This window comes from Carettochelys insculpta, chromosome 7 (genome assembly GCF_033958435.1).
Source record: "Carettochelys insculpta isolate YL-2023 chromosome 7, ASM3395843v1, whole genome shotgun sequence".
NCBI lineage: Eukaryota > Metazoa > Chordata > Testudines > Carettochelyidae > Carettochelys > Carettochelys insculpta.
The window spans coordinates 6,169,415-6,239,063 of record NC_134143.1 but is presented as its reverse complement, the minus strand read 5'-3'; the positions used below and the strand labels follow the sequence as shown (position 1 = coordinate 6,239,063).

Sequence of the window (69,649 nt, the reverse complement as noted above, 5' to 3'; positions counted from 1 at the left end):
GGGGTCACAGGGCAGGGGGCAGAGGGGCAGGAACGGGCGCGTGTGGAGAGGCAGGGGGACAGTTTGGGGTCACAGGGAGACGGGTTAGAGGTGTGCAGAAAGGCTGGGTGTTTCAGGTGAGGGGGCAGGGTGGGGCGTGTGGGGAGGGGCAGGGGGACGGGTTGGGGCCACGGGGGGCAGGGGGATGGGTTGGGGGTGAGCAGAGGGGCTGGGTGTTTCGGGGAGAGGGGGCAGGATGGGGCGTGTGGGGAGGGGCAGGGGGACGGGTTGGGGGTGCGCAGAGGGGCTGGGTGTTTCGGGGAGAGGGGGCAGGATGGGGCATGTGGGGAGGGGGAGGGGGATGGGGACGGGTTGAGGGTGCGCAGAGGGGCTGGGTGTTTCGGGGAGAAGGGGCAGTATGGGGCGTGTGGGGAGGGGCAGGGGCGGGTTGGGGGTGCGCAGAGGGGCTGGGTGTTTCGGGGAGAGGGGGCAGGATGGGGTGTGTGGGGAGGGGCAGGGGGACGGGTTGGGGCCACGGGGGGCAGGGGGACGGGTTGGGGGTACGCAGAGGGGCTGGGTGTTTTGGGGAGAGAGGGCAGGGTGGGGCGTGTGGGGAGGGGCAGGGGGATGGGTTGGGGCCACGGGGGGCAGGGGGACGGGTTGGGGGTGCACAGAGGAGCTGGGTGTTTCGGGGAGAGGGGGCAGGGTGGAGCGTGTGGGGAGGGGCAGGGGGACAGTTTGGGGTCACAGGGGGCAGGGAGATGGGTTAGAGGTGTGCAGAAGGGCTGGGTGTTTTGGGTGAGGGGGCAGGGTGAGGCGTGTGGGGAGGGTCAGGGGGACGGGTTGGGGGTGCGCAGAGGGGCTGGGTGTTTCAGGGAGAGGGGGCAGGATGGGGCATGTGGGGAGGGGCAGGGGGCAGAGGGGCAGGATGGGGGTGCATGGTGGGCTTTGGGCGGGACAGGGCGCGGGGCTCCCCCACTTACCGCCAGCGCCGCCCCGGCCGGGCGCGGGGTGTCCCCGGCTCCGCGTGGTGCTGAAGGGACAGCTCCGAGCGAGTAGCCCGGCGCGCATGCGCACAGACGGACCCGCCGGCGGCTCCCCGGGCCGTGGGAGGGAGGGAGGAGAGGGGCTGCGTGGGGTGGAGCGGTCAGATGCGTCCTGCCTGTGTCGGGCGGCGCTGCCTGTGCGCGGGCGTGAGGGTGCTGGTGGGCGTGTGGGGCTGTGTGCAGGTGTGAGGGGTTGTGCTGTGTGTGTGGGGCTGTGTGCAGGTGTGAGGGGTTGTGGTGTCTGTGCGGGGGGGTGGGGGTGCTGGTGGGTGTGTGGGGATGTGTGCAGGTGTGAGGGGTTGTGGTGTCTGTGTGGGGGGGTGAGGGTGCTGGTGGGTGTGTGGGGCTGTGTGTAGGTGTGAGGGGTTGTGGTGTCTGTGTGGGGGGGTGGGGGTGCTGGTGGGTGTGTGGGGCTGTGTGCAGGTGTGAGGGGTTGTGGTGTCTGTGTGGAGGGGTGAGGGTGCTGGTTGGTGTGGGAGGCTGTGTGTAGGTGTGAGGGGTTGTGGTGTCTGTGGGGGAGTGGGGGTGCTGGTGGGTGTGTGGGGCTGTGTGTAGGTGTGAGGGGTTGTGGTGTCTGTATGTGGGTGTGGGGCTGTGCGCAGGTAGGAGGGGTTGTGCTGAGTGTGGGGGGCTGTGCGTAGGTGTGAGGGGTTGTGGTGTCTGTATGTGGGTGTGGGGGCTGTATGTAGGTGTGAGGGGTTGTGGTGTCTGTATGTGGGTGTGGGGGCTGTGTGTAGGTGTGAGGGGTTGTGGTGTCTGCGTGGGGGTGAGGGTGCTGGTGGGTGTGGGGGGCTGTGTATACGTGTGAGGGGTTGTGGTGTCTGTATGTGGGTGTGGGGCTGTGCGCAGGTAGGAGGGGTTGTGCTGAGTGTGGGGGGCTCTGTGTAGGTGTGAGGGGTTGTGGTGTCTGTATGTGGGTGTGGGGGCTGTGTGTAAGTGTGAGGGGTTGTGGTGTCTGTATGTGGGTGTGGTGGCTGTGTGTAGGTGTGAGGGGTTGTGCTGTGTGTGTGGGGCTGTGTGTAGGGTGTGAGGGGTTGTGGTGTCTGTGTGGGGGTGAGGGTGCTGGTGGGTGTGGGGGGCTGTGTGTAGGTGTGAGGGGTTGTGGTGTCTGTGTGGGGGTGAGGGTGCTGGTGGGTGTGGGGGGCTGTGTGTAGGTGTGAGGGGTTGTGGTGTCTGTGTGTGGGGGTGAGGGTGCTGGTGGGTGTGGTGGGGCTGTGTGCAGGTGTGAGGGGTTGTGGTGTCTGTGTGTGGGGGTGAGGGTGCTGGTGGGTGTGGGGGGCTGTGTGTAGGTGTGAGGGGTTGTGGTGTCTGTGTGGAGGGGTGAGGGTGCTGGTGGGTGTAGGGGGGCTGTGTGCAGGTGTGAGGGGTTGTGGTGTCTGTGTGTGGGGGTGAGGGTGCTGGTGGGTGTGTGGGGCTGTGTGTAGGTGTGAGGGCTAATGGCTAACATTAGCTGGACTCCCTTTGGCAGCGGCCCCAGCACTGCGCACACAGAGTGGGTATCTGGCCAGTGCTGGGCGGGGGTCATCAACCATGGCAGATCCTGATGTCAGGCGTGGCATGAGCCTGGCCATGTTCTGCTTTGGGGTCTTAGCTGTAATCCTCATGGCACTAAAGCCAGCCCTGCCCTCTCCTCCACCTGCCCCAACCTTTGTCCTCCAGCACAGCCCTACCAAACCCTGCCCCATGCCCTGCCACGCCTCTCCCTCCTCAGGCTGGGGAGCATAGGAACCCCAGGCAGTCCCACGGTGAGCCAGGCATTACTCCTGTCTGAAATTTGTGGATGTGATATACCTTGACTTCAGCAAGGCTTTTGATACGGTCTCCCACAACATTCTTGTTCACAAGTTAAGGAAATATGGATTGGATCCTTGGACTATAAGATGGATAAAAAGCTGGCTTGATGGTCGGGCCCAACGGATAGTGGTCAATGGCTCAATATCTGGATGGTGGTCTGTTTCAAGCAGAGCACCGCAAGGCTCAGTTCTGGGGCCGGTGTTATTCAACATCTTTATTAATGACATGGATGAGGGACTGGATTGCACCCTCAGCAAGTCTGTGGATGACACAAAACTAGGGGGAGAGGTAAATTCGTTAGAGGGTAGAGAGAGGATCCAGAGGGACCTGGATAAATTGGAGGACTGGGCCAAAAGAAATCTGATGCGGTTCAATAAGGAGAAGTGTAGAGTCCTGCACCTGGGGCGGAAGAATCCCAAGCATTGTTACAGGCTGGCGACCGACCGGCTCAGCAGCAGTACGATGGAAAGGGACCTAGGGTTTCTGGTGGATGAAAGGCTGGATATGAGTAAACAGTGTGCCCTTGTAGCCAAGAAGGCCAACAGCATAGTAGGGTGCATTAGGATGAGCATTTTGAGCAGATCTAGAGACGGGGTTATTCCCTTCTATTTGGCACTGGTGAGGCCACATCCGCAATATTGTGTCCAGTTTTGGGCCCCCCAGTATAGAAAGGATGTGGATGTGCTGGAGCAGGTTCAGCGGAGGGCAACAAAAATGGGCTGGAGCACAAGACCTATGAGGAGAGGCTGAGGGGTTTGGGCTTGTTTAGGTTACAGAAGAGAAGACTGAGGGGTGATTTAACAGCAGCCTTCAACTTCCTGAAGGGGAGCTCTAAAGAGGAGGGTGAGAAACTGTTCTCAGTGGTGTCAGATGGCAGAACAAGGAGCAATGGCTGAAGTTACAGAAGGAGAGGTGTAGATTGGATATTAGGAAAAACTATTTCTCCAGGCGGGTGCTGAAGCACTGGAATGCGTTGCCTAGAGAGGTGGTGGAATCTCCATCCCTTGACGTTTTTAAGTCCCGGCTGGACAAGGTCCTGGCTGGGATGACTTAGTGGGGGTTGATCCTGCTTGTTGCAGGGGGCTGGACTAGATGACCTCCTGAGGTCCCTTCCAGCCCTGTGATTCTGTGAAATTCTGCGCCTGGGGTTTGCTCCTCCCATGTGTGCTGCAGAGACACAGGGAGAAGCCAGCCATGGGGGTGAGGGGGCTTTACTAACTGCACAGAATACAGCAGCATCTGACCCCCTTGGCCCATTGGTTCCTCCCTTTCTGTCCTGAGTGGGAAAACCTCTGTGGGAGCTAGGGAGAACCTCCCCGTGAAGCCCCTCTGCATTCCCTAGGAGCGGGAGGAAAAGACATCGAGCAGGGGCCTGGCCGGCCCCCTGTCCACTGAAGCATTGCTTACCTCTAACTGGGCCCATTCAGCATGTGCTTCAGTGCTTTGTGGATCAGGGCCATGTTATTTGGCAGCTGCAGGATCCAGCCCTCAGTGCCAGAGACCCCATGGACTGACTGGCAGAGTGTAACGCAACTTTCCAGCTGCAAGTCATCGTCCCTTTCCCACCTCTGCTCATGAGATCCTGACTTCTTTCCCCCCAGTGCTTCCATTTTCTGACTGCTGTCCACTGTGACGCAAGGGCTGTGACTGTATTCATGTTGGCTGGAGCTGCAGCCCCTGCGAGCAGGTCTGATTTGGGGATACCATTAGGGGTGCGTCTTTGCAATCATACAAGTGTGCAAAGCTACTTAGCCTGCCTGCAAAAACAAAAAACCTGCAACAGAGCCCCTCATTTACCTCCTCTGTTCTGTCTGGGGTTTTGCATTTCACTTGGTGTGGCTCACATGGGTCAGTTTCACTTCGTCCTTAGCCCCTTTCACGCCCCAGTTCTTGGTGCCCATGTGGTTGGGTTTCTGACAGCACCAAGAATGTGTTAGGCCCCTGTAACAGCAGTGACTAGTTTCTGAGATCAGTCCCACCGGTGTATATCTGGAATCCCACCTAGCAAGGGAGTTTGGGGAATGCTTCAAGTGAAATGGTTTTAATTTCAATGTTTTTAAAATCTTGATTCATTTCAGCACAACAGGGTTTAGAAATACATCTGCCCACGCTGGGTGTTTTTAACACTGAGATTCTTCTCCTAAACTGCCTGACATATGTGGCCTCTTTACATTATGAAATCAACCACCGCTGAATCCAGCGGAGAGAATTTCCCTCCCCGCACAGGTCCTGCCAACGTCTCCCCCACCCTCATTGTCCCAAAGCTCACAGACGTGCAGTGGGGCAAAGTAAATGGCTGGGTCGGAATTCACACACCAGCTCTGTCTCACACTGCACGTTAGCAGTGCTGAGAGCACTACTCAGTTAAAGAGATCTCTAGTCAGAGTCACACACCATGCCCCTCAGGGGCTGTCGTTCCCAGCAGTTCATCTGAATTCTAGGCCTTCATCTGTCCTCATGCAATGTCAACCCAAGGAACTGCAAAGACTCTGTTCTGGTTTTACACCCATAAATGCTTGATCCTTCCTCTGTCTGACAGGTGGTTTGGAAGCCAAACTCCTGGCTTGAGAACCTGAGCTCAGCCACCAGCTGACCTTGGGCAAGTCACAGGCATCCACCCTTTCACAAGTGGTCTCTGATTTTGGGGGCCAACCTGAGACACGGGAGGTCTGATGTTCAGAGGTGCTGAGCACCTGCTACCTGGTCACGACCTCTACATCACCCCCTTGTGGCATGAGATGGCCCTGCCGGCACCTGCCCTCAGTCCCCTTTGGGTCCTTTGCAATAATTCCTTCCCTCTAAGGGTCTGATCTTCCTGCTATGTCACACCTTCTGGGGTATCCAAGCCCAGGACACACTGAGGGTCTCTCTTCCTGCTCTCTATGCAACCGTGAATCCCAGGGCTTCTTGCTTGGAGTCTGTCCTTGCCTGGCTCTTCCAGACACCTCTGCTTCTACCCTGTCCTCACGATCCACCTGGCATGTGATGCTACTCCTTGAGTCACAAGATCACAAGGGGAATGGGTGCAGGACTAGGCCTGATACCCAAGCAAGGGGATGGAAGGAAATAAATAAATGTGGATGTGGCCATCCAGCTTACAGATGGTTGGCACAAAGAGTATCAGACAATCCTGCTCTTACTTAAAGCTACATTTCATTTGGTCTCAAGTGCATGTATGTGTTTACAACAGGCAGTAAAAACACTTCAACACTCAAATAAGTACGAAGCCTAGAGCGGTTTTCAAGTGGTTCAGCAACAGATGGCCTGCTTTGTGTTGGGACCCTCAGAGGTGTCCACAAAGTGGTCCAAGCATCAGAGTGGTTGCTGAGTTAGTCTGTGTCTTCAAAAACAACAAGAAATCCTGTGGCACCTTATAGACTAATGGATACTTTGGAGCATAAGCTTTCATGGGCCAAGACCTGCTACGTCAGATGCATCTGACAAAGAGGTCCAACTAGCCCAAATTTCTCCCCTCCCTTGTTTATTGTTAGTACGATGACAACATGCCAATCACCCAAACCGGTTAAGATGGCAATTTTAAAGGTTCAGTAAGAGGTTAATTAGACAGGTGGGTTTTTGCAAAGTTCACACACTTGAGGGTCCTGATTAATACACATAGAGAGCAATTATTGATAAGGTTCCTGTTTTCTAAAAATATATGTCTCATTCAAGTGAGATCTTCTCCGGATGGGTGCAGAGAAAGCTCCCTTCTTATGGCAGCTCAAACCCACTCTCCTGGCGTGGTTACGCTGAGGTTGCCACATAGTCTTATGAAAAGCCGACTGACTTGGCTGGCTTTGGCAGTAAGCATGGCCAACTGCCAAGCAGCAGGTCTGCCGAACAGGACCTGAGTATGAAACAACAATACGCCCTCGTAGCAAAAAAGCCTAACAGCACATTGGGTTGCACTAGTAGGAGCACTGCCAGCAGATCGAGGGAAGTGATTATTTCCCTTTATTTGCCACTATTGTGACCACATCTAGAGTACTGTGTCCGGTTTTGGGCCCCCCAAAGGAAGATGTTGATAAACTGGAGGGAGTCCAGCAGAGGGTGACAGAAATGATTAGGGACATGGGGCACGTGGCTTATGAGGAGAGACTGAGGGAACTGGGCTTTTTTAGTCTGCAGAAGAGTGAGGGGAGATTTGACAGCAGCCTTCAACTTCCTGCAGAGGGGTTCCAAAGAGGATGGAGAGAGGCTGTGCTCAGTGATGACTGATGGCAGAAGAAGGAGGGATGTGGCGGGGAGGTCTCATTTGGATATTAGGAAGAGCTGTTGCACACTAGGCTCAGAAAGCACTGGAATGGCTCCATCGGGGACGTGGCAGAACCTCCATTCCTAGAGGTTTTTAAGTCCCGGCTTGACAAAGCCCTGCCGGGGATGATTTAGTTGGGGTTGGTCCTGCTCTGAGTGTTGAACGAGATAACCTCCTGAGGTTTCTTCCAGCCCTAATCCTCCATGAGTCCATGTCCCCAGAGACAGCTGTGCCAGCACATTCACGGCCATTGCTGACGTCAGTGCCGGCTGCTCAGTGATCCTGCCTGAGTCTATTGACTCGCCAGAAGGTGCCGTAATCCTTCATCTGCTAAATGGGGAATCCTATTTAGTCACTGGTAACGCAAGTCTCCCACCAAAATAGCCATCTGCTGATGTCTGCCCTATTCCAACACTTCCTCCCCCACCCTCGTGCAGTGGGGGATTAACCACCGGGAGCTTGGTCCCTGGCTAACTGGGGGGCACAGAGCTCTAGCTGCAGGGCAGGGAATCCCCCACACCCGAATCCTGCTCCCCGGCATCAGTGCTGGTACAGGTGGGGGCTACAGGGAAAGTCCCCAGTGCCCCTGGCAGAAGCCCTCAGCACCCTCCAATCCCATGGCTAGCAGAAGCCGGGGGCGGCAGGGGGCACCCCACTTGACCCCGCCCTCCAATAGAAATGCCAAGAGGGGAAGGAAAAGCCCCACTGCCCTGACCCTGGTCCCCTGTAGAAGTGCCCATGTACACAGACACCCACACAGTTCAGTTCAGATTGATTCACCCCAGGCCCCAACAGTCCAGAGTAACGCAGTACTGCTGCCTCAGGGCAACCTCACACTCCGTAAACTCCCTTGCAGTCCTGGCACTCAGCAACTACCAGCTAGCTGGGAAACCCCACAGCCAGCTCCCTGCTCCAGGCCCAGAGACCCATGGGGCTCTGGGCTACACACTGAGGCTGAACCAGGCCTTGGCACCTCAGCCACATATCAGGGAGTAGGAGAAAACACACCCGTTGGGCATGGGGAGCACCCTGCTCCCCTTGGTCCCCAGCACCCTCCTAACTCAAGGAAAATGAGCTCCCTCTAAGCTCACTGTCCCAGAGCTGGCACTGACCTTGCGGCTCCAGTTTCATGTTCGTCTGTGGCTGGCCCACACTCCTGTTTCCTCCCCACACCTCTGTTCCAGCGGTGGGGAATTTCTCTGCAGCAGGTTTCAGTTCTGGGTCCCTTTGTAATGAACACCATCAGTAAATTGGAAATTAAGTCCCAAGAGACAGTGATTCCGCCTCACACCTTACTCCACTCGGCTTCTCTCCCTGCCTCCAGGCTGGGACTGTGTTCTGCTCTCATTTGTCCCTGGCCCTTCCTTTTCTCCTATCTACCCCGCCAGTGCCCTAGCTGTTTGTTTCCCCCTCTCCTAGTCACTGTGGGCAGAAAATGGGGAAACCAGGCTTTTCCCTTCTAGGTTAAAGGCAGGGCAACTGAGGCATAGATGGGCAGAGCCATGGCCAGGGCCACAAGGTGAGACACTGTTCCAGCACTCAGGTGTTTCTGACTCCTTGTCCTGAGCCTCCTCTCACAATAACTGACAGTAATTGCCTCTCACAGGCCTGCAGGGCCCAGCAGCCTCTCAGACTGTGGGCATGGGACCCTGCAGCCAGCACAACAGTGCAACTGCCTCCAGGGTAGAGCATCTGTGCCCAGGGCCCTGTTCAAGGTGCAGATGATGTAACATGCGCAGCTCATACTTTTGTTGCCCACCAGGGAGACTCATGGAGGGGGCCAAGCACCAGAGCAGTCCTGCCAGGGAGCCAGGCAGGGGAGCATCCAGCAGCTCTGGACTCTCAGGTCCCCCTCCAGGGCCTGGAACCCCCCTGAGCTAAGGAGGCTGGCCAGGGTCACCGCCGGACAGGCTGACGCCCCAGTAGCCCTGGGCTCAGCGCTTGGAAGAAGACGGATCCTGCCCTGGGCCTGAACCCAAGGCCGGAACTTTTGTCTCCAGGCCGGCGGGCCCAGCCGGGCAGGTGAGAGCAGCGGACGGACGATGCTGTGGCGCTCGATTGGTCTGGCCTGGCGGCGGGGCACCTGCGTTTCCGCCCCGCTGAGCGGGAGGCCGTGGATGACGTAGTACCAGGTGCCCGGGGTCAAGGAGCGTCATCGCTGGGGGCGGGGCGAGCGAGCCGGCCGGCTGCTGCTGAGTCCCATGGAGCAGCCTGGGGAGTCCCGAGCCTGCCCCAGGTAGGGGGGCCGGGGGCGGCGGCCCCGGTGGTACCGGGCCGGGGGGGATGGGGGAGCGGAGCGGAGCGGCCCCGGTGGTACCGGACCGGGGGGGGATGAGGGAGGGGAGCGGCGGCCCCGGTGGTACCGGGCGGGGGGGGGAGTGGAGCGGATCGGCGGTCCCGGTGGTACCGGACCGGGGGGGGGGGGATGAGGGAGGGGAGCGGCGGCCCCGGTGGTACCGGGCCGGGGGGGGGGATGAGGGAGGGGAGCGGCGGCCCCGGTGGTACCGGGCCGGGGGGGGGATGAGGGAGGGGAGCGGCGGCCCCGGTGGTACCGGGCCGGGGGGGGATGAGGGAGGGGAGCGGCGGCCCCGGTGGTACCGGGCCGGGGGGGGGATGGGGGAGGGGAGCGGAGCGGCCCCGGTGGTACCGGGCCGGGGGGTGGCGCCCCTGGGAACAGAAGGTGTTTAGGGCCAGAGCAGCTCCTGCCCCCCCCCCCCGCTCGGGCGCCAGCGCTGCCTCGGGGAGCTCGGTTCTGTGACCTGTTCGGGCCTTGGTCTCACCGCCTAGGCCAGCAGGGGGGCACTTCGTGTCACTGGCTCCCCCTCTGCTGGGGCCTGGGGCTCGCTCACCACTCCTGGCTGTGCCCTACGGCTGGGGGGCTCCTGCTCCACTTCCTCCCGCACCCCCCAGGTTTCCCTGCAGCCCGATCCTCTCCGGGGCTGCTCGGGCCTGAAGGCTCAGGGCGGAGCAGGCGAGATCAACCAGGGCAGGACTGAGGCTGAGCGGGGAGTGGGTGTTCACCGGCTGTGGCCAGAAGCGACTCCACAGCTACCTTTGGGGTGTGGCTGCAGTTAGCTTGTGGAGAGACACCCGGCCCGGTAGCTCAAAGTGGTACCACCCGACAGCCCTGCTGAGCCAGTTGCCCTGGTGCTGCCCTCTGAAGTAGGGAGGTGGAGAGACTGCGCTGCGGTTTAAAGGCCTTTTAAAAATGGACAAAACGTGAAGTAGAAAAACATTGTGTGTCCGTGCCGGAGGCGGCGTCTGCAGCACAGTCTGATTGTTGGGTCCTCTGTGTCTCCTCGGCAGAGGCTGGGCTCTGTTCTGCAGCAGCAGAGCTACTTACATAGTGCCAGGGCCTTATACCAGCCCCTCCCCAGCATACATGGCACACAGTAGGCTGCCACCAGTACGGCTCTCCTGCCTGGTTAGATCTTGAGTGGGAGGGACTGGCTGTGTGAAAGGATCAGAGGTAAACACACCGGTCTGTAGCTTACGGTCCTCGCAGTGGAGCAGACTCCTGTCCGGCAGCTGGGAATCAGCACAGCCTGAATGATGGAGGGCTTGGCCAGAGTCCGAGCCCGGCTGAGATCCCCTGGGAAGCTTTCACAAGAGATCCAATCCATTCCCGAGCTGGGAACCTGCTAACCGCCACCCTCTAGTGCAGCGGTGTCTAGTAGGCATTCAAAGATTGCCGCACTTGTGGTTGTCGTCTTTCCATATTTGCCGCATATTATACAAAACTTTTTGAGCCAGGCAGCCCCAGCCCCTTGCACCCCCAGCCTCCCTGTTCCAATTCAGTGTTGGCAACTCAGCAGAGGTGCTGGGACTGCCGCTGGGTGCGTGCATGGAGCAGACCACGCTCCCCACATGCGGCCCTCAGGAGGAGCCTTATTTAAAGGCTCAGAGTCATGGGTTGGCCACCCCCATGTTCGCCACAACGCAGGGTCCTACTTGCCACGTGTGGTGAGTGGTGACCGTATTGGACGCTGTGGGTCTAGTGACTAGTTCCCGCTGGATGTGCTGGTGGCTGCTGGCTCGCCATGGTCATGAAACAGGTTGGGCTTTTGCTAGGGACCTCAACTGACTCGCTGGGCTTACCTGCCTTCGCTTCTCCTGCAGGGGACAGCTCCTGGACCTGCCATGGGAAGACATCCTGGTGCCACACATCCTCTGCCACCTGCCGCTGCGACAGCTCCTGAGCCTGCAGAGGGTCAGCAAGTCCTTCCAGTCTCTCATCCAGCTGTACCTGGCCAACATGCGCTGCTTTGACTCGAGCCAGGTATGGGCTAGGTCTGCACCAGGCCCTTGGGGAGAGCTTACAATGGGGGAGGCAGGCAATTCACAATCAGATTGTTTGTTCTGGGTAACACCCCTCCCCCATGCTTGCAGGGGCTGACATCACCGCAGGAAAGGTCAGAGCACTCAGCAGATTTGTTAATAATAGGCCATTAGGCTGACCAGAGTGATGAAACCGGAAGCCCCTCCCATGACCCTAGAGAAGCACCAGCTGGGTGGAGCAGAGAGGCACTAGGCTGGGCCTGGAAAGGCCTCTCTGTTTTGCCCAGATGTGGAGGCGGGCGGGAATGCTGCAGGCAGCCAGGTGTGTGGAATGACTTGTAGATGGGTCTGGCTCTTTGAGGAGACCGAGATGCATGCAGGTATGTCCAGGCTTCGGGGCTGGAAACCATCAAGCCAATCATTCTTCTAGCCCTAAGATGGAGGGTCTGTGGGGGGCTGCAGGGATGGCTCTTCCTGATGAGTAGGAAACGCAGGAGACTATAGTTTGGGCCTGAGTGAAGAGCCGGTTTACACCCAGGCCTGCACAGAAAGTGTAAAATGTGTATGTTAAACCAGCGTCAAGTAATTTAAAACCAACGCGGTTCTTTCTGCCCAAGTCTCCCCCAATGTGCGTATGATGGAATAGCAGTGGCTCAAGTGGATTTAGCGACATTCAGCTTGTTACCGACTGTGGCAAAGTTCACTTGACCCACTGGTGTTCAGAAGACGTGTGCTTGGATGAGGCCTTGCACAGCCTACGGGAGATTGTGCGGAAGGAGTGACTGGCTGGGAAAACTCAGAAAAGAACAAGGTGGGCATTGCTCGCCATCGCATTGACCAAGGGGGCCGGAGCTGGCAGGCACTGTTTACAGCCGGAGGAGGTAGAGAGGGCTGGAAGCAAGGCAGTGGCTTTAAGAAGTGGGGACCTTGGGCTGAAGAGCTGGAATAACCTCCTGACAGCCAGAACTCTCCGACAGCGGAATGGCTTCTGCAGGGATGCTATGGCAGCCCCATCACTTGGGCCACGGAAGTGCTCCAGCTGTGGCGGGGGGAGAATTTGGTGTCCCGCCAGGTCCCCTCTGCCTCTTAACTCTTGAATGTCTCTGGTGCAGGGAAGAGACTGTAAGAGCTGGGGGAGGGGGCATTGAAACACTGGCGGTCTCATTGTCTGCCCCCCTCCCCCCCTCGCAGGCCGGCCCCCACATGCCCAAGGCTGCTTTCTGTAACCTTCTGAAAGACAACGAAGTCCTGCAACAGCTGGCACTCCAGAACTGCTCTGATTGGCTGACAGACAAGGAGCTGCTTCCTGTCATTGGCCAGAACCACCACCTGCAGGAGATCCAACTAAGCAGTTGCCTGCAACTGAGCCGGCACGCGCTAGTGGCTGTCTCGCTGAGCTGTCCCCTGCTGCGCCGCCTCTCCCTGGCTCACTGTGACTGGGTGGACAGCCTCTCCCTGCGCAGCCTGGCTGACCACTGCAAGGCACTCGAGTCCCTGGACCTGACGGCCTGTCGCCAGCTGAAGGACGAAGCCATCTGCTACCTGGCGCAGAACTGCAGCCGGCTGAAGTGCCTCTCGCTGGCTGTCAATGCCAACGTGGGGGACGTGGCGGTGGAGGAGGTTGCCAAGTGCTGCCCTGAGCTGGAGCACCTGGACCTCACCGGCTGCCTGCGGGTCAAGAACGAGTCCATTAGGTACCAAGGGTGTGTGGGGGGAGCAGACTGAGCAGGGAGGCAGGCTCTTCCCTGCTTGTTCCTGTGCCGTCAGGAGCAGGCGAGCCCTGGGCTGCGGGGGAGGCTGCTGGCAGGCCCTGGATGGCGCCAGGAAGAGGGATCAGGATTGAGCTGAGCACCAGAGCAGCATCTCCTGTGTGCGCTCTGTGCCCAGGCAGGGCATGCCTCCCACGGGGCGGGGCGCCGGGACCTCCCACCTGTGCTCTCTCTTGGCAGGGTCCTGGCCGAGTATTGCCCCAAGCTGCGCTCGCTGAAGGTGAAGCACTGTCACAAGGTGGCCGAGTCCAGCCTGAGCGCGCTGCGGGGTCGCGGGGTGGAGTTGGATGTGGAGCCGCCGCTGCAGAGGGCCCTGGTTCTCCTGCAGGATGGGGTTGGATTTGCCCCCTTCATCAACCTCCAGATCTAGCGGCGTGGGACGGCTGCTGCTGGGTGGGCTGAGAGCCCAGCTGGCCTCTAGCTCCTGGAGGGAGCTGTGTGGTCGTCAGTCCCACCAGTGCAGCTGCTTCTGGCGGGGCTCGCTCACCTCCTCTGCCTCCCCCTCGGTGCTCTTTAGCCACTGTTGGGCTCGTCGCGAGGCTCCCTCTCTGCCTCCGGGGGGAAGCAACCTGTGTTTAACGCCCAAGGTGCTCAGCAGCACTGTGGTGCTGAACATGGCCCGGCTGGGCCAGGCTAGCTGGTAAATGGGATACAGTATTTAAAGTCTCTCAGCCCAGCCTGCCTGGCAGCGGCTGTACAGAGAGCAGGATGACGCTGTACTGGGACTGTGGCCGTGGACTGACTGTGGAACTGTCGAATGAACCGGACTGCCTCTGCCCAGGGAGGGGGCCTGAACTCTCCTCCCAGAAGGGACAGGCCCTGCTGAGCTGGGCCAGGGAGGCTGTGGCAGTGATAGCGCACGGAACAGCCTGGGCAGAAGCCACAGGGCGCTCTGCTCCTTCTGGCTGGGCCATCTCCCAGTGGCAGTTGGCACTGGCTAGTCGCCCTGCCCATGCAGCTGTGGCTCTGGGCAGTCTCATGGTTGGGGCAGCTAGCCAGCGTGTGCTCCTGCTGTCTTTAGCGCGCCAATGCAGCCCAAACTCCACGGGTGGGCAGGAGGCGAAAGCCACACTAGCCCTGCAGGGTGGGCCTGATTCCCAGGGAGAAGCGTGAGGCCCCCCAGGGTTCTGTACTGCCCTTTACTGCCAGGGAGCGCAGTTCACAGCTGCATTCCCTGCTCATCACAGGACTGGCGGCTGCTACTCAGGTTCCAGCCCTGAAATAGCAAGGCCCCCTGGGAGTGTCCTCAGCTGCTGGCCCCATCTGGGTACTGCAGAGCAAGCAGGACTTGGGCTGGCAGAGGCGCAGGGAGCTCCCAAGGCCAGGCGTGGTTTCTAGCCTACGCCCTCAACAATCCCTGTGCACTGAGCATGTGGCAGGGACCGAAGGCTGCAGCTTGAGCCTCCCACTACCCGTGAGGGTCTGCGGGTGTGTGATTACGCTAGGACGGTTCCACACTGGTTCATGCCATCTTTACTCAGTCACACTCAAGAGAAACATGGTTACACGTAGATTTAAAAAGACTGCTGTGAACTGCACTAGCCACACGCCGGCTATAAAAAGTCCCCATGCAAGGACCGGCGGAACAGTAGCCAGGGAGATCACATTTGCCACAGCAACTGCTGGCTCCTGGCTGTGGAGGGCCAACTGGGAAGGTTACGCAAACAGGCTGCTGTAAAGGCCTTTCCACGGCTTATGCCTAGAGGCTGCCGGCAGCAGGCAGGCTCCTGTTGGGGGTGTGCAGACGGCCCTTCTCATCTGTCCTGCTGCAGGCAGCAAGGTCCAGGGTGATGCCGTGGAGGGAACGTCCGTCAATGGAATTTGTATTTCCTGGCGGGTTTGAGGCTGATGTAAGTTCTCTTCATCTCCTCGCTCTCTGGCTTCTTCACGTTCATGAACCTCTCTCCCTTTGTACTCACCACCTGGTTGTCAATGTAACGGATCAATTTCTTGGGAGCCTAGGAAGGAAGTGAAATTGATGCAAAGTGAGAGGAGGGCTGGGGAAGGGGGCAGGCCTGGCTGGGTCTGTGGGGTTCAGGTCCGTCTCTTGTATGCTCTAAGAGCAGGACCGGCAGAGCTCGGTGGCCGCAGAAGGCGTCTTGGCTAAAGAACGGATAGGAGAGCAAGTGACTGCTGATGCAGTCATCCACCCTCCTGGGGAAATGCAGTGTTAGGCTCCTGGGGGAAATACGCACAGCCCCCCTGCCCAGCATATGGCTGGAGCCATTCCCCCCTCCCGCCCGCCCAAGGCTCCAGGAAGTGGACTTTCATTGTGGCAGCTGTCATTCAGCAGCTGACCCTGCTATAGCCAAAGACTCTGGTGGCCATGCTCTCCTCACCTCCTTGGGTGGCACCGGCCTGTGTGTCTTCTGGTCCTCCTCACTGTCCACCATCATGTATCTGAAATGCAGGTGGGGATTAGTGAGAGCTGTGACACGTTAATTGACTTGAGCTGCATCCCATTTCCTTAGCCCTTGGCCTGCCCCTCGTTTTCAGTGTGACCTCCCAGCACTTGCTGCGCTCTGCCTCCAGCCCAGAAGGTTACAGCTGGGGGTGAGCCCAGGACTGACTGTGGGAGGGAGGACGTGGCTGCACCATCAGAGGTGCTGACCTTTCACAGCCAGCTCAAGGTCCCTGTAACCTGGGGTGACACCTCAGGTCTTGTGACATGTTCCTGAATGCAGACTGGCTGCTCGGTTTGCTCTGGAAGGCCCAGATCTACAAAGGTATTTAGGTGCCTGCTGTTAGGTGCCTGAATACTCTGTAGCCAATGTTTCCTCTCATTTCTTCCATCCAGGAGTGGAATAAATTTTGTTATGTGCACCAGCAAAAGAAAAACCTGCTGCTACTATGAATGGCTGTGGGTGTTCTGCTGATCAGCTGGGTGGTACCTGAATCTCTCCTGGGCAGCTGCCCAAGCTCAGCTTACAGGGAATGCTGCTTGGAGAGTCAGGGGCCAGAACCTTCGCCCTATCATGAGTTACCTGAGATGAAAGAGCCAAGGTCTGGTCTATCTTAGGAAGCAGGTTTGCTCCTTTTCAGTCTCTGCAGGGGGCAGCAGCTGTGGCCTTGCGCCAAAAGGACACGCCAGCAAGGCCCACGGAGCTGACTCCCCTTCAAAACTTCATGCACTGTAACCCTTTGCCTTTGACCGGGGGAAATGTGCCACCGTGTGCGACTGACACGCAACGACTTGCTCGCTGTACCGATGAGTGCTTTACCCGCTACCACTCTGGAGCCAACGCGACTCCAGCAGACCCGACTTACGTGGACGTTGCGTTCTCGCACAGCCCCCTGAAAGTCAAATTCCGTGTTACTCGGAGGAGCCAGGAAACTGACCAGAGCGGCAGTGCTGTGAGCACCAGGGAGGCAGAGCTTGGCTTCCGGCAGGGCAGCTGCACTGGTCAGTTTCCTGGCTCCCCTGAGTGCCAGGCAGCCCAGAAGCAGGCGCCAGCTCCCCGCCACTCAGAGTGGCGTTAACTCGACATACGCCCACGCAAGTTGTGTGAATCTCAGGGTGCTACTGCGTGTGACAGCATTGCCAGCCTTGGTCATCTCCCCCTGAGCTGCTCCTGCGTATTGCCTGCTTGAGAACTGCTCTCCGTCACGGTGCTTGAGGTGTGTTGTAGGTACAGGATGTTGCCTGAGCCACCATTAAAGTGAGAGTGACGTATGGGACTAACTGGTACCTTTGTACTCAACAGATCTGCTCCCTCAGAGTCATGCCCGACCTGGGTCAGAGCCAGGCTAGCCCTTGGGAGATGGCACTGCTCTGGGAGAGCAAGCTGGGGTCTCATCCGCCACGTCACACCCACAGCAGAGGTCCAGCTGCCACTTAGCACTGGCAATGACATAGGAAAGCAGGAAGGACCAGACTGGAGGGGCCGATCCCAGCTAGGCAGGTGGGGGCTGCAGCTTCAGCACTTACAAGGTGGCCGTGAGAATCAATAGCGAAGCCCTGAGCAGCGCTCCCCTCCCTTCGCTGACTGGCCTGGCAGTCTGAGATTAGCCGTGGCTCGGGCATGGCTGGGTGCTCGCCTTACCAGTGGCCCATCTGCTGAGCGGCGCACACCAAAGCTCTCGGCTCGCTCAGTCTGGCTGGGTAGCCCGGGCAGGGGCAAGTTCCATGTGGGACAGTTTCCCAAGCCCCCGGTCTGTGCCGCCTCTTGGTGTTGGAACGAGGGCCTGAGCAAGCACTCAGCGCGTGGTACTTACTTCTGCAAAATAAAGCGCTTGAGCTCTTCTGATTTGGGCGCTCGGCGGGAACTCACTGTCTCCTGGCGTGAGAGAGAGCAGGGTAAGTGTGAGAACTACAAAGCCACCAGCGTGTCCAATTCTGTCCTGTTAGCTAGTCCCAGCAGGGAGACGCCAGCCTGGCTGCAGGCTGTTTGGCGTAGGGGAAGAGAAGGGGTGTGGGGCTAAGACCCTAGGGAAGGAGCCAGTGCTGGGATCTCGCTGCTCTGCTCACAGTGGGAGGAGCTGCTCGCTTCTGCTATTTGCTAGGGGATGTGGAAGGTGGCCAGAGGCCACATTCAGAGGTAAAGAACCATGTTTCAGCTGGTTCTATGCCCTGCTGCGTTTCTGTGGACACTGCTTCCTCCAGCCCCCCGTGTGCTGCTGCCAGGGCCGCGTACCTTCACAGAAGGACCCCCGGGGCCTTCACCAGGTTCCACCTTCTCTTCCACCAGTAACTGCACCGCTTCTTCCAGGCTACCCAACGCCATGGCCAGTGCCTTCTGGGCCTGGCTAAGGGTGCAGGCTGGGAACACCTCCAGGAGCAGCTGCACCCCATCCTTCACGTCCCCTCCTGCTCCCTGGTCAGGGTAAGACAGACAGACAGAGGCTGAGTTTGGAGGCACTGGGCATTTAAGGCCAGGAAAACTGGTTTACAGTAAGCCAGATGCTTCTCTGCAGCTTCAAGGAAGATGCGTCCCTCCTGGGGTACGTGCCAGGCCCATCCCTGGAGCTAGGGAGTTGGTTATGGGCTTAGCTATTTGCAGGTCTTGTCCTCATGCACAGCAACAAGAGCCTGGATACCATTGGTCTGCCTCTTGTCAGTAGGTCACCAGCCCCCCAGGGCAGGTCGTCTGGGTGTCGGCTCATCTGTCTGGTGTGCCGCTGGACATCCATCCCCCAGAGCCACGCAGGTGCTGGGAACTGGCCCGCTTAGGCGTTGGCTTGACAACTGGGATGAGTCCCAGCCAGTGGTGGGGAGGGGTCGAGCATGGCCTGGAGCACTGAGCATTGCTAGAAGAGTGACTGACGAGTGGTGACTGTTGCCCGGATGCTCGCTCTGCCCCCAGGGGAGGGGAGGGAAGGGGAGGAGAAGAACACAGATGTGCTGGGGTGGATGGTCTCTGCAGCTGGGGCACGGCCGATAATCATGCAGAGTGAAGGCTGGCGTGGCTTGGAATTGCAGAGGGGATGGAGGCCAGGGCCTTGGGACAACGGTCCGTATTTAATGAGCATTTGCTAGCCCACCAGGTCCCCAGGCATAGGACCCACGTTACAGACAGTTCTGCAAACACTCTTCAGGCACCACGGGCCCCTGCACTGAAACGCAGCTGCCGTCAGGTGGCAAGGGGAAGCCACGCGATAGTTTAGGACAGGAAATGGTGACGTTAGAGGGCGGGAGGGAATTTAGGGCTGCACAATGCCACAGTCCGTCGGAATTTGGCCTTCACGCAGAGGGCCGTGGGCTCTTTAATTCCAAGCAGGCTTCCCACTGCCAACGTGGCACTCCGGCCGCAGGGCTGGGTCAGCACACGGCACGCAAGCTCTGGGCTCACCCCCTCACTTCTGGCAACATCTGAGTTCCCCTTTGAGGGCTCTCCCCGAGAACCGACAACCCCGGCATAGCAGGCGAGCCGAGGTCACTGGAGATAATGCCGCTCCCAGGAGCCCCCCGAGAGCCAGAGCTCTCCTTCCATTACCTACGGCATGCATCGTGTCTACGACTGTGTGCCGGTACCTGAACCGCAGCTGCTGCTGGTGGCACAAGCAGCCTCCCCGCATCAGAAGCTCCTGCCCCCTGCTCATGGCTGGGGTTCTGCTCTTCAGCGGGCGCTCTGCTCCCAATCCCCACAGGCTTTCGGCAAACCTTGTCTTAAAGACACAATGCACAGTTCCTGAGCAGCAGCCCTGCAAAGGTGACAGCTACATAACCCTTCCGCTGTGGGAAGGACCAGGTCGCTCCTGTGCCGTACCCTTGCACAAATTCCTTTCTCTGTGACTGGCTGGAAACCAATGCTCTACTACTGCCTCCAGCCAGGAACAGCTGCCTCAGATTCAGAGGGGCCTTTGATAAGATGCCAGTGAGGCGTCATCTGGGCAAAGCCTGGACTCCTCCGCCCCAGTGGGTCTGACCCCAGTGATTTTACGCCTATGTTCTCAGCAGAGCTATTGCTTTGCTGTGATGCACTCACACGGCTGAATCTCAGATTCTAAGGGCAGAATGGACCGTACCATTATGGCCATCAAGTCTGCCTCCGTGGACCCTGCAACTCCTGCAGCCAGTCCCTTGGGCTGGAGCAGTTCCTTTAGACTGTGACCCTTGAGCCATGCTGCTAACAGAATGCAGAGAGAAACCCCCAGCTCACTGCTGGCCTTGGAAGGAATACTGGACCTGTTCCCTCCAGTCCTGTTTCCAAACTATACACAAGCCCCCTCAGGGCAAGTCTGGTCCAGGGAACTCCACTTACTGTGTGGGTGGGATCACCAGGAACCCCCCGGGATCCGTTCAAGTGGATTTCCCCCCACCAGTGCCCCTCATTCAGCCACAAAACAAGTGCATTCCAAGCTGCTCCCCTCCCACACACTGCTGCCAGGCTTCTGACTTAATCCCATCAAAGGTCAAACAACCCCGAGCCTCTCCCACATACCAGCGGTCGTGCATTGTTCTGCCACGCGTCCCAGCCTTCCCAAAACGTAAGGGGACAACCCCACAACTGAGGCACCTCAGGTGCCTGCGCACCCGCAGTACAGCTCACCTTTGCTGCGCACTTCGCTGAGCCTTTCCGAGAGGGCAAACATCATCTCACAAACGCTCCCCCTGCAAGAGACAGTTGCAGAGTGTTGGCCAAAGGGAGTGGGAGCCTTGTCGCCTTCCAGCACAAACTTCTCCTGCAGGTCTAGGTGCCTATGGGTCCCCCACCCTGAAAATGCTCCGCAAGGTCAGCGCAGCATTCCTCACGCGCCTGGGGGACGTGGCGAGAGTCATGAACAGCACCCAGCTGCTTCTGCAGTTCTACACTGAGTACCTGGGACCCCGGGGATGCAAGCCCACCATACTGCCTACAGTTAGAAAGAGGGACCCTGTGAAGCCCGTGTAGGAAGGGGGCTAGTATCATGGGCAATCCGGTATAGCCAGGAGGGGGCTGTGAAGGGCTAGGGTCTGTTTGCAACATGTCATGCCCAGTTAAAGGCAACAACTGAGCTCTGTGGTATTGAGATGCCGGACCCAGCTCAAGTGTGGAGTGTATGTGGCAGAGGACTGGGGACACACACCTGTTGATTTCTGCAAAGCCAGGAATATATGCCTCCATCATTTCCACAAAGGTGTCCATATCAAAGTTCTCCTCGGCCAACTCTGCTGAGCCTAATTCTTCTAGGACGCTAGTGATGTAGGAGAAGACGACTTCGTCCATCCCGCTGGAGACAAGGAGAACACAAGCTTAGGGTTAAGAGCTAACAGGAACTTACCCCTCTAGTGCTCTTCAACCTCGTGTAACTGCAGTCACAGGAGGCACCTGGCCAGCCTCCTGTGTAGGGACTGGACCGGATCTCACAAAGGTAGGCAGGGAGGGTCTGGCCAGTCGTCTTAGGATGCAGATTTTCAGGGATAATCAGAAGTGCTGCAGAAGATGACTTGGGCTGTGACTGTCTTCCTTCCCCATCAGCCCTGAAGTTACAGCACAGTGCACTGCTGGACTGACAGTGTCTGAGTGAGGTCCTGAGCACCTTCTTGCGATGCCTGGGGAAGACGCCACGGGTGATTGCACTCTGTAGACAGAATTTCAGGTCAGCAACCTATTGGATGTGGTGCTCGTCTCCACTTTCTGTCCAGAACCTGCTCACAGCTGCCAGGTACGGCAAAACAGCTGCTGTGCTCCAACCTAGAGGTGGCCGCATCTCACTGGAGGGGCAGCGTTCTTGTTACAAACTCCGTGCACAGGTAGGTCAGCCTGCTGTTTGAAAAGCACTTTGCCGTCCATTTGAGATGCAAGAAGCTAGAGGGATGTGTTACTGCATAAGAAATGAATAACCTCATGCCTCAGTTTCACCGGAAGCTACTAAATGGTAACAGCGTTACAGATGGTGGGAGGGTTTCAGCAGACTGAGGACAAATGACACCTGCCCCCGAGATCTGGGCTGAGGGGCAGCAGAACACAGAGGAGGTTAGAACGCAAGACTTGGAGGTTAATGAAAGAGGCAACAAAGAGTCCAAGTCTGCACCGTGAGCTGGAATGTACCTGACATCGGCAGCAGGGATGTGAGTCTGGATGAAACACATGAGAGAGTCTTGAATGATTCTTTCAAGATCCATATCTCTTTCCACCGGTTTCCTTATGTGGGAGAAAAAGAAAACAACATGATTTCAGAGGTGGGGATGAGACCAAAGCATTCACATGCATGATCACTCCACCCCGGCCAATCCACAAACCCCGCTGGCCCAGCACTGTGCCCTGGGGAACTCTCACAGGACCAACCGAGAGAGGAGTGTGATTGCTTTGCTCTTCTGCCGCTGGCCTCAACCGCTCCCACAACTGCCCAGCAAAGCTTCCCAGCAGCAGGTGCAGCGTAGCTGGAAAGCCTGACACACGGCAGAGCTGTGGAGCCTGAGGAAGGAAGGCTTCGGGTACTGCTTGCTCTCTGGTGAAGAGGGCAGAGCTGCCAGCTCCCAGTGTTTTCAGCGGTGCCTGGCTTCGTAAATGGGTGGGAGACAGGCTAGTGCCTTTCAGCAAAAGGGCAGTCCAGAGGGCTTTCACATGGGAATACCAGACGGGGCACAGCCAACTAGTCTGCCAGCCAAAATACCAAAGGTCTCCAGGTCAGGCGGGACAGCGCCGGCGGAATCCTGCACAAACAGGAGCCCACTGTTTGTGCTTTGTGAAGCTGCTCTGTAGATGAATGTGACAACGGAGCATTTGATCAGTCGCTTAGCAGGGGCGTTCTAAGGATCACAGACCTCCCATGCAAGCCAGAGCAGGACCGCGCCGCCCACCCACTCTCTCTGGGCAAAGTCCAGTCTGGATCTGCTGGAGAGATGCTGTCCCTCCAGCTGTCTCACTTAGACCTTCCCCCTATGTACAGGCCAGCTGGCAGCACGGCAGGCAGCCTCTCCCTGCACAGTGGGAACAGATGTCTTCTCGAGGATGGTGAGCGACACAGGCATGGTACGGACAGAAACGCGTAGTTCTGAATTTATAGGCTAAGGGTTATGGCTCGCCACTGGCTGCATTTGACCAGAAGGTGTTTAGGTTCTTATCCTAATTCAGGTTACGGGGAGAGAGGGACCCCAGAGAGTTCTACCTCGGAAAAGGAACTTCGGGGTACATGGCAAGGGCATGTCAAACTGAGGACAATACCAATTGGTTAAAACCTGTACTGAAACATATGAAAGAACAACAAGCCCTAGGAAGCACAAAGTTATCAGAACATAACACAGTCCTAGGACGGGGGACATTTCTGAGGTAAAGAATGACTCAGCCTGACATTCTCACACCCCTTCCTGAAGGACCTTCCTGAAGGTCCAGGCAGATGGAGTCCTGCGTGGCTAAGCTGTACAGGTTGATCCTCTCTAATCTGGAACTCTCTCATCTGGTAACATCCATAATCTGCCATGACTTTACTTAGCTGGATGACCACTTATCATGGGTGTGGCCACACTTCCCATGGGCCCATAAAGTCTGTTTCCAGCCACCAGGCCTGGCTCTCAGTGTTCTGGGCTGTTACTTAGCTGCAATTTACCCCTAAATGTCTTCTCAGAGCCCAGTGAGCAGTGGGAGTGTTGGTGAGGCTGCTAGACAATATTGACCTCCCGTGGTCTGGCAAATTCTCTGGTTTGGCACCGGTCAAGTCCGGAGGGTGCCAGACTAAAGAGGTTCGTCCAATCCTGTAGCTGACAGAGGGAAGATAAACTGCAGAACACTGGCCCCTAGCGCAGGAAGCTGCTTCCTTTCAGATTTTAGCAGGGATATTTTATAGGCCTTTAGCACTGCTTGATTCTGGCTCGACTTACCCTGCCAAGTCTTATTTCCTCACCCAGCTCAGCTCTTGGATGGGTTCCATTGTTTAGCTCCCCAAAGTCAAGGAGCAGCCAAGCAGGCATTTTATCAGGGTCAACAGTTGCAAGTGCTTATGCTATCCCACTCTGCTAATTTGCTTTAGCTGTTCATACAGGACACAGGCCTGTGGGCTTCTCCTTCACAGCTTCATACTATGGATAACCAAGAATATCGACAATGAATACATTCTGTGTATACACTGGATATAATAAATTAGGATGAATCAATCCAAGACCAGCCTGTTATGTGCTACAGCAGAAAAGCAACTTAACTTTATGGGCTGCAGCCTGACGTGGCCACCCCCTCAGAGAGCTTACGGTCTCCAGGTACAATCCTGCTGGTGGCAAAACTCCATTGATTTAACTGGGAGTAGGACCGAACCCAAAACTGGCAGCACAGACGCCTAGGAGAGCAACCCTGTGAAGTTTGGAGCGCCAGCTCTGATTGGACTTAAGGCTGCGGACGTCTCCTGAGAGGGGATTTCACCAGACTGAAAGGACACACAGAGCTCCCCTCTTGTGCTTAGCCCCTGCAGGGGACACCACCTCCTGTGGGGTAACAAGCATTATTTTCACATGCAAATGGTGTTGTGAAGCCCCCCTCAGCCAGCGAACCACAGAGCCCTGTGTGTCCTGCAAGAGCTGTCTGGGGTTCATCTCCAGACACAGAATCCCTTGCACCAGACAGTGGGACTCTGCTGGCCGCACCAGGGCTCAGAACCCATCTGTGCAGAGACACGGCAGGAGCGGAGCAAACAGCTTTGGCAATGTGAGAGATTCACAGATCCTACAGCCAGAAGGAATCGTGGTGACCACGCAGCCTGGCCTCCTGCGCAGCACAGGCCACAGCGCCACCCTGAAAGAACTCCTCTTTGCACTGGAGCAGATCTTTTCACAGAATCATCGAATTCTTGGGCTGGAAGGGACCTCAGGAGGTCATCTAGTCCAGCCCCCTGCCCAAAGCAGGATCAACCTTAATGAAATCATCCCACCCAGGATTTTGTCAAGCCGGGACTTAAAAGCCTCTGGGGATGGAGAATCCACCACCTCTCTAGGCAACACATTCCAGTGCTTCACCACCCTCCTGGGGAAAGAGTTGTTCCTAATATCCACCCTACACCTCTCCCTCTGTAACTTCAGACCATTGCTCCTTGTTCTGCCATCTGCCACCACTGAGAACAGCCTCTGTCCATCCTCTTTAGAGCCCCCTGTCAGGAAGTTGAATGCCAATATCAAATCTCCCATCACTCTTCTCTTCTGCAAACTAAATAAGCCCAAATCCCTCAGCCTCTCCTCATAGGTCACGTGCTCCAGCCCCTTAATCATTTCTGTTGCCCTCCACTGGACCTGCTCCAATGCGTCCACATCCTTTCTATACTGGGGGGCCCAGAACTGGACACAGTACTGCAGATGTGTCCTCTCCAGTGCTGAATAGAGGGGAATAATAACGTCTCTAGATCTGTTGGAAATGCTTCTTCTGATGCACCCCAATATGCCGTTAGCCTTCTTGGGTACAAGGGCACACTGGTGACTCATATCCAGCCTCTCATCCACTGCAATGCCCAGGTCCTTTTCCGCTGCACTGCTACTTAGCCAGTCAGTCCCCAGCCTGTAACAGTGCTTGGGATTTTTCTGTTTCAAATGCAGGACTCTGCACTTCTCCTTGTTGAACCTCATCAGATTTCTTTTGGCCCAGTCCTCCAATTTATCTAGGTCACTCTGGACCCTATCCCCACCCTCCAGTGGACCTACCTCTCCCCCTAGCTTAGTATCATCTGCAAGTTTGCTGAGGGTGCAATCCATCCCCTCACCCAGGTCATTAATAAAGATGTTGAACAATACCAGTCCCTTGGGGCACTCCACTTGAAACTGACCACCAACCAGACATTGAGCCACCCTTGGGCCCAACCATCTAGCTAGCTTTCTAGGCATCTTACAGTCCATGTATCCAATTCATACTTCCTTAACTTATGGGCAAGACTGTTGTGGAAGACTGTATCAAAAGCCTTGCTGAAGTCAATGTATGTCACATCCATTGACTTCCCCATGTCCACAGAGCCAGTTACCTCATCATAGAAGATAATTAGGTTGGTCAGGCACGACTTGGCCTTGGTGAATCCATGTTGCCTACTCTTGATCATTTTCCTCTCTTCCAAATTCTTCAAAAGGGATTCCTTGAGGAACCCCTCCATGATTTTTCCGGGGACTGAGGTCAGGCTGACCGGTCTATAGTTCCCTGGATTGTCCTTCTTCCCCTTTTTTAAAGATGGGTGCTACGTTTGCTTTTTTCCAACCATCCGGGACCTCTCCCAATCTCCATGAGTTTTCAAAGATAACGGCCAAAGACTCTGCAATGACATCTGGCAATTTCCTCAGTACCCTTGGATTCATTAAATCCGGACCCATGGATTTGTGTGTGTCTAGCTTTTCTAAATAGTACTTAACCTGTTCTTTCCCCACTGACAGCTGCCCAGCTACTTCCCACACTACATTGCCTAATGCTGTGGACAGGGAGCTGACCTTGCTGGTGAAGAATGAGGCGAAAAAACATTGAGTATTTCAGCCTTTCCCACATCATCTGTCACCAGGTTACCTCCCAAATCCAGTAATGGCCCCACATCCTCCCTGATCACCCTCCTATTGTTAACATGCCTGTAGAAACCCTTCTTGTTGCCCTTCACATCCCTTGCTAGCTGCAATTCCAATTATGCTTTCGCTTTCCTGACTACCCCCCGGCATTCTCCAGCCATAGGTTCATACTCTTCCTCAGTCACCTGTGCAAGTTTCCACTTCTTATACACATCCTTTTTGAGTTGAAGCTCACCAAGGGATTCCCTGATAAGCAAAGCTGGTTGTCTACCATATTTGCTTTCTTACTGTGCATCGGGATGGTTTGTCCCTGTGCCTTTAATAAGACTTCTTTAAAATACTGCCAGTTCTCCCGAACTCCTTTCCCACCAAGTCTCCCTTATTCCCATCACCTCATACTTGACTGTGCGAGGGCCGCTAATTCTTCATTTGTTTCCCAGGCTTTTTGCATTTGTGTACAATGTAACGTATGCAGGTAGTCCGTCGTGTCCGATCATGACGTCTTGAGCTTGCACAGGCTCATTGGTTGTGGACTCGCATGTGGCTGAGGAGTCCAAGCATTGAACGGGATGGGCGTTCCCAGTGGGGCCAAGGGAATTGTCCTGGCTCTGTTGGTGCACCTGCTGCTCTTGCTTTCTTCCTCTCACAAGCATCAATGAAGCGTACGTGTTGCTGCTCTTCAAAGTTGTCATACGCGTGTCGTACAAGAGCACACCAGCCTGTTCGGTCTTTGGCATGCTGCTCTAGCTGATCTGGTTTTAAACCAGCATGAGCAATGTTGGCCTTCATGCAGTCTTTATACCTCTTGCAAAGCCTGTCTCGATTCCTTTTGCCCTGGGAGAGTTCACAGTAGAGTATTTGCTTAGGGATTCTTGACTCCTCCGTTCGTATGACGTGCCCTGTCCAACGAAGCTGGGCTTTCAGAATCATGGCTTCAATACTCGTGGTTCCTGCTCTGTCCAGGACTTCCAGGTTCATAACTTTGTCCTGCCATCAAATGTGCAGTATTGACCTCAGGCTGCGTGTGTGGAAGCGCTCCAGCAGTTTTATATGTTTTCTGTACAAGGTCCAGGTTTCACAGCCATACAGGAGACTGGTCAGGACTACAGCCTTGTACACTTTCAGTTTAGTGGACTGTTGGATGTTGTTCTGATTCAACACTCGCGCTCTCAGACGTTCTAGTGCCTGGCTGGCCTGGCAGATTCTGGCATTGATTTCTTTGTCAAGGGAGCCATCATTGGCTATCACACTGCCAAGGTACTTGAACTCCTCTACTGTTTTTAACTCTGTTCCTTCAATAAAGACTGAAGCGGGGAGAACAGCAGATCCTGGAACAGGCTGAAACAGTACCTCGGTTTTTCCTAGGCTGATGGTCAAACCAAAGAGGCAAGTGGCATCAGCAAACCTGTTGATGAGGAGCTGGAGATCAGATTCCTGGTGTGCCATAAGTGCACAGTTGTCAGCAAAAAGGGCTTCAAGGATGAGCCTCTCAAGCATCTTGGTTTTAGCATTCGGACGACGAAGGTCAAAAAATGACCCATCAAGTCTGTATTTTATGTAGACTCCATGGTCCAGGTCCCTAACTGCATGGCTGAGGACGCATGTGAAAAAGAGGTTGAATAACACTGGGGCCAACACATACCCTTGCTTCACACCATTGGATATCTCAAATGGATCTGAGGACTTGCCATTTGAAAGAACAAAGCCAGTCATGTCATTGTGGAATAGGCGTATGAGGTTAACGAATCTTTTTGGGCAGCCAAGTTTTGACAGGATTATCCACAGGGCTGTCAAACGCCTTGGTCAGGTCTATAAAGACAGCATACAGATACAAGTTCTGCTCTATGCACTTTTCCTGGACCTGACGAACAGCAAAGATCACATCAATGGCGCTACAGCCTGGGCGAAAACCACACTGTGCCTCTGGTAGGTTCTCCTCTGAGATGCTGGTGATCAGACAGTTGAGGATGATTCGAGTCAAGGTCTTCCCAGCAGTACAGGGAAGGGAGATGCCCCGGTAATTTCCACAGTCAGCTTTGTTGCCCTTGTTCTTGAAGAGCGAGATGATTGTGGCATCCTTAAAGTCTTTGGGCATGTCTTCTTCTTCCCAGATGCTGGTCAAGATGTTGTGAAAGGCTTCAAGTGACACTAGTCCTGCCGCTTTGAAAATTTCAGCAGGGATGCCGTCCATCCCAGGGGCTTTGCCGGAGCTGGTCTGGCTGATTGACTTTTTGATCTCATTCATTGTAGGGGGCAGATCAAGACTGTCTATTGTGGGTTTCTGAGGGATCTGGTCGACGGCCACAGGGTCGACAATGGAGGGTCTGTTGAAAAGGATGCTGAAGTGCTCTCTCCACCTATTGTTGACGCATTTGTGTACAAACACCTTAGATAATTAGCTCATTAGCCTACTTTTTCCCTTCAAACCAGGGGTCCTCCTTTCTTGTACTCTCCTCCTTCCCCACTCACCTCAGGGCTTGTGTCGCCATCCCCTGACGACCTAGTTTAAAGCCCTCCTCACTAGGTTTGCAAGCCTGCCTGCAAAGATGCTCATTCCTCTCTTCGCTAGGTGGATTCTGTCTCTTCCTAGCAATCCTTGTCCTCAAAGTAGAGTCCCATGGTCGAAGAAACCAAATCCCTCTCTCTGACACCACCTGCGCAACAATGCCTTTACTTCCATGATTCAACAATCTCTGCCTGGACCCCTTCCTTCAACAGGGAGGATGGATGAGAACACCAGCTGCGCTCCATATTCCTTCCCAGAGTTACATAATCCACAGAGATTTGCTCAAGGCATGGAGAAGTAGGAGACGTAGGAAGGGGTAATAATCCACAGTTTTGTTGATTTTTTGAAAGTCTCTCTGTCACGTCCTGGATTCTAGCTACTGGTAAGCAGCAAACTTCCCGAGATTCCTGGTCTGGATGGCAGATGGATGACTCCATCCCTCTTAGGAGGGAATCCCTGACCACTATCACCTGTCGTCTTCTCCTTGGGGACAAACATGAACCTGGCTTTAAAAATGGCCTGTGAGGGAGAATTCATCCTCGCCCTTGGGAAGTGATTCAAAAAGTGCCCTCCCTATTACAAACTTACATTTTCCTTCCCATCTGAGCTTGCCTCTAGCTTCAACTCGCAGCCACTGGATCTTGTTAGACCTTTGGCTACTAGAGCAAAAAGCCCCCTATTATCAAACTTCTGTTCCCCACAGCAGTACTTACAGACTGTGATCTGGTCACCTTATAGCCTTCTCTGCTAAGTTACATGGGATGGGGGATACAGGGAAGGCGTGAGTACTCCAACCAATGGACTCCCAGCAGCATTTGATACCACTGATCATTCAACTTTCCTGTCCTGCATCCAGAGACAGGAATATGTGGAAATGCCCTACAATAGCTCAGGGCCTTTCTTCTCAGTGTCACTAAGAAGCCACCATGGCAGTGAGTGGGAGACCACGAGCTGGACGACCCAGACAACACCCAGTGCAAGGCCACCTTTCCATCAGACAGAGATCACACCGGCTCCTGCTTCTCATGGCCTAGCTGAGATGAGCACCTGGCTGAAGGTTACTGGCTGAAGCTGAGCCCAGACAACACCGTATAGCAATGGTGGTGGGGGAGCAGGAACTCCCTCATCCCACAACAGCCCCACTGACCACATCTGCCATCAGACTGTTGCTGTGGTCCGGCTGAGGTCCTCTGCACCACACACAGACAATGCCACATACTGTGGTCAGCCACACATGCTTTCATCTGCTGCTGGCCCGAGGGGCACATCCAACCTTACTGACTCAGGCCATCACAGCCTAGGCCCAGCGCCTGCAGTCCCCTATAGCAGTGGTGCGCAACCCGTGGGTCTTGACTCCAAGGGGGTCGCAGCTCTGGAGCTGCAGGTGGCTCTTTAAACAGCCACTTGCGGCTCTGAGCGAGGCCACCGCTGACTCCACTTGTGCCTTGGAGGCTGCAACTTTAAGCGGTGGCAACCTCCAGAGCCACAAGCGGAGTCAGCGGCAGCAGGGAGCACTGGGAGAGGAAGCCAGCAGGGCCAGAAGCTAAGGCTGCAAAAGAGTTGGGGAGAGGGATGGCCAAGCCTGCCCTGCCTGAGCTGTGCTGAGAAGGAGGCGATGGGGGGAGCAGCGGGGGCTGTGGAGGAGCAGTGGGCAGAGCTCGTCGCTTCTGTCACATAAAACCTGGGGGGGTGGCGGTTGATAGGGGTTAAGCCTGGGGATGGGGGGGTTGGATCTGATAGGGATTAAGCCTGGCGATGGGGGAGGGTTGGGGCTAATAGGGGTTAAGCTTTGGGGGGCCACAACACAAGTGCAATAAGATATGGGGATCATGGGTGAAAGAAGGTTAGGCACCACTGCCCTGTACCAGGGAACCAAGCAAGGCCCAATCATGACACAGCTGTCAGTAATTCAAAATACAGCAGCATACTTGGCTGGGAACCCGTTGCCCTGATTTGCTTGTCCCCCCTGGACCAAGTCCAGCTCAAAGTTGCTCTCTTGGCTTTCAAAGTCTTGCCTGAACTGGGCCCTGAGAGAGACCTTTCCCTGGGTCACCAAAACCTTCCCACGACGACTGCATCACTGCACATGGCGGAGAGGGTCATTACCACAGAAGGCAGAACGTCTGAGCAGCTGGAGCCAGACTATGTCGCACTCCCTGTCAGCTGGGATACGAACCACCACCAATCTCAACTTGCAAACCCAGGTCTTCCAAGCGCTTCTACAGCCACACCCTTCCGGCAGCATTCTCATCTTCTAACTGGGAATTAAACGCCCCCGCCACTGACTCCTTCCCATCGGTCAGTAACAAAATGAGGTGGAATTGCCCTCACTCTCTTTGGAGCTGCTCAAATGCTCGTAGTGAAGAACACCAACCCAGGCACCGAGCTAAATAATGAAAGCAACACAGGAAGGAAGACGTCACCAGCACAGCAAACGGATTATTATTAACTTCAAAGGCTCTTCTGTAGTAAAATCTCAACGTGAAGATTCCCATTTCCTAGTGTTGCAATGAAACAAAAAGTAAAGTACCTTCCAGAGAGATCTCCGACATTACACCTCCCCGACGCCCTCCTTTAAGTGTTTGCTTGCAGCGCTGCTTTTCCATTTCATCACAGAAGGACTCCGCACGTCATTTCCTTGCCTTTGCAAATGTCATATCCTTCAAATGTGGACGTGGCTCAGAAACACAATGGTGTGTTAAAATACCCTCTGCTGCCCAGGCGGTTTTCTTAAACGCATCCTATCTTCTTGGGTGCCTGGCAAAAACCCACTGGCTACCATCAACCTTGCGGCCCCCCTCTCCAGAGGAGTGAGCTACCTTCTTGTCCGCCTCAAGCATCATCAACCCAATTAGTGGCAAAATTCCCACCTTGGAATCTCGTTGTTGGGAAGAGTGCCTGAGCAACAACTGTCTTGCAAATTCCCTGAGCTCGCCAGTCCAGGGAAGGACATTAGCCTTTGCAGAAATCATGGATGGGCAATAATACAGACATGGGGATGTCCCTTTTTACAGTCATTCCTGGGAAGGACAGATTTCATCACGCTTTTACTCAGAGCCATCACCTCCCTCTGCAAACTGGTAGGAAAAGTGATTTTTGTCATTGCCATGTGCCTAGCCAACACTGCAATGAGAGAACTGTAACAATAAAAGGGAACAATAATTGTAACAATAGCTTTTTCTGACAACCCAATTTACTGAACAATAGAGCGCAGCCCAGCACCTCAAAAGCACTTCAGTGAGGTCCAGAAATTAGTTGCTAGTAATTTATTTTGATCAATAGAACTGGCATGGTCACTTGTCTCCTTGATCAACAGCAGTTGCAAGGCAATGTCTAACTGGGAGGAGAGAAGAGAAGGATGAATAGATCAGCAACGGGGGTGCCACAGCTCAGACTAACTACAGGAAACTCTTTCATAGCTGGCATCCTATCACTTGGAGGGTAGAGAAAGAATCCAGAGGGACCTGGATAAATTGGAGGACTGGGCCAAAAGAAATCTGATGCGGTTCAATATGGAGAAGTGTAGAGTCCTGCACCTGGGGCGGAAGAATCCCAAGCATTGTTACAGGCTGGGGACTGACTGGCTCAGCAGCAGTAGGATGGAAAGGGACCTAGGGGCTATAGTGGACGAAAGGCTGGATATGAGTAAACAGTGTGCCCTTGTAGCCAAGAAGGCTAACGGCATACTGGGGTGCATTAGGAGGAGCATTTCGAGCAGATCTAGAGAAGTAGTTATTCCTCTTTATTCGGCACTGGTGAGGCCACATCTGGAATACTGTGTCCAGTTTGGGGCCCCCCAGTATAAAAAGGATGTGGATTTGCTAGAGCAGGTTCAGCGAAGGGCAACAAAAATGGTTAAGGGGCTGGAGCACAAGACCTATGAGGACAGGCTGAGGGATTTGGGCTTGTTTAGTTTATAGAAGAGAAGACTTAGAGGTGATTTAATAGCAGCCTTCAACTTCCTGAAGGGGAGCTCTAAAGAGGAGGGTGAGAAACTGTTCTCAGTGGTGTCAGATGGCAGAACAAGGAATAATAGTCAGAAGTTGAAGAGGGAGAGGTGTAGATTAGATATTAGGAAAAACTTCTTCACCAGGCGGGTGGTGAAGCATTGGAATGCGTTGCCTAGAGAGGTGGTGGATTCTCCATCCATTGAGGTTTTTAAGTCCTGGCTCGACAAGGTCCTGGAGGGGATGACTTAGTAGGGGTTGATCCTGCTTGAAGCAGGGGGCTGGACTAGATGACCTCCTGAGGTCCCTTCCAGCCCTATGATTCTGTGATTCATCCGGAAGTCTCAAATAACCGGCATTTTAACCACGAGTAAATGTTAGTTCTGTTTTCCAGAACTACAGCAGAGTGAAAGTAAATACAAATACCTACAGCAAATGCAGTGTGGGTTTTAGCGGTTGGTAACTAAAGTACTCTGCAGACATTTTTGTTTGTTTCTTAATATCTAATCACGTTTTTCTTTAGTGTTGTGCATTGCCAGATACGCCTCTCCATTATCCAGAACACTGGGATATGTGGCCACTTCCCAGTCTCGGGGCGGCTGGATATGAAAGAGTTTGCTGTGCTAACTGATATTTTACAACCCCTTTCCCAAAGCTTTGGCAATGCCTGAGAAGATGTCGGTTTGTAATGTCTCTGAACTCCCAGGCCCTTCGGAGATCTCAAACTGAATGCAGAACTTCCATCTAAGCAGAGGACATCCAAGAAATTTGCAGGGAAGCATTAGTTCATGGATCAGCCTCACAGCAAGATGGCTTTTAGTTGACATGTCTGACAACTCCACTCACCGAGCTAGCTCCGCCGTGGCTGGATGTCTGGGCCCAGCAATCGTAGCAGCTCCAGCGCTTGCAATCAATTCTTTCGCAATGCACAGGAGTCTGGAAACCTTGACTTTAGCAAGCTTAAGAGGCTGATCTAGTCCAAGCAAGGGCCTTAAAGGACACTGCCTCTGAAATCTGGAGGTTGTTGCAGCTTCTTATTAGACAAAGGCTGCTAAAGCAGTTGACTCTATGAAACCCCACTGGAGGGGTGCGTGACAGGATAAGGCTTCTCTCGGATGGGCAATTTCAGCGGCCTTGCAGGAGACTGGTTTCTGTTGCGGGGGAGAAATGGAGGGTTACTAAGTTTGGTATCTTCTGACATGCACGTTCTGGTCTAGAGGAGTCTGGTTATTCTCAAAGTGTGCACGAGCAATTCCGGGAACTCCAGTTCAGGCCCTCGCTGCTACTGCCTACTCCCCGCAACTTTTCCAGCCGTCCTCCCAGCTGCCACTGAACATGCCCGCGACGCCAGAACTAGAAGACCCACAGCAGATTTTGCCGTTACAGATTCATCACTCTGGCCTCTGCTGAGCTTTAGCATCCGTTCGACGTTGGATTCATTCCATTACCCACCAGCACAACTTCACAAGCTCGCAGCAGTCGGACGAGACAATGCGCCATCAGCAAACAGGGAGGTGACAAAAGTACGCAGCTTCCGTAGGCTCCCACGCCCCACTCAGTAGACAGGAAAACAACTGGCTGCAGAACATGATGTAGAGCCAGGATGACGTGTCGACAGGAGAGATTTTGATCATGTCCATCCACAGGAGCCACACTTAGATAAGCGTATCTCTACAAAGCCAAACCACGATATTCAAAGCAGAAAGGTGTGTTTTTAATTAAAGTCCATAAGATCTCCTGCACAAGCTCCGAGACCAGAGGAACTGAGCCCCAGAAAAGTGGAAAAGAACAAGCATGACCCAGGCACCTTCTTTGGCAACACACTTTCTTCTGGGCTTAAACTAATTCTTGACCCCACCCCCCGCCCCTCTACTCTCTGATTTGCTCACCTTGATATATAGTTTCTGATTTGTCCACCTTGATTACTGTTTTTGGTTCTCTGTGCCTTAAATATTGAGTCTGTTCTGATATGGCTCTGGTCTGAAGAAGTGGGTCTGTCCCACGAAAGCTCCTCACCTAATAAATTATTTTGTTAGTCTTTAAAGTGCTACTTGACCGCTTCCTTCTAAGGTACACAGACCATCCAGAATTTCTCTTCCAGTGACACAGGATCTTGTATCTTACGGACCTGTCCTTCCCTTTCACGTGGCACACTAATCGGGAATGACTGTGAAGTCTGAAGGCTCTCCTGCCTTTCAGATCTGGTTTGTAATTATGCCCCTGAAATCAAGAAAACTAAATAAAAACCCTTGGAAAAATATCTGGAAACTGATTCTTCAGCCTCAAGCTAACCCTTACCAATTTGGTTTAGTGTCATCGCAGGTTCTGAATGCCTTGCAGCAGGTTCCTTTCCTTCCTTTATTTATGACTTGGAGAGGATTAACTAGGGACTCTGTTAACAGATCTCATCCTTTAAGCAGAGTTTTGCAGGGGATGAGGTTTATAATGCAGTGAGCAATCTAAAGACAAGGGAAACGATTCTCCCCAGAGCCCAATTGCACTGAAGTGATGCTATCATTCCTTTAAGCCTCCAGCCACAATGACAGTGTGTGTTTTAACATAACTGCCTCCTTGGTAGTGGTTAGCTGGCTCCACACAGAACTATTTTTCCTGATTATTAAAAGGGTCTGAGAACACTTCCGAGCTTCACCCTAGCTCTTCTTTCATGCATAGCCAAGAAATGTCATTGCTATCAGGCTACTGTGATCAGCATTTTAGAAGAAAGGGTCGTGTTATTCCCTGGCTGGGATTCCACCTTATGGTTTTACACTATCAGAGCTGATCAGAGACCACTGGAATCTCGGGTCATTTTGGAAGGTCTTATACAATAAAACCCAACCTCTGTCAGTGCCCGCAGCGTGCTCATCTGAAGGCAGGTATTCTGGCAAGATGGGTTCAAATTGCAACATTGGACAGACAGCTTATTTGCCTTCCACGAAGCTCACTGGGTCAAGGCTATTTCCTCAAGCTGAGCTGGCGGACAAGTGGGGTCATTTGGAAAGAGGTGTGAAATGACAATCTGAAAAAAAACATTCCTTTCACTGTCGAGTACCTTTGCTCACTGTGTTCTTGATGCATCTCAGGGTACATCTACAAGGCAAAAGGATACACAAATGTTCTGGAGGTGGAATTATCCCCAAATTCTGCTATTTTTTCCTTGTTTCCCTTCGTACCTCTTAGGATAGCAGGCCCATGAGGCTCTGTTGCTGGGCTACAAGAATTTCACTTACAGGCAGGATGAGAATACGCTTTTTTTTCCCCTGCTGGTGCAGAGATCTGTGCTGAAGCTAGAGGCTTGCACACTAACTAGGCAGCTAAAGATGGCATGGCTACAACTGCATACATTATTTAAGCCACATCTTCAAATCCCTCTGTTCTGAAAACTGGAGCAAATCCCAGTGAAAGCTTATTTTCTTCAGCCCTGCTGTAGCAGATACATTAAGTTCTGCACACTTTACATCCCACTGAACTTACAGACAAGACTTTAAAAAAATGCCTTGTCTGTTACACACGAACACTTTTTAAAAAGGACAGATCTTGCGGTGAGGCCTACGCACCGGGGTGGGGGAGGCCTGCTGAAATTAAAGTGCAAAAAAAAAAAAAATCATTGTGAGCCATATGCAAAATTACTGAAAGAAAATACAGAGCAGATCTGAGGAGAGGGATTTGGGACACGTGCGTCTAAGATCAAAATAACTGCTCTGATGACGTCCAGAGACTTTCAGGAGATCACAAATAAGCTGAGCAGCCTGATGACGTCAGTATACGGAAGGAGGTGCCTATGTCTCAGGCACAGGAGTGGTCTTGCATGGTTAAAGTGGAGGCACAGGGATAGTTCCTCCTGCCCCTTCTTGTGCACTGGTTGGAAGAGAGTACAGAGCATCATTGGAATGGTGGGCCATTTGGGATATGGCAAGTCATCGCTTCAGCCTGCGAACTGTGGCCTCTATGGAATAAATACTCTGCTACATCCGAGGCATAAACCAGAGCAGCAAGGGTGTCACCCAGCAGCTGGTGGAGTCCACATTCTCTCTGAAAGCCAGAGCTAAGCTTGCTGCTACCCCTTCACGCCGGAGAAATTTTGTTCCCCTTGCTGTTGTCTTTTCATTCTAATTTTGTTTAACCGACTCCAAACTGAGCTGAACTCCACCGTCCGACTGCCACAGCCTCCGAGAGCAATCCTGATCCGATGCAAAGGCAACTGGCCAGGCGTCACAAACGGCAGCTCCACTTTCTTTTATTGTTCGGCCTTGCCTGTCTTAAAGCAAAGAAAAAGCCCCCACACCTAACCAGCCAAAAGGGAGTTTAAGACCAGCTGCCTGGGTGCTCTAACATCAGACTGACTCATGCTCCCCTCAGCCCTCAAAGGGACTTGCAGTACAAGAAGCAGACCCTTTACTCTCGCAAACACTTTGCTAAGCTTAAAAGGAATCTTTCCACAGTGAACAGCCTCCAGGATATGGAGATTTCAAATATTTTTGGTGATTAACCTTTGTTTTTTGTGGTTCTGTGCTTAACAAGGGTCTGAAGGATTTTTGTGGTGTGGTTGGTTGCTATGGGAAAGCAGGTCAGGGTTCTTGGACATGCAACACAATTAACTCTTTAGTATGGCAACAGTAAAATCAAACTTCTGTCAACAACCTAACACCCTCCAGCAGAATGCGTCTAATTAACACAACACCCAGTACGTGTGTCAGCAGCCAGAATTTCCGCTCCCTGCCATTATCAGCCACCATGCTCTGCACTTAGCTGCAACCCTCCTCTCCAGAGACGGCTGCAAGCAGTGCTCTGAATACAGAGCTCTTGGCACAGCTCACATTTAGTGTGATGCCAGGATTGCAGCTAGTCTTTGTGAAACATTTTGGTGCATGTCACATAGCCAGCACTTCCTTCTAAGACTGTTCAGCTCAAGCCAAGTATTAGACAGACTCAGGTTGACTACACTACCCCTTCTTCTCAGAAGGGGCATGGTAAGGAGTGAGGTCAGAAGATGCTTATGAGGCGCTACCATGAATATGCAGTGCCTCATTAGCATAATGGCAGCTGCAGCAATTTGCAAGTGCCGCTTTTGAACTGTGCATTGCCTGTATAGATGGGTTCCTTTCGAAAGGACCCCCCAGTCTTCGAAAGCCCCTTCTTCCTATTTGGTTTTAAGAATAGAATAAGGGGCTTTTGAAGTCCGGGTGGTCCTTTCAAATAGCCCCCATCCACGTGCGCAGTGCACAATTGGAAAGCAGCACTTTGCAATTGCCATGGCCACTGTTATGCTAATGAGGCGCTGAATATTCATGGCAGCGCCTCCTTTGCATCCTTCCGACCTCACTCATTACCAGGCCTCTTTCAAAAAGAAAAGGCTAGTGTAGACGTAGCCATAATGTGGCAACACAGGAAACAGGGAGCATGTTGTTTAGGAGCTAGAGATGAGGAATCTGTCTTTATGCAGAAGCCTAATAGAATTCCCTTTAGACTAATTACTACCAAATGAACAGTAACAGAGAGGTAGCCATGTTCGTCTGTACTCCAACACACCAAAGCGGCAGAAACGCAACACTTTAAGGACTAACAAAATGATTTATTTAGTGACGAGCTGTCCCACAAAAGCTTATCACCGAATCAATCATTTTGTTAGTCTTTAAAGTGCTACGTTACTACCAAACAATTTTTCTTCTCTATTGCCAAGGAAACTACTATGTCCTTGAGAATGAAAGGTACTACTGTGCAAATGTACAATATTAAATGGAATATGCCAATAGGTGTAGTAACCCTGGAATTTTGTGGCACTTCTGGGGCAAAATTCCTCAAGTTATACACTAATGTGGCAAGGCTTGAAAAATCATAGAATTGGAGCACTACACAGGACCTTCTATACATAATTTTATCCAGCAAAATCCCACTCCTAAGCAGTAAAAGGAGCTGTGGTCCCAGCTACAGGTGTGAAACATTATGTGGATGTCTCGTGAAGGCAGTACAGTAAGACACTAGGGATGGATGCAGAGCTGTGCCATGACAGCACCTTTGAACTTCTGGCAGGGGAATCAGAATATTCCCTGAATAACAGGTTGACCTTAACACAGCCCTGAGGAGCCACAGTGAGGGCGGGGAGATTGACTGGTTATCTAGGGTGTTTGTACACCAATGGCAGAAGCCTGGGTAACAAGCAGGAGGAATTAGAAGCCCTGGCCCAGTCCAAGAACTATGACTTGATTGGGATAACAGAGACTTGGTGGGATGACTCGCATGACTAGAGCGCTGCCGTGAAAGGGCATAAACTGTTCAGGAAGAACAGGCCAGACAGAGAAGCAGGAGGAGTTGCACTGTGACTGCTTGAACTCCAGTATATAGAGGGAGAAAAGCCTGTTGAGAATCTATGGGTCAAGCTTAGTGGTGAGGCCGCATCTGGAGTACCGAGTCCAGTTCTGGGCCCCCAGTTATAGGAAGGATGTGGACACACTGGAGAGGGTCCAGTGGAGGGCGACCAAAACAATTAGGGGGCTGGAGCATATGACCTATGAAGAGAGGTTGAGGGAATCGGGACTGTTAAGTCTGCAGAAGAGAAGACTGAGGGGGGACTTGATAACAGCCTTCAACTTACTGAAGGGAAGTTGCAAAGAGGCTGGAGAGAGGCCGTTCTCAGTGGTTCCGGATGGCAGAACACGGAACAATTGGTCTCAAGTTGCGGTTGGGAAGGTCCAGGTTGAACATTAGGAAAACCTTTTTCACTAGGAGGGTGGTGAAGCATTGGAATGGTCTCCCCAGGGAAGTAGTGGAGTCTCCATCCCTGGAGGGGTTTAAGTCTCGCCTCGACAGAGCCTTGGCTGGGCTGATCTGATGGGTTTAATCCTGCTTAGAGCAGGGGGCTGGACTCGATGGCTTTTTTAAGTCTCTTCCAGCTCTACTGTTCTATGATTCTATGAGTAATCCCAGTTCTGACAGCGACTGGCTCTGTGAGCTTGGGAAAAGTATCAGAGAGGTAGCCGAGTTAGTCTGTTATCTTCAAAACTAAGAAGAAGTCCTGTGGCACCTTATAGACTAACAGATATTTTGGAGCGTAAGCTTTCGTGGGCAAAGACCTGCTTCGTCAGACATCATCCGATGATGCGGGTCTTGGCCCACAAAAGCTTAGTCTCCAAAATATCTGGTAGTTTATAAGGTGTGACAGGACTTCTTGTTGACCTTGGGAAAGGCATTTAAGCTCCCTGATGCAGCTTCCCCTTTGGCAACGTGGGGGTAATTTTCAGTTATCAACCTCAAAGGGAGTTATGAGGATTAGTTAATGTTTATAAAACACTTTGAACAAGGACTCATAAGGAATAAGTGCTGTCACCTCACCATGACACACACCCTGGAGTACCTTACTTCCTAATTTATTGCTGTTTCAGACAGTAATCTGGATGCTGCACAAACCAACCAGGACTAGCGAAAAGCAGCAGTTGTACTGAAAGTTAAAATCATCACAACTTCTGGAGCGAGTTTGCGACAGCTTTGTCGCTTTCCAAGACTCCTGTCCCAACAGCTTTCGCGATGTTGTAGCATGAACTGAATACAGTAGTATAATAATAGGTCTGGAAACTTGAGTCTCACAATCCCACTATTGTTAGGTGTCTGGAAGCGAAACTAAGACACAACAATCTAGAGTTGAATTCCCCATGCTACGCACGCCCTCCTGGACTCACTACCAAGAAGCTCAAGAACTCACCAGCAAAAGAAAAAAAAAAAAACCCCAAGAAACGAACATGGAGGAGGAGCTGAAGAAAGGCACGTTTGGATTTTATTATAGTTGGAAATATTTTTCTTTAAATGTCACGTGACAGCTGTCTAATAAAAACTCGCAAGTGTAAGCAGGCTGTATAATTATCTCAGGGCTTGGTGAACTGGTGTGGTGATGTTGTGGCAACCACTCGGGCTGTGTCTGTACACAGTTATTAGCAACGCAACTTGAGACCCAGAGAGACAGAACCACATCAAGGAGTCCTAGGGATGCAGGCAGCATTTGAGTGGGTCTGAGTCAGACTGGGCTGTGTCTTGCTCTGCTTTGGACTTGCTGAACACCTGTCATCCGGGTTGAAGCACCACGGGCAACGCAGCAAGCGGCCTGTAATTGCTGGGTGCTGCCCGTTTTAGCTGTCTAACCACTGAGGTACTTTGGGGCGGGTTTTGGAAGGATGGGGTGAGCAGTCCCAGCACCACAAGTCCCAATAACTTCAGCTGGATTCTCAGCATCTCCAGCCAGCCCAGAGAAGAAGGCCGCTTTGACCTGGCCTCAGTCTCAGTGCACCTTTGATTGGCCTGGCTGCTGGGGTCACAGGGAGCTCGCCCCCGCGCAGCACTTCAGTTGCCCCCGCCTCTCCCAGCAGGGCTACCCCGCCCCTGCAGCCACCGTGCCCCCAGCCCCAGCCGCACCTGGCACCCGGATCCTCCTGCATGCAGGGCCTCCCCAAGGGGCCACAGCCACTAGTTCCCAGCAGGGACAGACACACGAACGGTTCCTCCCCCGCGCCCCGCGCGCGGACAGACACACGGACGGTTCCCCCCCGCCCCCCGCGCGCGGACAGACACACGGACGGTTCCTCCCCCCCGCGCGGACAGACACACGGACGGTTCCCGCCCCCCCCCGGGCGCGGACAGACACACGGACGGTTCCTCCCCCGCGCCCCGCGCGCGGACAGACACACGGACGGTTCCCCCCCGCCCCCCGCGCGCGGACAGACACACGGACGGTTCCTCCCCCCCGCCCCCCGCGCGGACAGACACACGGACGGTTCCTCCCCCCCGCCCCCCGCGCGCGGACAGACACACGGACGGTTCCCGCCCCCCCCCGCGGGGACAGACACACGGACGGTTCCCGTCCCCCCCCGCGGGGACAGACACACGGACGGTTCCCGCCCCCCGGGCGCGGACAGACACACGGACGGTTCCCCCCCCCCCCCCGCGCGGACAGACACACGGACGGTTCCTCCCCCCCCCGCGGGGACAGACACACGGACGGTTCCCCCCCCCCCGCGCGAACAGACACACGGACGGTTCCCGCCCCCCCCCCCCCCCGCGGGGACAGACACACGGACGGTTCCTCCCCCCCCCCGGGGACAGACACACGGACGGTTCCCCCCCCCGGGCGCGGACAGACACACGGACGGTTCCCGCCCCCCGCGGACAGACACACGGACGGTTCCCGCCTCCCCCCCCCCACGCGGACAGACACACGCGGCTGCAGAAAGCGGCCCCACCCCGCACCCGGACGGACTGACTGACTGACGCACGCACGGACAGATGGGGGAAGGGCCCCAGGTGGGGGAGGGGCATCACCTGGCCTCCTGCGCGTCCCCGCCGCGGCCGCGCGCTCGCTCCGAGCCGGGTCCCGCGCAGCCAGGTTGAAAGCAGCACGTGACTCCCTCCGCCATAGAGTTCGGAGCGGGAGGCTAGAGCAGCGCCTGTGCCGCCATCTTTGCTGTGGGCACTCGGGGGCTTTCCGCCGGAAGTCCTCTTCGCTGCCCGGCCAGGGAGCCCGTGAACACCCCCCTCCACCCCCGCGGCCGGGTCCGGGAGAGTTGGCAACCCACGCGCCTAGCCCCGCCCCCTGCCCAGGCCACGCCCCTCCACCCCCTGCGCCTCGTTCACCCTCTCCGGCGGGGTGAGGGGACCGGGGTGCGGCGGGGGGTTGGTTGTGGGAGGGGGAGGGGCACAGCTTTGAACCACGGGGCTGCGAGGGACCTCGGGAGGAGACCGAGTGCAGCCCCTGCCCCAAGCAGGACCAACCCCCGCTGAGTCATCCCAGCCAGGGCCGTGTCCAGCCGGGACTGAAACGCCCCCCGGGGTGGGGAACCCGCCACCTCCCCGGGCAGCGCATCCAGCGCTTCACCCCCCGCCTGGGGAAAGAGCTTTCCTCGTATCCAGCCTCCCGCTCCCGCTCTGTCACTCCAGCCCGTCGCTCCTTCTTCTGCCACCTGCCGCCACCGGGAACAGCCTCTCCCCAGCCCCCCTGCGGGAAGCTGAAGCCGGCTGTTAAATCCCCCCCAAAGACTCCTCTTCTGCAACCTAAACAAGCCCCGATCCCTCAGCCTCTCCTCGTAGGTCTTGTGCTCCAGCCCCGTAATCATCTTTGTTGCCCGTCGCTGAACCTGCTCCAGCACATCCACATCCTTTTTATACTGGGGGGCCCAGAACTGGACACAATATTCCAGATGTGGCCTCATATTGCGGAACAGAGGGGAACAACCACTTCTCTAGATCTGCTCACGATGCCCCTCCTAATGCACCCCAGTATGCCGCTAGCCTTCTTGGCTACAAGGGGACACCGTTTACTCATATCCAGCCTTTCATCCACCAGAACCCCTAGGTCCCTTTCCTCTGTACGACTGTTGAACCAGTCGGGCCCCAGCCCGTAACAATGCTTGGGATTTTTCCATCCCAAGTGCAGGACTCTACACTTCTCCTCACTGAACCTCATCAGATTCCTTTTGGCCCAGACCTCCCAGGTTATTCTAGACCCTATCTCTACTCTCCAACATATCTACCTCTCCACTCACTGTGTGTCCTCCGCAAAGTTGCTGAGGGTGCAATCCATCCCCTCATGAAGGTCATTAATAGAGATCTTGAGCAACACTGGCCCTAGAAACATTCCTTGGGACACCCCACTTGAAACTGGCTGCCAACCAGCCACAGAGCCATTGACCACTACCCGCTGGGCCCAACCATCAAGCCAGCTTTCCATCCACCTTACAGTCCATGTTTCCAATCCATACTTCCTTAACTTTTGGGCAAGAATGTGGTGGGAGTCTGTATCAAAAGCTTTGCTAAAGTCAAGGAATACCACATCCATTGACTTCCCCATGTCCAAGAGCCAGTTACCTCATCATAGAAGCTAATCAGATGGGTCAGGCACGACTTGCCCTTGGTGAATCCATGTTGACGACTCCTGATCACTCTCCCCTCTTCCAAGTGCTCCCAAATGGATTCCTTGAGGATCCCCTCCATGATTTCTCAGGGGACTGAGGCAAGGCTCACCTGTTTTTGCCTCTCCTCTGACACTGTTGCCAGGGCAAGAAGCCTTTTTGACTATGGCCTTTCTGGGTCTGACCTCAGAGTGTTTCCCCCCTGGCCCCAGTCTCTCCAGGCACTTGCTGCAGCAGGGCCCCAGGGATGGGACCTTGGGAGAAGCCAGAGGGGCCCTGAACCCCAGCTCTGCAACCAGCAGTGACTCTCAGCCAGTGCTGTAAACCAAAATGGTTTATTAGTCAACTGGAACACAACGTAGGACAGAGCTTGCTGCCACAGAACCATTAGTAAAGTCCATCTTGGGGGGATTCAGGGGCTGTTGAGCTGGACTCCCCCTTCCAAGTCCCAAACCGGAGACTGACGAGTTCCAGCTGCCACCCGCCAGCCACCCCCACTCATTTCTTTGTCTCCCAGGCCAGCAGGTCCCTGTCTGCATGGACACGCTTCCAGCTGATTCTTGCAGAGGCAGGGGCCCAGCGGTCAGTTGCCAAGCACTGTTCCGGGCAGCCGGGCAGCACTCACACCTGCCCTCTAGGGGTCGCTGCTAAGATCACATGCTTATCCCATCACTTGAATACTTGAGTAACAGAAGGGAAACTGAGGCACACACATTCTTCCAGACACAGGATTCTGCTGTTTCCCTTCCCTGGCCTCCCAGAGCTCAGGGCCCGGTAGACTTGCTTGTCACTCAGCCGGCAGGCCTCTTCTCTTGAGTTCAAGCCCATTCCTTTGTGATGGGTGCCCCCAAGACCAGCCAAGGCATCTCCTCTCCCCATTGTCAAATTCCAGAGTGCGGAGACCGTGTCTGCAGTCATCACTGACCCAAGCCATCTCCTTGCGCAGCCCTCTCTGCTCTCCTCTGGGCCTGTTTTTTGACTGGCACCTCGCCCAGGCAGTGTCACAATCAAATGGCCTCTAAAAATGCATCAAGCAAAACCGGCCCGGCCCTTCAGTTACTCCACACGTGGGAAGAACCCTGAATCTGGAGTCGTTTTGTGTTTCCCTGTGAGCACGGGACACGCTGCTCCTGTTTACGCAGTGTTGCTTCTGCATTCGGAGGAGAATCCAGCCTCTCTTCCGCTTCAGTGATGAGACAGGACACATTTCCAGGTGCTGGTTTGCCGGACAGTGGGCGAACAGAACCCCAGAGCCCTCTAGTGGCGCGACGTAGGAGGCAGGCACCTTCCAGCCTGAGTGATGCTCTGAAAAACGTCAGGGAGGTGTTAGTCTGTATCTTCAAAAACAACAAGAAGTCCTGTGGCGCCTTATAGACTAACAGATATTTGGAGCATAAGCTTTGGTGGGCAAAGACCCGCTTCGCCAGATGTTCTTTGCCCATGAAAGCTTATGCTCTGAAAAATGACATTGTCCTGGCCTCTTATTTCCTCAGTGACTTCCAAAGCCAATATGGGCCTTCCCCCTCCCAGCTATGTTTCTAATGGCCAGCCCTGCAATCGCTGCCTGAGAGTCACCCAGCTAATTTGACCTACACAGGCAGGTTACTGGGCTTCTCTGAGCCTCTCCAGATGTGCCTCTGAATTTCACAGTGGATCCCTTGTTTATGCAATAAGCACTGCCAGGACTCTGGGGCAAAACCCCTTTGACTTGTGCTGCTCCCAACTCCCTGATTACATAGAATCATAGAATACTAGGAGTGGAAGGGACCTCGAGAGGCCATCGAGTCCAGCCCCCTGCCCGCTTGGCAGGACCAAGTACTATCTAAACCATCCCTGATAGACATTTATCGAACCTGTTCTTAAATATCTCCAGCGATGGAGATTCCACAACCTCCCCAGGCAATTTATTCCAGTGTTTGACCACCCTGACAGTTAGGAACTTTTTCCTAATGTTCAACCTAAACCTCCCTTGCTGCAGTTTAAGCCCATTGTCTCTTGTTCTATCCTCAGAGGCCAAGAAGAACAAGTTTTCTCCCTCCTCCTTATGATACCCTTTTAGACACTTGAAAACCGCTATCATGTCTCCCCTCAATCTTCTCTTTTCCAAACTAAACAAGCCCAATTCTTTCAGCCTTTCTTCATAGCTCATGTTCTCTAGACCTTTGATCATTCTTGTTGCTCTTTTCTGGACCCTCTCTAATTTCTCCACATCTTTTTTGAACTGCAGTGCCCAGAACTGCACACGATACTCCAGCTGAGGCCTAACCAGCGCAGAGTAGAGCGGAAGAATGACTTCTCCTGTCTTGTTCACAACACACCTGTTAATGCATCCCAGAATCATGCTTGCTTTCTTTGCAACAGCATCACACTGTTGACTCATATTTAGCTTGTGGTCCACTATAACCCCTAGATCCCTTTCTGCTGTAGTCATTCCTAGACAGTCTCTCCTACTCTGTATGTGTGAAATTGATTGTTCCTTCCCAAGTGGAGCACTTTGCATTTGTTCTTATTAAACTTCATCCTGTTTACCTCAGACCATTTCTCCAATTTATTCAGAATCTCTCTCTGGGTTTTGGGAATCTCTCTCTGGGTTTTGCAGGCCCCTTTCACTTATCACTACCTCTGAACTTAGCTGGCCCTTCTGCAGTTGTCCACAACAGACCAGAAACCATTTAACTCTCAGACTGCAGCTGTGTACATTTTTTCGTGACAATAAAGTGAGCCATGAATCCAATAATCAATACCACAGCGCAGAAGTAAACATTAGCCCTTTTCTAGCAGCTTTCGCTCAAGGGTCTCAAGGTGCTTTACCCACCGCAAAGACCCGTGTTAGGCCGAGAGCATTATTCTCATTTCGCACAGGGAGAGACCAGTGCTCAGAGAGGTGGTGTGATTTGCCCAGAGTCACTTGGACAAGCTGGGGCAGAGCCAGGAATGCAAGTCAAGAGTTTAGATGCCTACCCCTGGGCCCGCTCAGTATATCTCAAAGACACACAGGGGACAGGCAGTTTGAGAAAGAAGGTGATTTCTTCAGTCCTGCTGTTGACAACACATTAAACAAACAGGGCCAGTGACCTTGGGCTGGGCGCAGGGCCTCCAGGTTGGGAAGGGAGCATGTTGTGCTGCTTTTGAGCAGCTCCTGAGCAGTGAGATGGGAACTGTGCCATAGGGGTGGTGGAAAATGCCGGACGCAGGAACACTGATGATGCTGCCACCCACGTCCTCAGAAGGAAGGTCCCTGGAAATCAGTGGATGTTAGGAGCCTAATACCTCCAAGGATGGCTCTGCAGTGAACACAGAGACGCCTTTCCGGGAGTGGTGCCTTTGTGCCACTGAGCGAATTCAAAGCAGCTCTCTGGGGGAGGCAGAAGGGTATTGCAGCAAGCCAAGCAACAGCCTTGTGGGAGCTGGTGCAACCCAGGGGCTGGTTTAATCTCCAAAATATCTGGGAAGTTGTACCAGTGGGCATGGACCTCCTCTGGAACTCAGGGTGGGACTATTACTGCCATGCCAGGTGGCTCTTGGCAAGCTCTGCAGCTCCAGCAGAATGCACCGGGCTCTGCAAGTGACCCTTGGACTACTCTCTCCTACTCAGGGAGCTTTGGGAGCTTTCTAGGAGCATTGCCAGCATTGGACAACACTCTGCCCCATTGTCCTGTGCAGCTGAAATCTGGGGGGCTCAGAACTGCTGACTTCTCCTGTGTGTCTGTGGACACAGGGCCTATCCCATAAGGCATTGATGCTGGAATGCGCCTTCCCCAGCTCCACCGATTATATTCCAGGGCACACGTGTGCCCTCCTTCCAGGTCAGGCTAAAGCTATCATGGATTCCTTTTCAGGCTGTGGCTCGGGGCCCACTGGTTAATTGCAAGTTTGGGAGTGTGATATTGGCACGGCCTCTTGGGTGTAGTTGGCAGTCACCCGCTCGGAAGGACCTGCTTTCTGCAGCAGGGGGCCTGAGCCAAAATCCAGCCCCTGGCCTCGACTTTACTTGAAGTTTCAGAGCTTCAGATTCAGAGGGGACTGTGGGGCCTCTCCATATATGCCTGTGAATGTCACAGTGGATCCCTTGTCTGTTGCAAGCTCTGGGTCTAAGCACCTCTGAATTTTGAGGTGCCCAACACCCTGGCTTCAGCCTGGTATGAGGTCACAGTTCTCTTTCGTTCAAGTGCCAGGTCAAAATCTAATTAAAAGGGTTCGGTACAGGACTGGAACTCAAGGGAGCTGAGGTTTATTCCTGGCTCTGTCACAGACCTACTGGGTCCCCTTGGGCAAGTCACTTCACTGCTTGGTGCCTCAGTTTCCACCTCTGTAAAATAGGGGTTGTAACCAGGTACGCAGCCTCTGAGCACACCCCCTCGCAGTACCGCACACCACTGCACCCCCTGCCTTCATTTCCCTTCAGGTTCCTGCAGATAATCCAATCACAGCCAGTCTTTTGAAATGATATCCCGCCCCCAGGTTCTAATTTATTCCTCATCACTCAGTTCCCTTTTGGGTCCCTTTCTACGCACCTTCCTTGTTTAGGATCACAGGGACTGTGGCTTTCAGTCCGGGATTCCCCAGCTCAGAGTCACCCCTGGAATTTAAGGTCCCCATCTTACTAGGGACTGTTCCACTCCTGGCCTCCAAAGCCTGCAAAATGCCCCAGGCACAGGAGTTTCACAGTGGCTTCGGACAGCATCGTAGCTGGGTCCTGCCACGGGGCTGTGCCTTCAACCGTTCTCCTCCAGACACCACTGGGGGGAACTCTTTTTGGACCACATACTCAGGTCACTACTGGCTCCCATGACCCTGAACACCTGTCTGCACTGTCTGGCAGAGGGAAGATCCTCGCCCCATCCTGTCCACATGGCCCCTTGTCCCAGCTACAGGAACAATGAGCTGGGCAGGCTCCACTCTTCTTCATCCCAGACACCGATTGCTTCCCCAGTCCAGCTTCCTCTAGTCTAGTGACTTCTCCACTCACTTCTCTGGGCACAGGGCTCTACCTTCTCAACCGCCTCTGCCTTTGGAAGGGCCAGTGCCCCCTACCAGCGATAACCACACAGCACAACTTTGCAGTGTGCGTTGAGATCACCTAGAGAAGACCGAGGTATCATCAGCAGCAGCACCACCAGGGAGACCCCTTTCCAATCCACCTGCCAAGGCGCCTCATCTCCAGGCGTGGGAAAGGGAACGCAAGGCGGGTCTGAGACAGGGCATCGGCTTGTGCAGCGTTTTGACAAGTCAGATATGAGGAGGCTGGTGCTCTGGCCCGAGGCTCCGGGTTGTGTGTGGTTTTTGGATGTAGATGTTCTGTGGGCCTTTTTTCCCTGTTTGGAAGGCAGAGACAATAGTGGCCTTTTTCAGGCGCTGAAGGACCGGTCTCCTTCGCCCATGCGGAGGGAATGTGTGCCTGGAAGATGGGACAGCACCAGACGTGAAGCCTGGCTTCGCGGCATGTGTTGATTAGCTTGGGGGTGGAGGACTTGGCTGATGCAGAGAACCAGAGCATTGGCTGGCTCGAGGAAAGGGGGATAGGACCCAAAGCCTCTTGTCTCTGGGGCACTGCTCCAAACCCAGCCTGCTGAGCAGCGGCCAGAGGTTGTCCCCATCCAGCAGGGATCCGCAGGTCCTTGTGGGAAGTGAGCTTGGGAGTTTAAGCCCATCCCTGTGTATTCCCATCTCCAAACCCATCCCTGTGCTAGGTGTCCATCAGCCCCATGGTAGGCAGCCTGGCCTGGTGTCCTGCAGCCTGACCTGGCCTGGCCTGGCCTCTCAAGTCCCAGTAGGGAAGGCTGTGATGCCCCTCCTGTTCAGTGTGTTCCCTCCAAGGACTATTAACATCTCATCTTTGCCAGCAAGCAATGTGAAGGAGAACACTGTATCCCTGGTGTCTCCCAGCCAGGATCCATTCCTGTCCATAGGGCCTCATTTCCTTGGGAGACTGGGCAGCCACACACTGAAGCTCTTTTCCCTCGCAGCTTCCGGCCCAGGGAGCGCTTTGACGCTGGGGCTGGCTGCTCCGTCGTGGTCTGAGACAGACTCTTTGTCCTTCTGCCTGCACAGCTGCTGGAACTTCCCCAGTCCCGTGAGGTCGGCCATTGCTGGCGGATAAAAGTTTGCAGTGTTCTGACCTCTGCAGACAGCCCAGATGTGGCAATACAGCAGCCGAGCATTAGATGTCACTCCAAGGCCACGGTAACAGCTCCGCAAGCCCCGGCTGCAGGAGCCATCCTTCTGGAGACCGGGAGTGTGGCTGGCAGAGAACTGCACAGTGGAGGGAGCCAGGGCCACGCTCCTTGCACGCTTCCCAGTGAGGCTAGAGGTGAATCCAGAGCCACTGGCAGCAAAGTCCACCCCGCCAAGCCAGAACCAGCAGCAGGTGCTTCAGATGGGAACTAAACCTCCGAGTGACCAAATAATCTCCCAGCTGCCGCCATCCAGGTGCAGGTATTCACCGGCATGTGTCAGGAAGGAGGAGGAGGAGCAGCAGGATGGCAGGGAATACAGGGCACAGTGGGGTGCAATTTGCTGAAGGGTTTGGGGCTCTGGGGAGATGGACACTGGCAGGTTCCCTATCAGGCCTCCTCAAATCCCAGATTTAGTTTCTTTCAGAAGCGATTCATGAAACCTACAATCAAAACCAACGCGCCCATGAGAATTCCCAGCCCCTCTCTGCACCGTTCCTTCCACTGCAGCCCAGACGTCGCTGCGCTGGGCTGGCACGTGTGGCTCTGAAACCGGCCAGACACAGCTATAAGCGAGAGCAGACTAGACGAGACGAGTGCTCAAGATTCCTTCCTGGCCTGCGATTCCATGAGTTGTGGTGTTCAGAACCGAATTTTAGGATGTCCCAAAATCAGGCGTGTTTGGGTCTAGAGTCCGGCTCTATGTGCTGGAAAGACAAAGGCTACTTGTGGAGCTGGGCTGAGTTCCGACCCCTCTCCCAGGGCTCTGGGGTGGTTCCCTCTCGCTGAGACGGGGAGAGTCTGTTTCACTACAGGAGCTGTAGACAGTGCCTGAGGGAAACAGACGATGTAAGCAACCCAGGCGCCACAGCATCCTTAAATAATGGCAGTTGTTCCCCAGCCACACAGGTGACACTAGACAATGCCTGGAAACAGCCTGAAGCCGAGTTTCTCAATGACCGGTCCAGGGCTCAGTGCTGGTCCCTAAGATCTCCCGGATGCAGTCCAGGAGGGCAGCAAATTGGTGCCCGGTCTGAAGAAAGTTGAGAAATGTTGGGAGACGGGGTCCTCGCTGGAGAAGCGTGGGAATGTCAGTCACTCCGGAAGATGGTGAGATTCTGTGTCCTGACCTAGGGGAAATGGGAATGTCTGAAGAGCTCAGTCACCACTCAACTTGTTGCTGACATGTTTCCAGTCCCACGCCTAGGGCCAGGCAGGCCAGCAGAGCTGCAGGGTCTCAGTGCCTGGAGGGGATGGTGGTGCTGGGAGATGGGACTTAGGAACCGGGAAACCTTTTGGCGAAGGAGGTGCTTGCATAGTTATGAGGGGCTTCAACTGTGCCGCAACAGAACCAAACTGCTGATAGGCAAAATTAAAATAAGAGTCTGATGTTTTTAAACGAAGGGCTGGGAGGAAGCTGACACATGCAGACTAAAAGCCTGGTTTGGAGACAGACATACCTTAGAGGAGAATTGATTAAAGGGGATACTTAATAACTTAATAGAGAGGAGAGGATAGAAACTGATAAGATACAGGGAAGAACTGAAGGGAAACAGTCCAATGAAAAAGAGTCCAATTCAAGTACCTCCCATGAAGGCATATGAGTAAATACTGACAAATAGTACAAGGGCTTGTACATACATTCTAGATGTTTAAATGCTTTGAGGTGTGAACTTGAGTGCTTGGCATTACAGGAGGATGTCAAGATAACAGGCATCCCAGAACCTTGGCTGAATGATGTTAGTCGATAGGACACAGCGATACTAAGGTACAAGACATATAGGCGTAAGAGCAGATTGTGCTGGTGGGGGACAGGGATGGGGGGTAGCACAGCATGTGAGAGGAAGCACAGAGTCAAATCTTAAATGACTCAATTTCCTCTATGGGTAGAAATTCCACGATTGAATAATAAGGGTGTAGCTGTCGGGATAATACTGCCCACCAAGATCGTGATGGTGAGCGTGAAATGCTCAGAGAGAACAGAAAAGCCACAAAAACAAAACTAAGAACACATATGAATGTGGGATTTAAATTCTCCCCATGTTGACTGGGTATGTGGCATCCTGGGACAGGATGCAGCGATAACATTTCTAGACACCATTAGATACTGTTTCTTGGAGCAGTCAGTTCTGGAATGCACCTGGCGAGACGCAGTTCTTGATTTAGTCCTACATGGAGCACAGGATCTGATCCAAGAGATAAATACCAGAATCCCTTTGTCATGGTGACCATAACGTAATTACATTTAACATCCTTGTAAGGCAGGGGGATGCCAAGGGGCACACCACAGCAGCATTTAACTTCAAAAAGGGGGATGACACAAAAATGAAGAAGCCACTTGTGATGCGGTTCAGGGGTCCCCCTGCACTGCACCCCATCCGCTGGCAGGAGTGACTCTCACTCAGCAGGTACAACAGGAGGTTTATTAGGCAACAGATGCCCAGCTTCTCACAGAAGCATCAGTACAGCAGTCAGAGACAGTCCTTCCAACCCGTCCTGGGGAGAAGACCCCGAGGGGTGCCCCTCTGGGGTGTAGCTTTCCCCCTCCTCCGGCTGGCTGCCTCCCAGCTCTCTCTTCCCCTAGCCTCTAACTCTGTCCCCCGAATTCAAAAACCCAGCTTGGCTCCTCCCTCCTCTTTGTTCAGGGCAGAGGTGTTACCTGGCAGTCGTAGCCCCAGGGTCATCCTTAGCCACTGGGAGCTATTCTGCTTGTTTCTCACATCTAGCCTGTCTCGCATTTGCACTCCCCCCACTCCATCACACCACTCAAACGGAACTTCAGGTGTCAGAAGCGTGAAAGGCCGGCAAACTGCATGAAAATTATTTAAAGCACCATAAGAGAGGCTCAGACTGAAGGTGTACAGCAAATAAAAAGCAAATAAAAACAGTAAGACAGCCAAAATGCCAGCATGGCTAAACAGAGGAAAGGCAAAAAGGCAGCCTTTAAAACCTGGACGTAGAATTCTACTGAAGAAAATAGAAACAGTGTGAACTCTGAAAACTCACGTGACAAAGCATAATTAGGCAGGCTGAAAAAGCAATGGAAGAGCAACTCGTCAAAGTGTCAAAAACTAATAGCAATTGTTTTAAGTACACGAGAAGCTAGAAGCCTGCCAAGTGGTCAGCAGAGCCGCCGGATGATCAAGGTGCTAAAGAAGTACTCAGAGAAAGCAAGACTGTCACAGAGAAGCTAAATGAATTCTTTGTATTGCCCTTCACTGCAGAGGGTGCGAAAGAAATTCCCACACCTGATCCATTCTTTTTAGATGACAAATTGGAAGAACTGTCACAGATGGAGGTGTCTGTTGACAAGGTTGTGGAACAAATCAATAAATTAAATAACAATGAATCACCAAGACTAGACAGGATTCATCCAAGAGATCTGAAGGAACTCACATATGAAATTGCAGAATTATTAGTTTGTAACCTATCACTTAAATTGGCCTCTGTACCACGTGACTGGAGGATGTCTCATATGATGCTGATTTTTACAAAAAGCTCCGTTGGTGATCCTGGCAATTACAGGCTCGTAAGCCTAACTTCAGTACCAGGCAGACTGGTTGAAACTACGATAACAACCAGAATGGTCAGCCACAGAGATTAACACAATTTCTTGGGGGAGAGTCAAGATGGATTTCGTAAACTGAAATCAAGCCTTGCCAAACTCTTAGAATACTTTGAAGGAGTTAACAAGCGTGTGGATGAGGGTGAATCTTGCGGTGGGGAGGGACACCTGAGTTGTATGAGCAAGGGCCTTGTAATCCCAGGGTTGTAGCTCAATCCTTGAGAAGGCTATTTAGGGGCCTGGGGCAAACAGATTTAAAAAAAACCCATCAGGGATGGTGCCTGGTCCTGCTGAGAGGACAGGGGACTGGACTCAAAGACTTCTCGAGGTCCCTTCCAGATCTGAGATATGTATGTCATCTTGGAGGTATACTTGGACCTTCAGAAAGCCTTTGATAAGGTGACCCACAGGTGCAGTTAAGCAAACTAAGCAGTCATGGGATCACATCAGTACCAGGCAAATTAGTAGAAACAATAGTAAAGAATAAAATTGCAAGGAACGTAGAAGAGCACGAATTGTTGGGCAAAAGTCAGCATGGTTTCTGCAGAGGGAAGTCGTGTCTAACTAATCTATTAGAATTCTTTGAAGGGGTTAATAAACATGCGGACAAGGGGCACCCAGTGGACACAATATACCTAGATTTCCAGAAAGCCTTTGACACAGTCCCACACCAAAGGCTTTTATGTAAATTAGGCAGTCATGGGATAGGAGGAAAGATCCTTTCATGGATCGGGAATTGGTTAAAAGACAGAAAACAAAGGGTGGGAATAAATGGTAAATTTTCACACTGGAGGGGGGTAACTAGTGGTGTTCCCCAGGGGTCAGTCCTGGGACCGATCCTGTTCAACTTGTTCAGCAATGATCTAGAAAATGAGGTAAGCAGTGAGGTGGCAAAGTTTGCAGATGACACCAAGTTGTTCAGGACAGTCAAAACCAAAAGGGATTGTGAAGAACTACAAAAAGATCTCAGCAAACTGAGTGATTGGGCAGCAAAATGGCAAATGAAATTTAATGTGGGTAAGTGTAAGGTAATGCACATTGGAAAAAATAACCCAAATTACACGTACAACATGATGGGATCAAATTTAGCTACGACAGATCAGGAAAGGGATCTTGGAGTTATAGTGGATAGTTCTCTGAAGACATCCACGCAGTGTGCAGCGGCAGTTAGTAAAGCAAATAGGATGTTAGGAATTATTAAAAAAGGGATAGATAATAAGACAAAAGATATCATACTTCCCCTGTGTAAAACTATGGTACGCCCACATCTTGAGTACTGCGTGCAGATGTGGTCTCCTCACCTCAAAAAAGATATATTGGCATTAGAAAAGGTTCAGAAAAGGGTGACTAAGATGATTAGGGGTTTGGAACGGGTCCCATATGGGGAGAGGCTAGAGAGACTGGGACTTTTCAGTCTGGAAAAGAGGCGATTGAGGGGAGATATGATAGAGGTATATAAAATCATGAATGGTGTGGAGAAAGTGAAAATAGAAAAATTATTTACCTTTTCCCATAATACAAGAACTAGGGGACACCAAATGAAATTGATGGGTAGTAGGTTCAAAACTAATAAAAGGAAATTTTTCTTCACACAGCGCACAGTCAACCTGTGGAACTCCTTGCCGGAGGAGGCTGTGAAGGCCAGGACTCTATTAGGGTTTAAAAAAGAGCTTGATTAATTTTTGCAGGTTAGGTCCATAAATGGCTATTAGCCAGGGGTAAAGTATGGTGCCCTGGCCTTCAGAACAAGGGCAGGAGATGGATGGCAGGAGATAAATCACTTGATCATTGTCTTCTGTTCTCCTTCTCTGGGGCACCTGGCATTGGCCACTGTCGGCAGACGGGATACTGGGCTGGATGGACCTTTGGTCTGACCCAGTATGGCCATTCTTATGTTCTTATGTTCACAGGGAAGGTCTCTCATGGATCAGTAACTGGTTAAAAGACAGGAGACAAAGGGTAGGACTTGCTGGTCGGTTTTCATGGTGGAGAGAGGTCACTAGGGACCTGTACAGGATCACTGCTATTCAGTATAGTCAGAAATAGGCTAGGAAAGGGGGTGAACAGTGAGGTGGCAACATTTTCAGTTGAATCTGTCTATCCTCTCCGCTGTTCCACACCTCACCTCACCCTGGGTCTCTGCCACTCATCCCATCCCACTCCCCTTACTCTCGTCCTTTTCCCCTCCCTGGAGGCTGACGGGGGCTCAGCTTTGTCTGATGGTCCAGAATTGCAGAATCATAGGGCTGGAAGGGACCTCAGGAGCCCTCTGCCCAAAGCAGGATCAACCCCAACTAAGTCATTCCAGCCAGGACCTTGTCAAGCCGGGACTTAAAAACCTCTAGGGATGGAGATTCCACCACCTGTCTAGATAACACATCCCACTCCTTCATCACCCCTCTGGTGAAATAGTTTTTCCCAATATCCAACCTACACCTCTCCCTCTGTAACTTCAGACCATTGCTCCTTGTTCTGCCATCTGTCACCACTGAGAACATCCTCTCTCTGTCCTCTTTAGAGCCCCCTTTAGAAAGTAGAAGGATGACAAATCACACCTCACCCTTCTCTTCTGCAGACTAAATAACCCCAGATCCTTCAGCCTCTCTTCACTGGTCATGTGCTCCAGCCCCCTCATCATTTTCATTTTCCTCCCCTGAACCCGCTCCAATGCACCCACCTCCTTTCTCTACTGGGGGCCCCAGAACAGAATGCAATACTCCAGGTATGGCCTCACCAGTGCCAAGAAGAGGGGAATAATAACTTCTCTAGATCTGCTGGAAATGCTTTTCCTAATGCACCCTGGTATGCCTTTAGCCTTCTTGTCTACAAGGGCACACTGTTGACACATATCCAGGCACTCATCCACCATAATTCCTAGGTCCCTTTCTGCTGTACTGCCGCTTAGCCAGTCGGTCCCCAGCCTGTAACAATGCTTGGGATTCTTCCTTCCCAAGTGCAGGACTCTGCACTTGTCCTCGCTGAACTTCATCAGATTACTTTTGGCCCAATCCTCCAATTCATCTAGGTCACTCTGGACCCTATCCCTACACTTCAATGTATCTACCTGTCCCCCTAGCTTAGTGGCATCCACAGATTTGCTGAGGTGCAATGCTTCCCCTCATCCAGGTCATTAATAAAGATGTTGAGCAATATTTGCCCTAGAACCGATCCTTCGGGCGCTCCACTTGAAAATAACCACCAACCAGACGTAGAGCCATTGATCACTGCCCTTTGGGGCCGACCATCTAACCAGCTTTCTATCCACCTTAGAGTCCATGTATCCCATCCATACTTCCTTAACTTATGGGCAAGAATGTTGTGGGAGACTGTATCAAAAGCTCTGCTGAAGTCAAGGTATATCACATCCATTGACTTCCCTGTGTCCACAGAGACTGTTACCTCATCATAGAAACTAATCAGGTTGGTCAGGTAAGACTTGCCCTTGGTGAATCCATGTTGACTCCTCTTGATTACTTTCTCCTGTTCCAAGAGCTCCAAAATGGATTCCTTGAGGATCCCCTCCGTGATTTTTTCAGGGACTCAGATAAGGTTGACTGATCTCTACTTCTCTGGATTGTCCTCCTTCCCTTTTTTAAAGATGGGCACCACATTTGCCTTTTTCCAATCATCTGGGACCTCTCCCAATCTCCACGAGTTTTCAAAGAAAATAGCCAAAGGCTTTGCAATGACATCTGCCAATTCCCTCTGTACCCCTGGATGCATTAAATACGGACTCATGGATTCATGTGCATCTAGCTTTTCTAAATATCTCTTAACCCCTTCTTTCCTCACCAGGGGCTGCCCACCTCCTTCCCACACTGCATTGCCTAGTGCCATAGTCGGGGAGCTGACCTTGTCTGGGAAGACTAAGGCAAAAAAAGCATTGAGTACTTCAGCCTTTCCCACATGATCCATCACCGGTTTACCTCCCTCATCCAGTAACGGCCTCACACCCACCCTGATCACCCTCTTATTGTTAACATACCTGTAGAAACCCTTCTTGTTGCCCTTCACATTCTTTGCTAGCTGCAATTCCAACTGTGCTTTCGCTTTCCCGGTTACCCTCTGGCTTTCTCCAGCCATATTTATACTCCTCCTTACTCATCGGTCCAAGTTTCCACTTCTTACACACATCCCTTTTTGAGTTTAAGCTCACTAAGGATTTCCCTTGTAAGCCAAACTGGTTGCCTACCATATTTGCTTTTCTTACTGAACTTCAGGATGGTTTGTTCCTGTACCTTCAGTAAGACTTCTTTAAAATACTGCCAGTTCTCCTGAACTCCTTTCCCTCTCGTATTAGCTTCCCAGGGATCCTGCTCATCAGTTCTTTCAGGGAATCGAAGTCTGCTCTTCTGAAATCAAGAATCTGTATTTTACTGCTCATCTTCTTCCTCTTGTCAGAATCCTGAAATCTGCCATCTCAAGATCTCTGCAGCCCAGGTTGCCACCCCCTTCTATTTCTCCTACTTTCTCTTCCCTGTTTGTGAGCGGCAGGTCAAGCTGTGCATGGCCCCTGGTTGGTTCCTTCAGCACTTGTACCAGGAAGTTATCCCCAATATTTTCCAAAAACTTCCTGGATTGTCTGTGTGCTGCTGCATTGGTCTCCCACCAAATGTCTGGGCAATTAAAGTCTCCCATGAGAACCAGGGCTTGTGATCTGAAGCACATGACCTACGAGGAGAGGCTGATGGATTTGGGCTTATTTGGTCTGCAGAAGAGAAAACTGAGGGGTGATTTGATATCAGCCTTCAGCTTCCTGAAGGGGAGCTCTAAAGAGGATGGAGAGAAACTGTTCTGAGTGGTGACAGATGGCAGAACAAGGAGCAATAGTCTGAAGTTACAGAGGGAGAAGTGTAGGTTGGATGTTAGGAAAAACTATTTCTCCGGGAGGGTGGTGAAGCACTGGAATGTGTTGCCTAGAGAGGTGGTGGATTCTCCATCCCTAGAGGTTTTTAAGTCCCAGCTTGACAAAGTCCTAGGTGGGATGATTTAGTTGGGGTTGATCCTGCCTTGGGCAGGGGGCTGGACTAGATGACCTCCTGAGGTCCCTCCCAGCCCTGGGATTCTATGGTTCCATAGCGAGGGGACAGAAACAGCAAACAGTGAAAGTTTCCAGCAGTCAGTGAATACTGTGCCTCTTCCAACCCTCCTGCGTCTTTGCCTAGGGACTTTGCATTCAAGCCCATTCTGGCTCTCTCTAGTGTCTTTTCCACAGAGAGACTAACAGCGAACAGCATCTCCTCCAGCGTACATGGCAGACACCTGTGCTCTGGAGCAGTGAGTGGGGGGGCTTTGAGTTGCTGTGGTGCACAGATGCTCAGGAGGAGAAGAGTCAGCGTGTCATACGCTGGCTAAGTGTGCTGTGTCCCTCTGCTCTGGTTGCTCGACACAGGGGATAAGTGCCTACTGGAGCTACCAGCTAAGGGAGAGGATCCATTCACTTGCAGGGCAGAGGTCTGACCTTCTGGGGCTGAAGCCCTGGTGGTGGTGTTACGCAGACACACAGGGATCGCCAGCCCACACACTGAATGGCAGCCAGCACCGAGGAGATCACTGCAGCCATTCTGCAGCCCTGCTTGGGATGGGGGATGTTATCTCCTCTCCCTGCTGGACCTCTCCGCAGCTCACGCCCGTGTTTGGCTCTGCGTGTGCATTTCCTGCGACTGATTACCCATCCACCCATCCACCTCTCTACACACCTCCATCCAACAGTCCTGGGGAGATGCATGAACTAAAACCCATGTAGTTACTTCCCCCCAGGAGGCTGGGCTGGTTTCTCTTTCACTTACCCCACTGTAAATCTGCTGCAACTACTTTGACTTACATGGGGTTATTCTAGATTTATTTAGGATAATACTAAGGAGCAAGATCTGGTCTTTCATATTTCCATTACCCCACCAAAGCTGGAACACAACCCTTTTATCCACTGAGCCACCCAGCCCCTTTTGCTGGGCTTTTAGTTGGTGACATCCATCTTATGGAGCCCTCCTTGTATTAGCATTGATCTACAGGGGAAATAGAGAACACGGCCGTGTTATTATATACCCGGCCGCAATTTCTGTTCCTGTGATTGAGTGCACGCACAGCGTGTTTGAAACATGGCCCTTCCAACTTATTTTGTCTTCCTGTCAATAGCATGGCACTTGTCCAAATTATGGATCGATACCAGCTGATCTTTTTATGTTAAACTGTAATGAAGTTGCCTCTCTTATTGGAGATGTGATTTTGCTCCAGGCACTGGTTTGAACGGAGAACTTTTGGAATGGAAATGGGGGCCGGAGGAGAGGAGGGAAGGGAGAGACAAGGCAAAAGAGGGGGAATAGTAATGTGAGAATAGGGAGGGAGACGGAGATGAAAAGAGCAGGGAGCGGGCCGTGGGAAGAGTGCCCTGTTATGGCTACATCCATGAGAAGGGCGAGTACCTTCTGGCCCCACTGAAGTCAAAGGCAAAATGGACAGGCTTTCCCTCTGTGGCTGCTTCAAGAATTTGCAAATGGAGTGAGGAAGGAGGAGGAATGTTAGAGGTGGAAAGGACTTGTTGGTCAGCTGATCTGCCCCGCTGTGCCTTCTGCAGGTCTCTGTCCAGTTCTGAAGGACTCCTATGTTTCTGACATACCAAGCTTACAGAGCTGTTGTGTCACCGAGCAGCCAAATGCCTGGTGACTCAGCTACAGCCTATTTCTGGCCCTGCCCTGTCTCCTGATCACGTCACATTGAGAGGAGTTTCGGTTCCCAAGAAAAAGGCCAAGAATGGCTTCGTGTTTCTGGTTTTGGTGAGGTGTGTCCGGATGACCAGGGGGGACGAGGTGTCCAGCTTTTGGGAGGTGAGTCCAGAGGCCCAGGGGGGATGAGGTGCCTGGCCTTTGGGACACAAGTCTGGAGGCCCAGAGGGGTCAAGGTGTCAAGACTTTGGGAGGTGAATCTGGAGGCCCAGAGGGACAAGGTGCCCAGCCCGTGGGAGACGAGTCTGAGCGACAGTGTTCAGTTTGCCTTGGTGAAAGGGCCCGGAAGAAGGCGAGTTGACAGTCGTGGCGGGGGTGAGAACTTCCAATCCGATTGGCAATTGCCCTGTGATTCTATTTAAGACACTGAAAAATGCCTCTGTCAAGAGCCCAAATGCCCCAGCAACAGCAGAGGGAGCTAAGAGTCAATTCTCTGATACGCCTCCAAGGTGTTATCCCTGATGGCTCCCATGATTACCGCCACCGGGCACTTCCCTGCTGTGGATCTCGCGGAGCATGGCCAAGCGGCACAAAGCAAAGGCAGCACAACCCAACTAGAGCATCTCAGGGGAGGTGACCAGGAACGAGCTAGCTGGAGCCAGGGACCTTTCCTGGCTTGCGGTAGCACATGACACTAAATGGGTTAAAACACTGCCTGGCCGGGTGGCGTTACTCAGCTGACTCCACTGGAATCACACCCGGGAGGAATCTGGCTCTGCACTGGACATGGAGTCACTCTGTTTCGGGCCAGAAAGGTCCCCTAGATCGTGTGGTCTGATCTCCCGCCCCACACTTTATATCCCTGGCCACAGAACGTCATCCAGTGACTCGTGTTTGATCAAAGCCTCTTTTCCTGGATGACATTGCATCTAGGTTTGAAGCCATCAGGAGACCCACTCCTTACCCTCCCTGGGCCATTCCAGGGGCTCGTCCCTCTTGCTGAGTTACTGACCTGCCACCTTGCTTTGGACCAAGAATTAGGAGCCTTAGGGCCAGTTGCTGGCTTTTCTACTGACGTTGGGCAAGTCAAGCCCCGATCTGTGCCTCAGTTTCCCCATTTGTCACATGGGGCTAACGATGCTTTTCCTCCTGTCTGAAGTGACCTGGCTCTTTATATGTGACCAAATTATCACTATACTAGCTTTCCTTTCCATTCTTGGCCTTCCTTCCCTCCCCCCATCGTAGAATCATTTAATTTCTCGGAGATGTTTAATGAGCGCTGCAGCTTCTGGCTGCGGCGCCGGCTATTTACTAAAGTGGGGTGGCTATTTTCTTTTAAAAATCAACACAAATTAGAATAAAGAAAAGCCACTTAATTGTGAATGGTAACAGAGAGAAAGCCGTGCCAGTCTGTATAGTATCAAAACAAAAAAAGCAGGCAAGTAGCACTTTAAAGACTAACAAAATAATTTATTAGGTGGTGAGCTTTCATGGGACAGACCCACTTCTCCAGACTGTTAGTCTTTCAAGTGCTACTTGGCTGCTTTTTTTGTTTTGATAATTGTCAACAGAGTCTCAACTTAGCCTCTTGTTTATCCATGACACCACACACCAAAGACCTTTTACGTTGCCATGATTTACTCGTCTCTGTAATGAGATACGGGCTGAGAAGTTTGTGGCTGTGTTACACTTCAGCTTCTCTTTAGTAACCATCCCACAGGCTCACCTCTGTCGCCTGCTGGCTGCAGGGAAGTTCATGGTGCCAGTGTGGTTAGAATTCAGATTTCTTGCCACACAGCACAGGACGCTAACCACCCTGCTCTAAAGGAGAGCCTCTATTAGAAGTATAGGGCTTTTGACACAAACCTGAGCCAATCTGGATTGAACCAGTATAGGGCAATGGTGCAAACAAGCATACAGGTGCATGCACACACAGATACACACTATTCACTGCAGTAGTGTAAGAGTTACACTTATTTTTAAACACTCTTTAGCTGCCACTACTGACTACCTGCCCTGGTTCTGGCTGAGACCTCAGGGTTCAGAACTACAGAGACCATCTTCCTATCTTTAAAATGGGTTCAATGTTCCCCAATTTGGGCTGCGAAATCCAGATCGGACTCCAAATGTTCCCAGATCTGGGGGAATTTGGGCCTGGCCTACTGTACAGAGAATTGGGGTTCAGGAGTTTGGTTTTGGCTCCCTTCCCTTCATGTCATTTAGCTGCAGCACTCCTGGCTCATAAAGAGAGAACTGATGACTGTCCTTCCGCTTCTGCTAAACCTGAATGACAGGGATTGACAGCTGAGTACACGCTACAGCCTCTCCAAAGGGGCCGAAAACAAATGTGACTCACCGGCTAGGCAGCTTGATGCTCAGGAAATGGGCAGGATGGAAACGCAATGGGTTCATTAGATGACACAGCTGGGGACGCCCCTGGCTTCCAAGGCTGCCCTGCCGCTGGTGGGGTGACTGTAAGCAGAGATGTTTGGCTGTAGCAGCGAGAATTGCTGCATGGGGCAGGATGTGAGTACAGAGCGCGAGTGAGTGCATACCCCCCACGCCAGCAGCCGTGCCTTCTCGGCTGTTCTTTGCCTGCTAGCTGACGAAGCCTCTCGCGGGTCCCTGAACAGCACCACGCTGTTGGCACGCTCAGGCCGTCGAGCCCGGGCAGCTCTCCCAGCGGGGACAGTGGCACCAGCCGGCGAGCGGAGGCAGTTCCCTCAGCCCCGCCATGGGCTTTAGCCACTTGCTTTGGCATTGAATTGGCGCCCCAGGACGGGCCCAGTCCCGGTGCTACCGTAACAAATCAAAGCTCCTGCCTGCAGAGCTAGTCGACTTCAGGGCCTGGCTTGGCCATGACTTGGCTCTGCTCCCGTCCCACTCCCAAGGGCCCTGCCCTTGTATTCCTGCCTCTCGAGATCCCCATCGGAGCCACACTTCCTTTGTCCTGTGCCTCCGTAGGCCTGGGGGCAGGTCGGTGCCCTTTCTCTGCACCCTGTGGTACCCCCCACCTCCCATCTCTCCCCACCCTTCCTGCTAATTTGGAAATCAGCTCCTCCGCTCCAGGCCCCGGGGTGGGGGGGGGCTCTCCCTTCCTGGGCTGCCCTGCCCCCAGCATTTCGAGTGACACCTTAATAAAAAGCTTCGCTCCCTTATCTCCCCTCTGCTTGCTGCCTCCCTGCGCCAGGGATCGGGTTCCCAGCTCTTTCACACACACACACCTGGCCATAAAACACTGGGTTTGTTTTCCACCTCAGACCAGGGAGCTTTAATTAAAGAGACACTGACCTCTTTTATGAGCTGGCGGGCATAGGGTTTCAGGGCTATTGTCACATGCGGCTCACATGACACCACAGCATTGCACAAAGCTCCATTTACCCATCCTGCCCTGGCTTGTTTCTTCCTCTTTTTGTTTTCCTGGCCCAGGAAGAGGCTGTTTGCTTGTTTACCCTCAGGCCAGGTTGTCTCTCACTTTAACAGCGGCTGGGCTAGCTCCCTGGCTGGGGGGATAGCGCTCAGATCTCCCCTCCTTGCCAGCAGCAGGGAATCCTAGAAGCATAGGATGCTAGGACTGGAAGGGACCTCGAGAGGCCATCGAGTCCAGCCCCCTGCCCCAATGGCAGGACCAAGTTCTGTCTAGACAATCCCTGATAGACGTCTCTCTAACCTGTTCTTAAATATCTCCAGCGATGGAGATTCCACAACCTCCCTTGGCAATTCATTCCACTCTTTGACCACCCTGACAGTTAGGAACTTTTTCCTAATGTCCAACCTAAACCTCCCTTGCTGCAGTTTAAGCCCATTGCCTCTTGTTCTATCCTCAGAGGCCAAGAAGAACAAGTTTTCTCCCTCCTCCTTATGACACCCAGTTAGATACTGTCTTCCCCCGTCTTATGAGGGTAATTCGTTCCTGAAAAACCCCTCTTAGGGCGAATTCTCCTAAGTCGAAAATGTAATTACCATTAATTTCAATGGGAAAAAATTTTATGCATTCCTGAGCCCAAAAATGTGCACCCATTTATGCTAAAACAACTCCAAACCCCATTAAATCCAGTGCAAGGGGGCGGACAGGGCAGAGCAGGGCATGGGGAGGCAGCCCGGCCTGCGTGCAGCTGAGGTTAAGCGGGGAGGGGGCTCTGCCAGGGGCTGGCCTCACGGGGAGCTAGGCAGGCACAGGGGGGTCCCTGGCTGGCGAGGGGTGATGCCTCGCTCGTGCGGGGCTGCGCAGCGGAAAGGCCCTGCCAGTGGCGAGCCAGGTGCTAAATGGGAGGGAGCACCACCGACAGTGAGCAGCACCCCGAGGCACAGCTGCGCAGGGTGGGTGGCAGCGGCCCCCTAGCCGCCCAGGGGGTGAGCAGCTGCAGTGGGGCTGGGATGGGCTGCGCACCCAGCAGCCACGTCTCGCAGAGCGGCGCGATCTACTGCCGGGACTCGGACGAGTCTACCTCCCTGCACCAGACCGCCGCCCTCTTGCAGGGTGCTGCCGCCCCCCTGCACGGCCTCTTCGCCAAGACCAACACGGCCGACTCCATCCCCTCGGTGCTCGCCCACCAGAGCCGCCAGCCTCCAAATCGGTCCTCGTAAATGTGAAGAAATGCCTCATAAACTGAAGTAGGGGTATTAAATGAAACTCCTTGCAAAGTCGAATTCTCATAACTTGAATGGGTGTATCTCGGGGTATAACTGTACCTGAAAACCGCTATCATGTCTCCCCTTAATCATTTTTTTTCCAAACTAAACAGGCCCAGTTCTTTCAGCCTTTCTTCATAGCTCACATTCTCTAGACCTTTGATCATTCTTGTTGCTCTTTTCTGGCCCCTTTCCGATTTCTCCACATCTTTCTTGAACTGCGGCGCCCAGAACTGGACACAATACTCCAGCTGAGCCGTGGAGGTACCACCAGCCCTGCAAAAATATTCCTCTCTCATTCCCCCAGGGGAAAGCTTCGCCACCTTTGGACCTCCGTAGGTTTGTAGGCTATGAACCATTGTCATTAAACCAACTCTCCCGGCCCCCGCTTCTGCAGCAAGGCACGGCATCCGCAGAACTAGGACCTGGACATCTGTCGCCTTGACTATTTGTCCCAGTTCGTTGGCCTATTTACACATCTTCATCCACTGGTGGATATGGTGTGAGCTTGACACCAAATGCCGGCGTGTAGACATACGGAAGAATTACAGCCCAGAGGCGGGCAGACAACGACACACAAGGGCATGCAGACGCACACAGAAGAGGCACGGGGAGCATGCAAGTGGACATGCAAACACACAAGGCAGGCGAGAACCACACGAACAGAGGAAACACACAGAAAGGTACCCAGGCGTACAGAACCGCCAGCAGGAATCGCTGTGGAGACGCCTGCAGAGAAAGTGATGTGCAAACCCGAACAGGTACACGGGTGCACCCAGGTAGGTGCAGGCTCATCCGCTGGCATAAGGACAAACACAGGCACACTCCACTGCAGACACAAGTGCCTGATGGCTGTCGAATGTTTACACGGGTGATCCCTTTGGCTGCAGTGGGACTCCACTCATGTGAGTAAATACTAGCCAGGCTGCAAGGTGTGCACAGAGGCCCGCCCACAAGTGTGCAACGGCACACGTCTCGTGCACACAGACATACGCGTGGTTTGATACGGGGAGGCACAGACGCCCCGGACCCTGTCCAGCTGCGCCTCACACCCGCCCTCGCATGCCTTTGTTCACGGAGAGCCATGCACTTGAGCTCTGTGTATGTGTGTGTTGGGAGAGGGTCATAACCCCCTTCACTCTTCTCCTGAGGGGGGCTGGATAATGAAGGGAGAAGAAATGAGGCCTGGGGCTAATTTGTAGTGGCATTTCCTGGCCTCTCTCCTGCCAATGAAGCTCCGTTTCATCTTTAGCCTTATCAATTCTGCAGTCATGTGGCTTTCCGCTTGGACGCCTTTGGCTCGCCCCCCTCCTCCCCACTCTCCGATGCTAATGGAAACTTCGTTAATGCCATTAATCTGCTGACCGAGACAAGTTAAAGGAAAAAAAAACCCAAACCACACAACACAGCCACATGCTCCAAGCCGGGGCAGCCAAGCGCCCTGGGGCTGCCGGACCCAGGCGCCTCCTGCCATTGCCGCACCCATTTCTTCCTCTTCCTGGCCTCCCGCCGCCCAGCATAGACTCCTGGCAGAAAGTCCAGGCTTCTCCCTGGGCCGCTCTCGCAATGCCGTGCCTCCAGCAGCCCTCCTTGCACCTGGTGCTGACTGGGACCCCTTCGGGTCCTCCTATTCGGAGCGTCTGTGCCTACCTGTCCCACCAGCCTTGCCTCCCCAGCTGCAGCCTTGCAGGTGACTCTGGAGCATCTCACTGAACCCTCTGTTCCCAGCACTCCTGTGCCCAGGAAACAAACACCCATTGCCAGCCTGTGACCACCGAAAGGCAAACACCCCCTCCGTGCATGGGGGTGCTGGACAAGCGGCACCTGTTCTCCGGGGCTGGAACAGGACCAACCCTGGAAGCTGTGATGGGGTTCTGCCAAGCTCTGCACCCTGTCTGCAGGCAGGAGAGTCTCTCACTCAGCAGGAGAACAGCGGGTTTATTAGCCGACAGGACACAGCGTCGTACAGAGGAGTCAGTACAGCAGGCAGAGACAGCCAGTCCAATCCATGTTGGGGAGAGGAGGCCCCGAGGGGCCCCCAGAGCTGGGGCCTGGCCCCCTCCTTTGTCTCTCTCTCCCTCAGCCCAGACTAACTGCTTCCAACTCCCAGTTCCAATTCAAACCCCTCAGGCTCCACCTCCTCCTTTGTCTGCAGTACAAAGGTGTTACCTGGTCATCAAGGTTACCCTCAGCAGGAGCCCCACACCCTCTGTGAGCCCCTCACATACACACAGGGATCCCCCACTTCATCACAGCAGCACAGCCCTGGTAACCCAGGGCAGGAAGCAGGAGCTGGGCCTGTGTCGCACGGCATCGCCTCGCGACGTTTCCATGGCACCAGCTCATCGCCTCGTGCCCCAGCTCAGCGGCAGGCTGGGCATCACGCTATGGACCACCCGCCTCGCTCTGCTCTCCCCCCACGCCAAGCCTTGGTCCCACGGCCCAGAGCACAGTAGCCCAGGCCAGCAGGGCACCACAGCCGCCGGGAGGGGAGGGCAGCTGAGGGCTCCATCAACGTGTGTGTGGATGGGAATGGAGCTGTTGGACAGACTCCTGCTGTCAGCTCAGGAACGGTTCAACTGGCGTCAGGCTAAAGCTGGTGTGAGATGGGCCCCCAGCCGGCAGCCCTCTAGCAAAGGAAATCAGGGAAGCGCAGAGGGGCAGAGCCCCATACCTGGTTTCCTTTGGCTTGCAGCCTGCCTGGCTTTCTCCACGGGCTGGGGGGAGCTGGAGTCCCCTCCCCATCTCCCAAGGTGTTTTGCACTGCGAGGGCAAATGGCTCATGAAGTGCAGGTGGAGGTGCTGGGGGGCTGGCGGCAGGGCCCCCCGCGTCACACCAGGGGCTCATCAGGTTCCGTGGCGGGATGAGACAGGCTTGGCTCCCTGGAAGGGGGCTGGTGGGCTTGGAGCCCCAGCACAAGTGGCCAGGCAGGCGGGAGGGTCCCTTAAAGCCCCAGCCCATGCCCCGGGAGGCTGTCTCGGAGCTCTGGTCAAAGCAGGAAACCCAGCACAGAGGACGCCGCTGGCCTCAGCATCCCCACTGGCTTTTGAGTCACCCCTCAATGCCCTGGGCATCCTGGTGCCCCTCTGGCTGCTCGCGGGGATCCCTCACTGGCGTGCAGGAGGGGGTGGCTGGTACGAGCGCTGCTGCCCTGGAGTTCTCCATGCCGGGCACTGCAGTCAAATGTGACCTGGCAGCACCCGCCCCCGCACCCCTGAGCCAGATCCCCTCGGGCAGAAGCCACAGCAAGTCACCAAGCCCCAGCTCTTCGGTAAGTGCCTGCCCACTGGGTCGGCCCCAGGCATCAGTCTGTCCAGGGCCATCTTCCATGAATGGCGGGCCCCCGGGGGAGCTCTTGCTGGGGGGCTCCATCCAGCACGGCAGGTGTGTCACTCTGATGGCTCCTGCCTTCCAGTGAAGAGAGCAGCCTGACAGAGCCCCCACCGCAACCTTCTGTTCCCACTTCGTAGCTCTGATCAGGGCCCTAGGGTAGCATCCCACCCTGGGTGGGTCTGCAGCACCCGTCTGCATGGGGCAGGAACCTCCTTCCACGGCCCACTGTGGTTGGTGCGACCTCCCCAGTACCTTGCTTCAGCAGAGCCATCACAGGGGGCTTTTATGGGCCCCCTAGAGCCACAAGAAAGAACAACGGTCACAAAGACAAGCGGGGGCCTGGACCCTGGAACGTAGCAACCCTGCAAAGGGCAAAGAGAAACGACTGGATGAGAGCTGCCCAGGGCAGGCTGTAGTTCTGAGGACTCACACAGCCCTAGAAGCAAGAATAGTAACAGAGAGGGAGCCGTGCTAGTCCATACACTATCAAAGAAAAAAGCAGTCAAGTAGCACTTTAAAGACTAGCAAAATAGTTTATTAGGTGAGCTTTCGTGGGACAGACCCACTTCTTCAGACCATAACCAGACCAGAATATTGAGTCTGTCTTTAAAGTGCTACTTGACTGCTTCTAGAAGCAAGAGCGGCTCACATAGGTGTAAGGAGGATGATCACCCTTGTATGTGGGATCAGTGGCCCTTATTGGCCGCCTGCGCCTGGCTCCGGCGCCCTCGTTTGGAAGAGGCTGCTGATTAACTGGAAAGAGCTGCAAGAACAATGCAAAGTCTGCGAAACCGGCCTCACCGTAAAGGCACAAGCCGCTCAGTCTGTTTAGCTTATCCATCGGGGGTGGAGAGGTGCCTTGCTCAGGGCCTCTGGGAAGCTGCGGGGGGAGAGATTTCTGGAAGCAGAGAGCTCTGACACCTAGCAGGACAAGGCAAAACGCGATCCAGCCGTTGGCTCGTCAGGGAGCTCTTTCGTCCGCGGCGCCGTCGGATAGCACAGTCCACGGAAGGTGCGCGACTTGCATCTGGAAACGGCCCCCAGGGGAGTGCTGCCGCCTCCCCACTAAGTGCCGAGTAGGCAGGCAGGAGGAGGTTGGCGGTGGGTAGTAGCAGGTTACACGGGCAATGACCCCCAGGGGCAGCGGCAGTTCTGTGGAGCACATCAGGCCATTACAGCACAGGAGTGGAGGACCCTTTGGGACCTGTGACAGGCCAGGACTCGTGGCAGAGAGCTATTGATTTCTAATGAGAGGGAACGCCAGAGAGGTCTTAATGAGAGTCCCAGCGGTTTGCAGACTGGCTGCTCTGAAGGCACACGGAACACACCACGATTAAGCGATTGATGCTCACATCCAGTCACGCAATCAGGGCTAAGCAATACTACGTCTGCACGATGCCCAGGGAGCTCCGGGCCCTGCCACAAGCCCTGATGGAAAAGCCACTCCGTGGCCTCCTGCAATGGATCCGTTACAGGGCCAAGCATCTTTAAGGGAGCAGACAGCTTGTGCAAAGAGGTGCCCAACCAGAGGTAGCTTCCTTTTCTAGGCGTGCCAGAGCCAGGTAGCAGTGCAGGCGCAAGCTGAGCAAATACTGGCTGCTTATTGAGGTGGGGGGCACTGACCTGAGAGCCAGAGAACCCCCATTCCGCTCCCAGTAGCACCACTAACCTGCTGCATGAGCTCAGGCGAGGCTTCTCAGATCTCTGCCAGGCGCCTTCTCTTCCTGGCTTGTCCTTGTAGAGCAGAGGCTTTCCAGGACAGAGCTGTCTTTACCTGTGCGTGTGTTCAGCACCTGGCACAGGGCAGCCACCTCACTTGGGTCTCTAGGTGGAGAGAGAAAAGATGATCTGGACTTTCTGCATTGTCTCGGCATCCAGCGCAGCCGGCGGCCTGCTCCGTAACTGAGGTGCTAGGTGCAGAGACTGGACCTGAGTTGCAAGTGCGG

At 53.7% G+C, this 69,649-nt stretch overlaps 2 protein-coding genes across 3 annotated transcripts; one reads left to right on the top strand and one right to left on the bottom strand.

Annotated features, from left to right (window-relative positions):
* The first annotated feature begins 9,231 nt into the window (after positions 1–9,231).
* FBXL15 (F-box and leucine rich repeat protein 15) lies at positions 9,232–13,491 on the top strand. The gene is made up of 4 exons (XM_074999813.1): positions 9,232–9,310; positions 11,194–11,353; positions 12,544–13,046; positions 13,302–13,491. Exons 1-4 carry the CDS (start codon positions 9,276–9,278, stop codon positions 13,489–13,491), a joined length of 888 nt encoding a protein of 295 aa, XP_074855914.1. The 5' UTR covers positions 9,232–9,275.
* Positions 13,492–14,932: 1,441 nt separating this feature from the next.
* CUEDC2 (CUE domain containing 2) lies at positions 14,933–41,881 on the bottom strand. Of its 2 annotated transcripts, none has more exons than XM_074999810.1 (9): positions 41,752–41,881; positions 21,593–21,685; positions 20,628–20,771; positions 20,111–20,172; positions 19,093–19,226; positions 17,756–17,935; positions 17,337–17,398; positions 15,461–15,521; positions 14,933–15,079 (listed from the first exon to the last, which is right to left on the bottom strand). In XM_074999810.1, exons 1-9 carry the CDS (start codon positions 41,844–41,846, stop codon positions 14,933–14,935), a joined length of 978 nt encoding a protein of 325 aa, XP_074855911.1. In that variant the 5' UTR covers positions 41,847–41,881. The 2 variants fall into 2 exon arrangements, with proteins under 2 accessions (XP_074855911.1, XP_074855912.1); XM_074999811.1 differs by lacking the exon at positions 41,752–41,881 and adding an exon at positions 21,830–21,850.
* Positions 41,882–69,649: the final 27,768 nt, after the last annotated feature.

What these genes read in the sequence shown, in the direction of transcription:
- FBXL15 (XM_074999813.1), top strand. Translation starts at nt 9,276, where the DNA reads ATGGAGCAGCCTGGGGAGTCCCGAGCCTGCCCCAG. An exon ending in GAGTCCCGAGCCTGCCCCAG is followed by an intron (nt 9,311 to 11,193) that starts GTAGGGGGGCCG and finishes CTTCTCCTGCAG; the next exon opens with GGGACAGCTCCTGGACCTGC. An exon ending in GTCAAGAACGAGTCCATTAG is followed by an intron (nt 13,047 to 13,301) that starts GTACCAAGGGTG and finishes CTCTCTTGGCAG; the next exon opens with GGTCCTGGCCGAGTATTGCC.
- CUEDC2 (XM_074999810.1), bottom strand. Translation starts at nt 41,846, where the DNA reads ATGGCGGAGGGAGTCACGTGCTGCTTTCAACCTGGCTGCGCGGGACCC. An exon ending in GGCTTTGCAGAAATCAACAG is followed by an intron (nt 20,173 to 20,627) that starts GTGTGTGTCCCC and finishes TGTCTCTTGCAG; the next exon opens with GGGGAGCGTTTGTGAGATGA. An exon ending in CCGGGGGTCCTTCTGTGAAG is followed by an intron (nt 17,399 to 17,755) that starts GTACGCGGCCCT and finishes CTCTCACGCCAG; the next exon opens with GAGACAGTGAGTTCCCGCCG.